The 72,089-nt window shown below is 39.1% G+C and overlaps 1 protein-coding gene across 2 annotated transcripts; it reads right to left on the bottom strand.

Moving 5' to 3' along the window:
• Positions 1 to 19,209: 19,209 nt before the first annotated feature.
• Positions 19,210 to 70,854, bottom strand: BRD7 (bromodomain containing 7). 2 transcript variants are annotated; one of them, XM_053699555.1, is made up of 16 exons: positions 70,600 to 70,854; positions 69,131 to 69,339; positions 59,866 to 59,995; positions 51,266 to 51,320; positions 49,979 to 50,123; positions 49,787 to 49,897; positions 41,017 to 41,195; positions 38,711 to 38,834; positions 36,082 to 36,157; positions 35,637 to 35,744; positions 33,582 to 33,717; positions 28,828 to 28,939; positions 22,151 to 22,265; positions 21,619 to 21,762; positions 20,528 to 20,671; positions 19,210 to 19,347 (listed from the first exon to the last, which is right to left on the bottom strand). In XM_053699555.1, exons 1-16 carry the CDS (start codon positions 70,664 to 70,666, stop codon positions 19,289 to 19,291), a joined length of 1,914 nt encoding a protein of 637 aa, XP_053555530.1. In that variant the 5' UTR covers positions 70,667 to 70,854; the 3' UTR covers positions 19,210 to 19,288. The 2 variants fall into 2 exon arrangements, with proteins under 2 accessions (XP_053555530.1, XP_053555531.1); XM_053699556.1 differs by lacking the exon at positions 70,600 to 70,854 and adding an exon at positions 69,996 to 70,063.
• Between the last annotated feature and the right edge of the window lie 1,235 nt (positions 70,855 to 72,089).

Here is a 72,089-nt window from a genome sequence, read left to right as displayed (position 1 = left end):
AACTGATTTGTGGGTGTGGTGAGGGGTGTATTTATAGGCATTTTGAGGTTTGGGAAACTTTGCCCCTCCTGGTAGGAATGTATATCCCATACGTCACTAGCTCATGGACTCTTGCTAATTACATGAAAGAAAAGAGAGGCGTGTATGAACCAAGAGAACCCAATTGGAATCAAGAGGACCCAACATATGGATGATCACTTCAACCTTTAAAAGTATTAGTTTATACACCTTGGAGTATCTTGATAAAGCCCTAAATGGGTGAAACGCATAGATTAACTCCAGAATTAGAGCAAGAGAGAAAAGAAAGACCCAGACACATTTATAGCTGCACTCCAGCCCCTCGTTTGGACTCTATACAGTGGCGTATTTAGGTTTTGTGCTGCCCTAGGCACTCAAAATTCTGCTGCTCCCCCCCAAAAAAAACATTTTAGGCCTTTTTTTCCCTTAAAGGGACACTGAACCCAATTTTTTTCTTTCATGATTCAGATAGAGCATGCAATTTTAAGCAACTTTCTAATTTACTTCTATCATACATTTTTTGTTCTCTTGCTATCTTTAGTTGAAAAATAAGGCATCTACGCTAAGGAGCCAGCACATTTTTGGTTCAGAACCATGGACAGCACTTGTTTATTGGTGCTATCCAATCAGCAAGGACAACCCAGGTTGTTCCCCAACAATGGGCTGGTATCTAAACTTACATTCTTGATTTTTAAATAAACATACCAAGAGAATGAAGAAAATTTGATAATAGGAGTAAATTAGAAAGTTGCTTAAAATGGTATGTTCTATCTGAATCACTAAAGAAAAAATTTGTGTGTCCCTTTAATATTTTTTTGGGTTAGTGTGTAAAATGTTTTTGTTTTTTTTAATCAAATAAACAGTTTTATATTTGTCCTCTTTGGGCCATAGGCTATATTATTAAATATATACATATTTTTTAAACACATTGTGGGTTTATATTTGTTGTTGCATATACTATGCTTATGTTATCTGCCTTATCTTAAGTGTAGTTTTTATCCTAGCTAGTATTAGTGCCAGTTTTATTCCCTTTTCTGTTTTTTTTTAAACCAGGGCATCCAAATATGTCGCTACCTCATACTCTTGGGAGATCCCCTCCTCATCTTCTTGTCCCTCGGTGACCTATGGAACAGTGCTTGATGCTAACTACATGCTGATAAGTATAACTTTTCACCAGATATACCGCTGGATGCGGTTGGGCTGTGTTGATCTGCAGCACCTATGGCACGTCTGTTCTTGGAACATTGAATGCATTTATGCTACAAAAGTGTGCCATCCTGTCAAAATGCACTGAGGGTTGCTTACTTGATATACGTCAAGATACATTACTGTAAGAACTTCCGTTTGTTTGTGGAGCTAATGTGCACAACCGCTTGCCTATTGCATTAAGTCTTTTCTTTGCATCTGTCTGGAACATTTATGTATTAACGCTTTCATTGCTTAGCTATGCTTATCTGCTATTCTCAACTTGCAACTTTGGGACTTGCTTAGTGGTGCACCACTTACAGATATTCATCTAATGACAACTTGCCTTGACTAAAATAGGGGGGACCCCCATGTTGTGTGTGTGTGTATGGATGTTTTATTGTTGTTTTCTATTGTATTAACTATTAAATATTATGAAGTAATTGTTTGCACTATTTATATGCATTTGTTTTTTTTTCTTTCAATAATTATTATCTTATATGTGCTAATTTACCTAGACTTTTAGACTGCACGTATTTGTGTAATTTACTTTCTTTTAGTATATTTATACAATCATTCTCTTTCTAGGTTGCACTATAAGTTTATTACTTTGAAGTGAGCAATTACATTTTTTATTTCTTGTTTATTAAATGTATAAACCCCTAATCCGCCATCCACCCCACAACGCAAAGTACCCAAGGATCCTGTACATCCTGGAACCAAGCATCTAAAAACACAGTCTGCCCCCCACTCGATCTGATCCCAGATTGGGGACTGCCCCTTCATGCCGATTTGTTCTTGGCGGGCTTCTTAGTCTGTTTGGACTTATTCCAGGACTGAGCCGGCTTCCAAGTACTCTTCGGCTGCTCGGACTTGGATAACGATTGCTGTCATTTTGATTTGTCAGAACGAAAATTAGACAATTGCAGGCCTATTTTTTTTATCCTGCGGTAAGAAGGAACCTTTCCTCCGGTAACCGTAGAAATAATGCAGCCCAGCCCTGAATCAAATAAAATCTTTTACTTGAAAAAAAGAGAAAGGAGTCTGGATTTAGAAGTCATATCCGCAGACCAAGACTTCAACCAGAGAGCCCGGCAGGCTAGGACCACAAAGCCTTTGCATTTAGGCGAATAATCTGCATATTCACATCACAGATGAAGGAGTTAGCAATTCTCAGAGCTTTAATTGTATCCTGAATATCCTCAAGGGAAAATTTCCACCTCAATGAGCTCAGACAAAGTGTTACACCAGTAGGTAGCTGCTCCAGCAACCGTGGCTACAGCTGCTGTCGGTTGATATAAAAACCCTGTATGTTGAAACATCTTCCTCAGAAAAGTTTCTATTTTCTTATTCATAGGGTCTCTAAAAGAAGAACTATCCTCCAGGGGTATAGTAGTACGCTTAGTCAGCGTAGAAATCGTGCCATCCACCTTAGGGATGGAGCCCCACAAATCCAATTGAGAGTCAGGGACCAGGAATCATTTTTTCAAAGTAGACGGGGGGGGGGGGGGGTTAAAAGAAGTTCCTATTCTTTCCTATTCGTTACTAATAATGTTCGCCATTTTAAATGGCACAGGAAAACTCAGAGGGACATTCCTGTCTTCATAAACCCTGTCTAATTTAGGGATCTTAGGTTTCTCAGGGAGTTTAGACTCCTTCAATTTAAATCTAAAGGAGGGTTCTTCCGCTGAAGGAGGTTTAGAAACTGAAGTTTCAGACTCAGAAAGTTCACCCTCTGAGCTACAGAGGTTAACTCATCCTCGGATAGCTGGGACATAGTAGCTAAATCCGACAAATATTTAGATGACTCTAGATCATGAGAACTTTGTTTAACCTTTCTCTTAAGTTTGCTAGAAGGAGGTAAGGCACTCAGGGCCACAGACACTGCCCATTGTAACTGCGCGGTAAAGTCCGCAAAAAGCCCCCCCCCAGATAGAGGATTAGTTGAGCCACTGGGAACTTCATGTGGAGCCGATAGAGTAGAAAGGGTAGTAATCTCTAGGGACACAGATTCCTGAGTGGTAGACAGCTCAGAGGGGCTAATAGTGCTATGAGTATTAGCAGGCTTGTCTCCCTTCTTAGACTTTAGAACGGTGCTTAGGCAAATGGAACAAAATTGAGCAGGCGGGCAAACCACGGGCTCCTCACAATATAAACAGGAATTATTAATCAGTACAGAAGAAGCGGAACCTTCTAAAGTAGTATCATAGTTCTCCATAGTGAAGTATATATCCACAGAAGGAGAGACAAAAAACGAAATTTATACTTACCTGATAAATGTATTTCTCTTTCTTGACATGGTGAGTCCACGGATCATCTCTAATTACTATTGGGAATATCACTCCTGGCCAGCAGGAGGCGCAAAGAGCATCACAGCAAAGTTGTTAAATATCACCTCCCCTCTCTCCAACCCCAGTTATTCGACCAAAGGAAAAAGAGAGAAAGGAAGTAACACAAAGGTGTCTGCGGTTTACAACACAAAAAACTGTCTAAATACAACAGGGCGGGCCGTGGACTCACTGTGTCAAGAAATAAATACATTTATCAGGTAAGCATAAATTTCGTTTTCTTTCTAATGACACGGATCATCTCTAATTACTATTGGGAATCAATAGCCACGCTAGAGGACACAGATAAGGGAGGGACAAGACAGGGAACCTAAACGGAAGGCACCACTGCTTGAAGAACCTTTCTCCCATAAGAAGTCTCAGCCGAGGCAAAAGTATCAAATTTATAGAATTTTGAAAAAGTGTGTAGAGAGGACCAAGTTTCAGCCTTGCAAATCTGTTCCACAGAAGCTTCATTTTTGAATGCCCAGGAAGAGAAAACAGTCCTCGTAGAATGAGCCGTGAGTCTCTCAGGAGGCTGCTGTCCAGCAGTTTCATAGGCCAAGCAAATTATACCCTTCAGCCATAAAGAGAAGTAGCCGTAGCTTTCTGACCCTTATGTTTCCCAGAGAAAACAATAAATAGAGCAAAAGACTGGCGAAAATCCTTAGTCGCCTATAGATAGTATTTCAAGGTACACACCACGTCTAGGTTGTGCAGCAGACGTTCCTTATGAGAAGACGGGTTAGGAGACAAAGAAGAAACAACTATTTCCTGATTAATGTTCCTATCCAAAACCACTTTAGTAAAAAACCCTAATTTAGTACGCAGAACTAAACAGGTAAGGAGATTCATACTGCAACGCCACGAGCAAAAGAAATTGCAACAAGAAAAAAAACTTTCAAAGATAACAACTTAGGGCAGGGGTGTCCAAACTTTGTTCTCCAGAGGTTTTGGAACTACATTTCCCATGATGCTCGGCTAGATAAAATGCTGGCTGAGCATCATCGGAAATGTAGATCCAAAACCTCTGGAGGGCAAAGTTTGGACACCCCCTAGGGAATGCATAGACTAAAACAGAGCCTGCTGAAGAACTTTAAGAAAAAGGTTAAGACTCTAGGGAGAAGTAACAGGTTTGAACACAGGCCTGATTCTGACCAAGCCCTTACAAAAAACCCTTCTCCAGACCCTCCTGGAGAAAGGACAGAATTCTAGGAATCCAAACTCTACTCCAAGAGTAGCCTCTGGCTTCACACCAATACAGATATTTGCGCCATATCTTATGGTAAATCTTTCTAGTGACAGGCTTACGAGCCTGAATCAAGGTTTTAATAACCGACTCCGAAAACCAGCGCTTAGATAGAATTAAGCGTTCAATCTCCAAGCAGTCAGCTTCAGAGAAACGAGATTTGGATGAAGGAAGGGCCCTTCCTCAGTGGAAGTCTCCAAGGTGGAAGAGAAGACATCTCCACTAGGTCTGCAAACCAGATCCTGCGAGGCCACGCCAGAGCAATGAGGATCACCGACGCCTTCTCCGGTTTGATTCAAGCAATGATCCATGGAAGGAGAGTGAACAGAGAAAATAGGTATGCTGGACTGAAATTCCAAAAAACCGCCAGAGCATCTATCAGTACAGCCTGAGGATCCCTTGACCTTGACCCGTACCTCGGAAGCTTGGCATTCTGTTGAGATGCCATGAGATCCAGTTCCGGCTGTCCCCACTTGAGAATCAAGTTGCGGAACACCTCCAGATGAAGTTCCCACTCCTCAAGAAGAAAGGTCTGTCTGCACAGAAAATCCGCTTCCCAATTGTCCACTCCTGGAATGTGGATCGCAGACAGACAGCAGTTGTGGGTCTCCGCCCACTAAATAATCTTGGCTACCTCCGCCATGGCCAAGGAAGTCAGAGTTCCTCCCTGATGGTTGATGTAAGCCACTGAAGTTATGTTGTCCGACTGAAACCTGATAAAACGGACTGAAGCTAACTGAGGAAAGGTCAGAAGAGCATTGAAGATTGCCCTCAGATCTAGGATGTTTATGGGGACAACAGACTCCTCCCGAGTCCATGTCCCCTGAGCCTTTAGTGAACCCCAGACAGCTCCCCATCCCAGCAGGCTGGCGTCCATTGTCACAATCACCCAGGTGGGTCTGCGAAAGCAGGTCCCCTTGGAGAGATGATCCTGAGACAGCCACCAAGGAAGAGAATCTCTTGTCGCCTGATCCAGATGTAATCTTGGAGACAGATCCGCATAATCCCCATTCCATTGCCTGAGCATGCATAATTGCAGAGGTCTGAGATGGAAACGGGCAAACAGAATGATGTCTATGGCAGCTACCATCAGACCAATCACCTGTATACACTGGGCCACTGACGGCCGAGGAGAGGACTGAAGGGTAAGACAAGAATCAAATATCTTTGTTTTTCTGACCTCTGTCAGAAATATTTTCATTGATAAGGAATCTATTATTGTTCTTAAGAACACTACCCCTTGTAGTCGGAATCAAGGAACTCTTTCCCAAATTCACTTTCCATCCGTGAGAACGCAGAAAAGATAACATCTCTGTGTGGGAGTTTGCTTGTTGAAAGGATGGCATCCAGATAAGGCACTACTGCAATGCCCTGCAACCGGAGCACCACCAACAAGGATTCTAGGACTTTTGAAAAAATCCTGGGAGCTGTTGCAAGGCCGAATGGAAAAGCCACAAATTGGAAGTGTTTGTCTAGAAATGCGAAAGTCAGAAATTTGTGATAACCCCTGTGAATAGGAACGTGCAGGTACGCATCCTTCAGATCTACCGTTGTCATGAATTGACCCTCTTGAACCAAGGGAAGGATGGAACGAATAGTTTCCATCTTGAAGGACAGTACTCTGAGGAACTTGTTTAGACTCTTGAGTTCTAAAATTGGTCTGAAAGTTCCCTCTTTGTTGGGAACCACAAACAGATTGGAGTAAAATCCCAGACCTTGTTCCTGCCTTGAAACAGGAACTATCACTCCCAGGTCAGAGAGGCCCGGACACAGAGTAAGAATGCCTCTCTTTTTATCTGGTCTACAGATAATCTTGGGGAGGAAAGGTCTTGAACTCTAGTTTGTATGCCTGGGACACAATTTCCACTGCCCAGGGATCCGGAACATCCCAAACCCAGGCCTGAGCAAAGAAGGAAAGTCTGCCCCCACAAGATCTGGATCGGGGGCAGACCCTTCATGCTGACTGAGTCATTAACGGGCTCCTTAGATTGCTTCCCCTTGTTCCAAGACTGGTTGGTCCTCAAGGAAGGTTTGGACTGATCCTGCTTGGTAGAGGGAGAGAAAGGCTTACCTTTGAAGTTTCGAAAGGAACGAAAATTACTCTGACGTCCCTTCTGCTTATTCCTCTTATCCTTTCCTCCCTTGATGTTGGAAATAATTTCAGCCAAGCCCGGCCCAAACAAGGTCTTACCCTTGTAGGGAATTGTCAAAAGCTTAGACTTAGATGAAACATCCGGAGACCAGGATTTCAACCATAAGGCTCTGCGGGCCAGTACGGCAAAACCGAAATCTTTGCTCCCAGCTTAATAACCTGTAGGGAAGCATCCGTAATAAAGGAATTGGCTAACTTAAGGTCCTTGATCATATCCTGGATCTCTTGAAGGGGAGTGTCTGTCTGAATAGAATCAGATAGCGTATCAAACCAGTTTGCCACAGCACTGGTGACGGTAGCAATACAAACCGCAGGTTGCCATTGCAAACCCTGGTGTACATACATCTTTTTAAGTAACCCCTCCAACTTCTTATCCATAGGATCCTTAAAGGAACAACTCTCCTCTATGGGAATAGTGGTTCTCTTAGCCAAAGTGGAAATTGCCCCTTCCACCTTGGGGACTGTCTGCCAAGACTCCTTGATAGAGTCAGCAATAGGAAACATCTTCTTAAAAATTAGGGATGTAGAAAAAAGGATACAAGGTCTCTCACATTCCCTAGCAATAATCTCGGTACAGGAAAAACCACCACCATGGAAGGTAAATCAAAAAATACTTGTTTAGTTTAATAGACTTCTTAGGATTGACTACGACAGTGTCAGAGTCGTCCTAGGTAGCCAAAACCTCCTTAAGTAACAAACAGAGGTGTTCCAGCTTATATCTGAATGATACCAATTCAGCATCAGAAGAAGGAATTACACTGAGTCTGAGATTTCCTCCTCAGAAGCTACCGAAGTATCTTCCTCCTCAGATTTCTGGGAAGGAACATTCAGAATAGCTACGACTGTCAGAAACCTTACTCACTGAATCCTTAGATTTCCTCTTGCGCTTTCCCTGCAGCATGGGAAAAGCAGACAGTGCATCAGTTACCGCAGAAGACATGAGGGTAGCGATGTCTTGCAAAGTAACTCCAACCAGAGCTTGAGAGGAAACACAGGGCACTGCATGTGTGGACGATACATTTTGGGACGCTTGAGGAGAAAGCTGCGGCATATCTTTAACATTTTCAGGAGACCCCTGAACAGCATCTGATTTAGACAATGCTGGCTCAGAATCAAAAAGTTTATCCCTGTAATTCAATGTTCTCTCAATACATGAGGAACAGAAAGGGATTGGTGGTTCCACATTAGCATCAAAACAAAGAGCAAGTAACATTCTGCAGGGCCTCTTGGTTCATCTTTACCCAAGAATTGAACAATGAAAAATAAAATACTTCTATTTATCTTCTAAATTATGTCACACAAAAAAAAGTTACTGTATCTTTAAATTTTAAACAACAATTTTTTATATTGCAAAAAATAACCGTTAGTCTTAGAGCACCCCAGACAGCCTCTACACATCAGCCAGCCCTGCTGGGGTGCCTACTTGTCCTGCTGACCGCCGGAGATAATATGTTCAGAGAGAATATCCAGACTTAACTCAGAGCTGCTCCACTTGGTATCCGGAGACTGCCAACACAGAAAAGCGGAACCGCAATGAGGAAGGACACTTACGACACTCCGGAAATGAGAAGGAAGGAGAAAGCGTGCAAATTCTTTGCCGCTTTAAAACAGACCCACCCATCGTGGGCGTAACAACCTGAACCACGCGGCCGGCATTAATATTCAGTCTGAAGGCTAAGCCGCCGGGAGTAAATAACAACCACCCTGACCAGAATATAATAAAACCGAGCTAAGTTAATGGTCCCTGCTCCTCTCGTCCCCAGTGCCTGCACAAACTGCCTCACATTGTCCTATGAACACACAATAGGATTAATAAGTCTGATGTCCCAACAGAATTAACTGTTAAAGTGTCAATATTTTTCTGTATACTCCCTAGATAAATAAAATTAGCACTTACCTCTATGTATGTAATCTGCCTGGCAGCAGGGCAGCTCACTAGGTTTGCAAGGCATCCTCCCTCACATGAACCTGTGGAAAAAGGAAAAGACTGAGTGATCTCCTTCAGGCTTTCAAATTAGGAAATTAGGGCAGAAATAACTATTTGGGAGGCGCGGCGAGGATTATACCCCACAAGTTCACAATTGCTTAAAAGCCACCACTGCTCTACTTAGGAGACTGACATGGGCAACAGCTTAACCCCAGGAAAAAGCTGAACAAACTTGCACTGCTAAAAAAATAATACAATCTTGATTGAAGAATCTTGTTCCAGATACCTAAACTTTACCACCTCCTTGCTCTTAATGTAGGCATAGAGAATGACTGGGGTTGGAGGGAGGGGAGGTGATATTTAACAACTTTGCAGTGGTGCTCTTTGCCTCCTCCTGCTGGCCAGGAATGATATTCCCAATAGTAATTAGAGATTATCCGTGGACTCACAGTGTCATTAGAAAGAAAAATGCTTTTATTAAAAATAACGGCATCTTTATAATCCCAATGACTGGGGCACTTACCACCTCCTAGACCCAGACAGCTAACAGTGAAAATGCTCTCCTTAGGAGTGATGTCCGCAGCAGGATCGTAGACTGCACCCGATCACATGGTGCGTAGGACAGGATTTCCCCTGCTATGAAAAAAGGTGCTAAACTATTATAAGCTGCACAACACTCAAAAATGAAACCCATTTGTTCCAAGCCAAAAGCACAGAGTCTATGAGCCCAAATAACTCTCACATTAAAGCAGTTATAAATAACCCCTATCTGTTCAAATAATCTCCCTGAAGGAGATATTAACCCATGATCCTATCAAGGCATAAAGGAGCCACACTGTGACCCTGTATAGAAAAAGTGTATATATAAAACAGTTTTACCCTCCAGGATTCATGCTGTGGAACAGGCACAGCCTATCAAATGAAACAGTCTTGCAGCAACGCTCTGACATGGACTGGAGTGTGTAACAGCAAGCAGTGAAACTCGTCAACACTGATTGCACAGGAGCTGTTAAGTGACAGTCTGGATGGGTTCGCAGAAAAACTTTCCCTGCATCTCCAGACTCTAACTTTCATCAATACTCTCACTGAGAGGTTGACATGATTACTTAAAACTCCAGTCCTTTCTTGAAGGGAACATACCCATTACAGGACTATCCAAATCTTCTGACACCTCTCTGCCACCTAGTGACGAAAGGCAAAGAATGACTGGGGGATAGGGGAAGTGGGAGGGATATTTAAGCCTTTGGCTGGGGTGTCACATGCAGTATCTTCGTCTTGGGCCTTTAAGAGCAAAGCTTCTATGGAACAGATTTTTAAGGCAGCCACTTGGTCTTCTTTACATACATTCTCTAAGTTTCATAAATGTGAGATTTTTGCTTCAGCAGAGGCTTTCTTTGGGAGAAAAGTAATTCAAGCGGTGCTGTCTTCAATCAGTTTAGGTCTGCCTGAATTGTTTGTCCCTTACTGTTCATTCTGTGTCCTCTTTAACTTGGGTATTGGTTTCCAAACAGTAATGAATGAGTTTGTGGACTCTCACTGCCATTAGAAAGAAAACAAAATTTATGTTTACCAGATAAATTATTTTCCTTCTAGGCAATGAGAGTCCACAACCCCCCCCATTGTATTTGGATGAGTGGCAGCAGTAGTTTTCCTTTTCTTCCAGCACCGCTATACCCCTATTGTTTCTCTTCACTTTTTCTTCTCCTCAGCTTGAATTACTGGGGAGGTAGGGGAAGTGGAAGGGATACTTAATGCTTTGGCTGGGGTGTCTGTGCCTCCTCCTGGTGGCCAGGTGTTGGATTCCCAACAGTAATTAATGCATTTGTGGACTCTTACTGCCAAGAAAGAAAATAATATATCAGTTAAAAATAAAATGTTTTTCAAGCAAGTGTTTACATGAGAACTTTATTCCAATCTTCAACACTTGCCCCCGGCATGAAGGGGTTAAACTATCTTTGGGGCAGGAGGGAAAAGGAATATCCAATAATCTGCCAATGTCCTTTTTTTTATTTCCTGTGCCAGCCAATAATTATGTAAGGTCACTACAGTTCTTAGCCAACCTTACCCTATTAGTCGATAGCCAGCCTCCCCCCTATACACACACACATACACTTAGCTTTACAGCCTGTGGCAGACAGACCACTTTACTAAAATATATATATATCATTTATTAAATAAAATAGGGAGGGGTGGGATTTCTACTCCGGGGGAACTTTTGGTAACCCAAAAAATCTGAGGATTTCAATTAATTGCTGTTGTGTACTAAATTAGAGTTTCTATTATTTGTTATGAGAATATACTCTCATTCTGTACTGTATTTTGATTATCATATTTTTGCAACATGTTTATTTTTTTCACTTCTGTAACATTTCTGAAGATCTGATTTATAAATGTATACATCGTCATTTGATGATTTTAATAAAGTTGACAAATTGAAAAAATAAATAAATAGGAGGAGGGGTGGAGGATAATAAAAACAGAATTTATGTTTACCTGATAAATTACTTTCTCCAACGGTGTGTCCGGTCCACGGCGTCATCCTTACTTGTGGGATATTCTCTTCCCCAACAGGAAATGGCAAAGAGCCCAGCAAAGCTGGTCACATGATCCCTCCTAGGCTCCGCCTACCCCAGTCATTCGACCGACGTTAAGGAGGAATATTTGCATAGGAGAAACCATATGATACCGTGGTGACTGTAGTTAAAGAAAATAAATTATCAGACCTGATTAAAAAACCAGGGCGGGCCGTGGGCCGGACACACCGTTGGAGAAAGTAATTTATCAGGTAAACATAAATTCTGTTTTCTCCAACATAGGTGTGTCCGGTCCACGGCGTCATCCTTACTTGTGGGAACCAATACCAAAGCTTTAGGACACGGATGATGGGAGGGAGCAAATCAGGTCACCTAGATGGAAGGCACCACGGCTTGCAAAACCTTTCTCCCAAAAATAGCCTCAGAAGAAGCAAAAGTATCAAACTTGTAAAATTTGGTAAAAGTGTGCAGTGAAGACCAAGTCGCTGCCCTACATATCTGATCAACAGAAGCCTCGTTCTTGAAGGCCCATGTGGAAGCCACAGCCCTAGTGGAATGAGCTGTGATTCTTTCGGGAGGCTGCCGTCCGGCAGTCTCGTAAGCCAATCTGATGATGCTTTTAATCCAAAAAGAGAGAGAGGTAGAAGTTGCTTTTTGACCTCTCCTTTTACCGGAATAAACAACAAACAAGGAAGATGTTTGTCTAAAATCCTTTGTAGCATCTAAATAGAATTTTAGAGCGCGAACAACATCCAAATTGTGCAACAAACGTTCCTTCTTCGAAACTGGTTTCGGACACAGAGAAGGTACGATAATCTCCTGGTTAATGTTTTTGTTAGAAACAACTTTTGGAAGAAAACCAGGTTTAGTACGTAAAACCACCTTATCTGCATGGAACACCAGATAAGGTGGAGAACACTGCAGAGCAGATAATTCTGAAACTCTTCTAGCAGAAGAAATTGCAACCAAAAACAAAACTTTCCAAGATAATAACTTAATATCAACGGAATGTAAGGGTTCAAACGGAACCCCCTGAAGAACTGAAAGAACTAAGTTGAGACTCCAAGGAGGAGTCAAAGGTTTGTAAACAGGCTTGATTCTAACCAGAGCCTGAACAAAGGCTTGAACATCTGGCACAGCTGCCAGCTTTTTGTGAAGTAACACAGACAAGGCAGAAATCTGTCCCTTCAGGGAACTTGCAGATAATCCTTTTTCCAATCCTTCTTGAAGGAAGGATAGAATCTTAGGAATCTTAACCTTGTCCCAAGGGAATCCTTTAGATTCACACCAACAGATATATTTTTTCCAAATTTTGTGGTAAATCTTTCTAGTTACAGGCTTTCTGGCCTGAACAAGAGTATCGATAACAGAATCTGAGAACCCTCGCTTCGATAAGATCAAGCGTTCAATCTCCAAGCAGTCAGCTGGAGTGAGACCAGATTCGGATGTTCGAACGGACCTTGAACAAGAAGGTCTCGTCTCAAAGGTAGCTTCCATGGTGGAGCCGATGACATATTCACCAGATCTGCATACCAAGTCCTGCGTGGCCACGCAGGAGCTATCAAGATCACCGACGCCCTTTCCTGATTGATCCTGGCTACCAGCCTGGGGATGAGAGGAAACGGCGGGAATACATAAGCTAGTTTGAAGGTCCAAGGTGCTACTAGTGCATCCACTAGAGCCGCCTTGGGATCCCTGGATCTGGACCCGTAGCAAGGAACTTTGAAGTTCTGACGAGAGGCCATCAGATCCATGTCTGGAATGCCCCACAGTTGAGTGACTTGGGCAAAGATTTCCGGATGGAGTTCCCACTCCCCCGGATGCAATGTCTGACGACTCAGAAAATCCGCTTCCCAATTTTCCACTCCTGGGATGTGGATAGCAGACAGGTGGCAGGAGTGAGACTCCGCCCATAGAATGATTTTGGTCACTTCTTCCATCGCCAGGGAACTCCTTGTTCCCCCCTGATGGTTGATGTACGCAACAGTTGTCATGTTGTCTGATTGAAACCGTATGAACTTGGCCCTCGCTAGCTGAGGCCAAGCCTTGAGAGCATTGAATATCGCTCTCAGTTCCAGAATATTTATCGGTAGAAGAGATTCTTCCCGAGACCAAAGACCCTGAGCTTTCAGGGATCCCCAGACCGCGCCCCAGCCCATCAGACTGGCGTCGGTCGTGACAATGACCCACTCTGGTCTGCGGAAGGTCATCCCTTGTGACAGGTTGTCCAGGGACAGCCACCAACGGAGTGAGTCTCTGGTCCTCTGATTTACTTGTATCCTCGGAGACAAGTTTGTATACAGGGAGTGCAGAATTATTAGGCAAGTTGTATTTTTGAGGATTAATTTTATTATTGAACAACAACCATGTTCTCAATGAACCCAAAAAACTCATTAATATCAAAGCTGAATAGTTTTGGAAGTAGTTTTTAGTTTGTTTTTAGTTATAGCTATTTTAGGGGGATATCTGTGTGTGCAGGTGACTATTACTGTGCATAATTATTAGGCAACTTAACAAAAAACAAATATATACCCATTTCAATTATTTATTTTTACCAGTGAAACCAATATAACATCTCAACATTCACAAATATACATTTCTGACATTCAAAAACAAAACAAAAACAAATCAGTGACCAATATAGCCACCTTTCTTTGCAAGGACACTCAAAAGCCTGCCATCCATGGATTCTGTCAGTGTTTTGATCTGTTCACCATCAACATTGCGTGCAGCAGCAACCACAGCCTCCCAGACACTGTTCAGAGAGGTGTACTGTTTTCCCTCCTTGTAAATCTCACATTTGATGATGGACCACAGGTTCTCAATGGGGTTCAGATCAGGTGAACAAGGAGGCCATGTCATTAGATTTTCTTCTTTTATACCCTTTCTTGCCAGCCACGCTGTGGAGTACTTGGACGCGTGTGATGGAGCATTGTCCTGCATGAAAATCATGTTTTTCTTGAAGGATGCAGACTTCTTCCTGTACCACTGCTTGAAGAAGGTGTCTTCCAGAAACTGGCAGTAGGACTGGGAGTTGAGCTTGACTCCATCCTCAACCCGAAAAGGCCCCACAAGCTCATCTTTGATGATACCAGCCCAAACCAGTACTCCACCTCCACCTTGCTGGCGTCTGAGTCGGACTGGAGCTCTCTGCCCTTTACCAATCCAGCCACGGGCCCATCCATCTGGCCCATCAAGACTCACTCTCATTTCATCAGTCCATAAAACTTTAGAAAAATCAGTCTTGAGATATATCTTGGCCCAGTCTTGACGTTTCAGCTTGTGTGTCTTGTTCAGTGGTGGTCGTCTTTCAGCCTTTCTTACCTTGGCCATGTCTCTGAGTATTGCACACCTTGTGCTTTTGGGCACTCCAGTGATGTTGCAGCTCTGAAATATGGCCAAACTGGTGGCAAGTGGCATCTTGGCAGCTGCACGCTTGACTTTTCTCAGTTCATGGGCAGTTATTTTGAGCCTTGGTTTTTCCACACGCTTCTTTCAACCCTGTTGACTATTTTGAATGAAACGCTTGATTGTTCGATGATCACGCTTCAGAAGCTTTGCAATTTTAAGAGTGCTGCATCCCTCTGCAAGATATCTCACTATTTTTGACTTTTCTGAGCCTGTCAAGTCCTTCTTTTGACCCATTTTGCCAAAGGAAAGGAAGTTGCCTAATAATTATGCACACCTGATATAGGGTGTTGATGTCATTAGACCACACCCCTTCTCATTACAGAGATGCACATCACCTAATATGCTTAATTGGTAGTAGGCTTTCGAGCCTATACAGCTTGGAGTAAGACAACATGCATAAAGAGGATGATGTGGTCAAAATACTCATTTGCCTAATAATTCTGCACTCCCTGTAGTCCCCATTCCACTGACTGAGCATGCACAGTTGTAATGGTCTTAGATGAATGCGCGCAAAAGGAACTATGTCCATTGCCGCTACCATCAAACCTATCACTTCCATGCACTGCGCTATGGAAGGAAGAGGAACGGAATGAAGTATCCGACAAGAGTCTAGAAGTTTTGTTTTTCTGGCCTCTGTCAGAAAAATCCTCATTTCTAAGGAGTCTATTATTGTTCCCAAGAAGGGAACCCTTGTTGACGGAGATAGAGAACTCTTTTCCACGTTCACTTTCCATCCATGAGATCTGAGAAAGGCCAGGACGATGTCCGTGTGAGCCTAGGCTTGAGGAAGGGACGACGCTTGAATCAGAATGTCGTCCAAGTAAGGTACTACAGCAATGCCCCTTGGTCTTAGCACAGCTAGAAGGGACCCTAGTACCTTTGTGAAAATCCTTGGAGCAGTGGCTAATCCGAAAGGAAGCGCCACGAACTGGTAATGCTTGTCCAGGAATGCGAACCTTAGGAACCGATGATGTTCCTTGTGGATAGGAATATGTAGATACGCATCCTTTAAATCCACCGTGGTCATGAATTGACCTTCCTGGATGGAAGGAAGAATTGTTCGAATGGTTTCCATTTTGAACGATGGAACCTTGAGAAACTTGTTTAAGATCTTGAGATCTAAGATTGGTCTGAACGTTCCCTCTTTTTTGGGAACTATGAACAGATTGGAGTAGAACCCCATCCCTTGTTCTCCTAATGGAACAGGATGAATCACTCCCATTTTTAACAGGTCTTCTACACAACGTAAGAATGCCTGTCTTTTTATGTGGTCTGAAGACAACTGAGACCTGTGGAACCTCCCCCTTGGGGGAAGCCCCTTGAATTCCAGAAGATAACCTTGGGAGACTATTTCTAGCGCCCAAGGATCCAGAACATCTCTTGCCCAAGCCTGAGCGAAGAGAGAGAGTCTGCCCCCCACCAGATCCGGTCCCGGATCGGGGGCCAACATTTCATGCTGTCTTGGTAGCAGTGGCAGGTTTCTTGGCCTGCTTTCCCTTGTTCCAGCCTTGCATTGGTCTCCAAGCTGGCTTGGCTTGAGAAGTATTACCCTCTTGCTTAGAGGACGTAGCACTTTGGGCTGGTCCGTTTCTACGAAAGGGACGAAAATTAGGTTTATTTTTGGCCTTGAAAGGCCGATCCTGAGGAAGGGCGTGGCCCTTACCCCCAGTGATATCAGAGATAATCTCTTTCAAGTCAGGGCCAAACAGCGTTTTCCCCTTGAAAGGAATGTTAAGTAGCTTGTTCTTGGAAGACGCATCAGCTGACCAAGATTTCAACCAAAGCGCTCTGCGCGCCACAATAGCAAACCCAGAATTCTTAGCCGCTAACCTAGCCAATTGCAAAGTGGCGTCTAGGGTGAAAGAATTAGCCAATTTGAGAGCATTGATTCTGTCCATAATCTCCTCATAAGGAGGAGAATCACTATCGACCGCCTTTACCAGCTCATCGAACCAGAAACACGCGGCTGTAGCGACAGGGACAATGCATGAAATTGGTTGTAGAAGGTAACCCTGCTGAACAAACATCTTTTTAAGTAAACCTTCTAATTTTTTATCCATAGGATCTTTGAAAGCACAACTATCTTCTATGGGTATAGTGGTGCGTTTGTTTAAAGTGGAAACCGCTCCCTCGACCTTGGGGACTGTCTGCCATAAGTCCTTTCTGGGGTCGACCATAGGAAACAATTTTTTAAATATGGGGGGAGGGACGAAAGGAATACCGGGCCTTTCCCATTCTTTATTTACAATGTCCGCCACCCGCTTGGGTATAGGAAAAGCTTCTGGGAGCCCCGGGACCTCTAGGAACTTGTCCATTTTACATAGTTTCTCTGGGATGACCAACTTGTCACAATCATCCAGAGTGGATAATACCTCCTTAAGCAGAATGCGGAGATGTTCCAACTTAAATTTAAACGTAATCACATCAGGTTCAGCTTGTTGAGAAATGTTCCCTGAATCAGTAATTTCTCCCTCAGACAAAACCTCCCTGGCCCCATCAGACTGGTTTAGGGGCCCTTCAGAACCATTATTATCAGCGTCGTCATGCTCTTCAGTATCTAAAACAGAGCAGTCGCGCTTACGCTGATAAGTGTGCATTTTGGCTAAAATGTTTTTGACAGAATTATCCATTACAGCCGTTAATTGTTGCATAGTAAGGAGTATTGGCGCGCTAGATGTACTAGGGGCCTCCTGAGTGGGCAAGACTCGTGTAGACGAAGGAGGGAATGATGCAGTACCATGCTTACTCCCCTCACTTGAGGAATCATCTTGGGCATCATTGTCATTGTCACATAAATCACATTTATTTAAATGAGAAGGAACTCTGGCTTCCCCACATTCAGAACACAGTCTATCTGGTAGTTCAGACATGTTAAACAGGCATAAACTTGATAACAAAGTACAAAAAACGTTTTAAAATAAAACCGTTACTGTCACTTTAAATTTTAAACTGAACACACTTTATTACTGCAATTGCGAAAAAATATGAAGGAATTGTTCAAAATTCACCAAAATTTCACCACAGTGTCTTAAAGCCTTAAAAGTATTGCACACCAAATTTGGAAGCTTTAACCCTTAAAATAACGGAACCGGAGCCGTTTTTAACTTTAACCCCTTACAGTCCCTGGTATCTGCTTTGCTGAGACCCAACCAAGCCCAAAGGGGAATACGATACCAAATGACGCCTTCAGAAAGTCTTTTCTATGTATCAGAGCTCCTCACACATGCGACTGCATGTCATGCCTCTCAAAAACAAGTGCGCAACACCGGCGCGAAAATGAGGCTCTGCCTATGATTTGGGAAAGCCCCTAAGAATAAGGTGTCTAAAACAGTGCCTGCCGATATAATCTTATCAAAATACCCAGATTAAATGATTCCTCAAGGCTAAATATGTGTTAATAATGAATCGATTTAGCCCAGAAAAAGTCTACAGTCTTAATAAGCCCTTGTGAAGCCCTTATTTACTATCTTAATAAACATGGCTTACCGGATCCCATAGGGAAAATGACAGCTTCCAGCATTACATCGTCTTGTTAGAATGTGTCATACCTCAAGCAGCAAGAGACTGCTCACTGTTCCCCCAACTGAAGTTAATTCCTCTCAACAGTCCTGTGTGGAACAGCCATGGATTTTAGTAACGGTTGCTAAAATCATTTTCCTCATACAAACAGAAATCTTCATCTCTTTTCTGTTTCTGAGTAAATAGTACATACCAGCACTATTTTAAAATAACAAACTCTTGATTGAATAATAAAAACTACAGTTAAACACTAAAAAACTCTAAGCCATCTCCGTGGAGATGTTGCCTGTACAACGGCAAAGAGAATGACTGGGGTAGGCGGAGCCTAGGAGGGATCATGTGACCAGCTTTGCTGGGCTCTTTGCCATTTCCTGTTGGGGAAGAGAATATCCCACAAGTAAGGATGACGCCGTGGACCGGACACACCTATGTTGGAGAAAGGGGGAATATGGACAAAAAAAAAAAAAAGTGTCCGACCTGGAAGCCAAGGGTGGTGCATGCAATTAAATGAATGGAAGAAAAGTGACAAAGACTAACTACTGGGTGTGGCTGACCTATCAGACTGTAAATGTCCAAGTGCCAACAATACAGCCAGTCTCAAATATTCAAAAAGTTAGATCTAGAAAAAAAAATTCTTGTACTATTTTAAAGATGACAGAAATGCCTAGCAAAAGTGTTAGAGATAGAGATAAAGTAAACAGCAGCCATAGATCTCTTGAATATTACTGTTATTCTAAAACATCTCAAGACAAATTAACTGTCTATTGCCTTCTGTGCATCTGCACCAGTTTTAAATCAAGGAAAAGTTTATTTTTTTCTAATGAAAGATAAAAGTACTCTCAAACAAGTCACATGCAGTGAAAAGCTATGTAAAGAAACGACAAGGCTTAATAAAAAAAATGCATTTATTTTAACAATGGTTTAGCTGCAAACAAATATACAAGGTCTTTTGGGGGCAAGTTTCTTCTATGTTCCCACCACAGTAGTGTCTCTTGTGGAATTTAATGACTGATTTTCTTGCGTATCTGTTGGAAAGAGAATAACCATTAGTGTTGTTTTACAATACTATAGCAATAGTCATAGCCTATAGCTGGATTAAATGCACAATAAGACCAGATTCTGAAGTAAATTAAATAAATACCAGCATTTGGTATCTAATGTGCATTGTAAAATACACAGCATTACTCCACAATAGAGTATATTCCAATCCATTAGCAGAGCTGTGCAAATTGACATGAAACTTAAATGTTTTCTTTCACGATTCAGACAAAGCATACAATTTTAAACACCTTTACAATATTGCTTAGTTCTCTTGGTATCCTTTGTTGAAAAGCTTACATAGGTAGGCTCAGTGTAGATAAAAATCAATGATTAAAAAAATAAACTGATTTGTTTGATTTAAAGCAGATTTGTTGTTTGGTTTTTTTTTTTATTTAAATAAAATGCTTTTTTTTGGAGTAAAATCTATTTAAAGATACTTTCTATTTAGGATACATTATAATCCAAAAAGTTATTCATCCTAAAATAAGGAGTCATTTTTAATGGCTGTATTTTTCTATTTTTGTAAATGAATTCCATTAATCCATTCACAATGTCATGCTCTCCCAGAGGTTTCTGTAAGATTATTTGGGGCATTTAGAAGAGATCACATATCATTGGTTTTGTAGTTATCAAAACTGAATGTGGGTCTTCAGAAATAGCATGCATTGCTGCGGCAAACTAAAATTCCAAATAGAAGTGAATTAAAAGAAAAATCAAATAAATACCAGAAAATGATATGCTCTGTCTGATTTTCAAAAGTTTGAGTTTCATTTTCCTTTAAATTCTGCTATTAACTACATCCTAAAGATGAAAAATTAAAAAAAGGGACATGAAACATTTTTCTTTCATGATTTAGAGAATAACATTTTAAACAACATTCCAATTTAATTATATTATCTAATATGTTTCATTCTTTAGGTGTCCTTTGTTAAATAGCAATTCACATGGGCGAGCCAATAATGAGGCATTTATGTGCAGCCACCAATCAGCAGCTACTGAGCCTATTTAGATATGCTTTTCAACAAAAGATACCAAGAGAATGAAGCAAATTAGAGAACAAAAGTTAATAGGAAAGCTGATTAAAATTGCATGTTCTTTCTGAATCATGAAAGAAAAAAAATGTGGGTTTTATATCCCTTTAATTGCAGCTATAGTAAATCATACCTGCGGTTAAATTTACCACTGATTCGTCTGCTTCCATAAAAGGGAGCGAGATCCCCATAGCCTTCCTGAGACCTGGAATGCTCACTATGTCACCTGGCTGCACTTTCTGAGCTAAATTCTTCAAGTTCTCGTTCACCTTCTCAGCTAAAAGGACAAAAACAAGAGGTTAAACATAATAATTGTCATAGAAGATAAGGTGTTTTCAAAAAACACACTTTCTGTTGAGAGCCCCAAAAATAATTTTGAGGTGAATTTTTTTTTTTTTAAAACCAACAAAACAAGACAAGATTTTATTTTCTTTAAAGCTACTATATTCAATGTCAAACAAACAGTGTCACTGCATTTAGCTTTCACTTTGTTTCTGTTTCCTGAATAAACCAATGTTTTCTTGTCATACTTGCAGAGCAAGTGTCCCTCTCCATAAGTAAAGCAGTGGATGGGTTCCTTATCAGTCACTAAAGATTAGTAGAAAGTACAAATCTAACACTGCAGTACTACTTTAAAATTTAAACAACAACTTGTACTTCAAATGGACAAGAAACCCAACCATTTTCTTTGTCGATTCAGATAGATTACACAATATTAAACAATTTTCCAATTTGCTTCTATTATCTAATTTGTTTTATTCTCTTGGTATCCTTTGTTAAACGATCAGTAATGGACTACTGAGAGCTCGCTGAAAGCCAATGATAAGAGGCATATATGTACAGCCACCAATCAGAAGCTCCAGAGCCTACCTCAGGTATACTGTTCAACTAAGGATATAAAGAGAACAAAGCACAGATTCTAGAGATGAATTGGAAAGTTATTTAAAAATGACACGCTCTATCTGAATCATGAAAGAAAGAAAAAAATTGTTTCAGGTCCCTTTAATTTTTTTTTTAAACTGTGTAAATGTTGCTCCTTCATATGATAGAATGCAAGTACAAATGTCTCTGTAAAGTCAAATAGGTTTTCTCCATCAAAAACGAGCAACGGTTATAAATCCTCCCATAAAAAAAATTGTACTGGTGAATTGAATAAATCTTGCATTATAAAATAGCTTATTACTTACAAGAGAGTTTAGAACAGGAAACAGATATAAAACATACCAATATGGAATTCCTTGGCAGATGGAGCAAGCAGGCAAACCATGTTAGGAGGGGGTTTGGTACTTAAGCGTTCATTCTGGACCTCCTGCAGCTCCCGCAAAAGCTTTGTAGTTTCATCCAGTTTTTTCTGGAATTGTTCCGCTTCTGCAACAATAGAAATGCATGGTAACGCTCGGCATGGGGGACACAAAACAACACAATTTATACTTCTACAACAAATCAGAGGAAAATTGCAGTAGGATGCTGCTAATTTACCCATATTTGACTATGAGGCCACAGATCAAAACCATTTCAGTAGTAATAGTGCTTTTAAATGAAAGAAATCAGCCTATACTAGTTTTTTTATCCCAATATTATGAATGGCTTTTAGTTACATGTCCACATTAAAAAGTCTAAATATTAAACATTTTATTAGAAGTAACCTTTATTCATTTGGGAACTAGATAGACAGGTTACTGTGAAATTAAAATGTAAGACTTATTTTTTCATACAGATGGTCTGCATCAATCATAATACAATAAACAAAACTCACCTTCTGAGTTAAATGTCTCTTCAAATATTCCCAGGCCAAGAACAGAACTCAAAGCAGCAAACTGGTCAGTTGTGGATGCAGAGTCTGTTTTCCCTGAACTCTCAACTTCTGCCACCTTAAACAACAAACCAGTAACTATTAATCACTACCTTTCTATTCATACCCTAAATGGGTATATAAAATAACAAAAAATAGGAATTTAATACTAAAAAAATGGGAGGAAATTAAAAAAAAATACCTCCAAATAAATTCATTATGTTGTCCTGATTTTAGCAACACCCCATGTTTGTTTCCAAGTAATTTAAAACAAATATAGGCCAAATACTACAATGAGTGAATTATTGGTTTAACTGTAAAATTTGCCATGCTTTGACTAAACTAATATTTGTAGAATTTAGACACCCCATGGAATTTATTTAGAGGTATTTTGACACATTTAACCCCTTTTATCACCAGGAGAAGAAAATAAAATTTAGAGGGTAAAAACACACACACAAAACACTTAATATTATAAAAAAATATAGACTTTATTAAAAAGAAAATTTATGCTTACCTGATAAATGTATCTATTTCCGGATATGGTGAGTCCACGACGTCATCAATTACTAGTGGGTGGCAAAGAGCACCACAGCAAAGCTGTTAAGTGTCACTCCCCTACCCATAATCCCCAGTCATTCGACTGAAGGGAAATGGAAAAAAGGAATGACACAAAGGTGTAGAGGTGCCTGAGGTTTAGTAAAAAAAATAAGTCTTAAAAAACAAAGTGGGGTCGTGGACTCACCATATCCGGAAATACATTTTTTTTTTATCAGGTAAGCATAAATTTTGTTTTCTTTCCTAAGATATGGTGAGTCCACGACATCATCAATTACTAGTGGGAACCAATACCCAAGCAAGAGGACACAGATGACTAGGGAGGGATAACAAGACAGGCAGACCTAAATAGAAGGCACCATCACTTGAAGAACCTTTCTCCCAAAAGAGACCTCAGCCAAGGAAAAAGTATCAAATTTGTAAAATTTGGAAAAAGTATGCAGAGAGGACCAAGTTGAAGCCTTGCAAATCTGTTCCACAGAAGCTTCATTTTTGAAAGCCCAAGAAGATGAGACCTAGTGGCATGAGCTGTCATTCTCTCAGGAGCCTGCTGTCCAGCAGTCTCATAAGCAAAACGGATCATACTTCTCAACCAGAGAGAAAGCAGTAGCTTTCTGACCTTTATGCTTTCCAGCGAAACAAACAAACAGGGCAGAAGACTGACAAAAATCCTTAGTCGTCTGTAGGCAGAATTTTAGAGCATGCACAACATCCAGGTTGTGCAACAAACATTCCTTATGTATGAGAAGAAGGATTAGGACATGGACATAGAGAAGGAACAACAATTTCCTGATTAACATTTTTGTGCGAAAGCACTTTAGAAAGAAAACCCAACTTAGCACGAAGAACCGCCTTATCAGCACAGAAGATAAGATAAGGTGAATCACACTGCAAAGCCGAGAGTTCCGAGACAATCCGAGCAGAAGAAATAGCAGTAAGAAACAAAACCTTCAGAGATAACAACTTAATATCTACGGAATGCAATGGCTCAAACGGAGCCTGCTGCAAAACTTTAAAAACAAGGTTAAAGGGACAGTCAACACCAGAATTTTTGTTGTTTAAAAAGATAGATAATCCCTTTATTACCCATTCCCCAGTTTTGCAAAACCAACACAGTTATAATAATACACTTTTTACTTCTGTGACTAACTGGTATCTAAGCATCTTCTGACCGCCCCTAATCACATGACTTTTAGCTATTTATTGACTTGTATTTTAGCCAATTAGTGCAGTATCTGCCACTAGCCACGAGCGTGATCACAATGCTATCTATATGGCCTACATGAGCTTGCTCTCCCCTGCTGTGAAAAGTAAATAAAATAGAGGCGGCCTTCAAGGGCTTAGAAATTATCATATGAGCCTTCCTAGGTTTGCTTTCAACTAGAATACCAAGAGAACAAAGCAAAATTGTTGATAAAAGTAAATTGGAAAGTTGTTTAAAATGACATGCCCTATTTGAAAAATGAAAGTTTTTTTTGGACTTGACTATCCCTTTAAGGCTCCAAGGAGGCGCAACAGACTTAAACACAGGCCTGATTCTTACCAAAGCCTGCCAAAAGGAATGAACATCTGGTACATCCGCCAGACGCTTGTGTAACAAAATAGATAAAGCAGAAATCTGACCCTTCAGAGAACTGACTGACAATCTCTTCTCCAGACCTTCTTGGAGAAAAGAAAAAATCCTAGGAATCCTAACCCTACTCCAAGAGTAGCCTTTGGATTCACACCAATAAAAGGTATTTACGCCATACCTTATGGTAAATCATTCTAGTAAAAGGCTTGTGAGCCTCAATGACCGAAAAACTACGCTTAGAATCAATCTCCAAGCAGTCAGCTTCAGAGAAACGAGATTTGGATGAAGGAACAGACCCTGAGTGAGAAGGTCCTTCCTCAGAGGCAGCCTCCAAGGTGGAAGAGATTACATTTTCACCAGGTCTGCATACCAGATCCTGCGAGGCCACGCAGGAGCTATTAGAATTACCGACACTCTCTCCTGTTTGATACGAGCAATGACTTGTGGAAGGAGAGCAAACGGAGGAAACAGATATGTCAGACTGAAATCCCAAGCAACCGCCAGAGCATCTATTAGGGAGGCCTGCGGATCCCTTTACCTTGAAACGTACCTTGGAAGCTTGGCCTTCTGCCAAGACTCTATTAGATCCAATTCCGGCATCCCCCACTTGAGGGATAACCTGGAGAACACCTCCGGATGGAGAGCCCACTCCTCTGGGTTAAATGTCTGTCTGCTCAAGAAATCCGTTTCCCAGTTGTCCACACCTGGAATGTGGATGGCAGAGAGACAGCAATTGTGAGCTTCTGCCCACTGAATAATCCGAGCCACCTCCTTCATGGCTAAGGAACTCTGAGTTCCTCCCTGGTGGTTGATGTAAGCCACTGACGTGATATTGTCGGACTGGAACCTGATAAACTGGGCTAAGGACAATTTAGGCCAAGCCAGCAGAGCATTGTAAATCGCTCTCGACTCCAATATATTTATGGGGAGAGCAGACTCCTCCCGATTCCATAGTCCCTGCACCTTTAACAAGTCCCAGACTACTCCCCAACCCAGCAGACTGGTATCCGTGGTTACATTCACCCAGGAAGGTCTCTGGAAGCAGGTGCCCCGAGACAGATGCTCCTAAGAGAGCATCTTGTCGACTGATCTAGATCTATTCTCTGAGACAGATCAGAATGGTCCTCGTTCCACTGCATGAGCATGCATAATTGCAGAGCTCTCAAATGGAATCGAGCAAAGGGAATGATGTCCATAGAAGAGACTATCAGACCAATTACCTCCATACATTGAGCCACTGATGGCCGAACAGTAGTCTGCAGAGAGGCAATAGGAGAGAATTTTGGATTTTCTGACCTCCGTCAGAAAATTTTTCATAGATAGGGAATCTATTATGGTCCCTAAGAAAACCATCCTTGTAGCTAGAACAAGGGAACTCTTTTCCAGATTCACTTTCTATCTGTGGGAATCTAGAAAACACAACAAGGTCTCTGTATGAGAGTTTGCTTGTTGAAAAGATGGTGCCTGAACCAATATGCTGTCCAGGTGTGGCGTTACTGCAATTCCCCAATACCTTATTACTGTCAAGAGAGCCCCCAGAACCTTTGAGAAAATTCTGGGAGCTGTGGCAAGGCCAAAAGGAAGAGCCACAAACTGAAAATGTGTGTCTAGAAAGGCAAATCTCAGGAACCTGTGACGATACCTGTGAATGGGAACATGAAGATACTCATCCTTCAGGTCAATGGTCGTCATGAACTGACCCTCTTGTACCAAGGGAAGAATGGACCGAATGGTCTCCATTTTGAAGGATGGTATCCTGAGAAACTTGGTTTAGACACTTTAGGTCTAGAATAGGATGAATAGTTCCCTCTTTTTTGGGAACCACAAACACATTTTTTTTTAAAACAGGAGACGGGGAAAACCATATCCCTGGCTTTTCCCATTCCTGCGCAATAATTTCCGTTGCACGGTCTGGAACAGGAAACACTTCTACGGAGGAAGAAGCATCAAAGAATTCATTCAGTTTACTTGATTTTTTAGGGTTGACAGCAACAGGTGGGTCGGAGTCGTCCAAAGTAGCCAAAACCTCCTTTAATACACGAAGGTGTTCAAGCTTAATCTGAAGGATACTACTTCAGCATCAGATGAAGGAATTAAACTGTTCGAATCTGAGATTTCACCCTCAGAGGCTACCAACGTATCCCGCTCCTCCGACTCATGAGGAAGGGCAACCCGAGTAGCAGACAATGGAACAGAAACCTTACTTTCTGACTCTCTAAATTTCCTCTTGCGTTTTAACTTTAACATGGGAAAAGCAGATAATGCTTCAGATACCGCTGAAGATACCTGTGCAGCAATATCTGCAGGCAAATAAACTCCGCTAGGAGATTGAGAGGAACTGAAGGGCACTGTATGTGATGCCATAGAGGCTAGGGACATTTGAGGAGAAAGCTGTGGTATTACCTGAACAGCATCATCCTGAGAGACATTAGGCTCATTAAAAAGTTCATCCTTTGTTTTTTAAGTTTTTTTAATGCATGAGGAGCAAAATTGCATGGGGGCAACAATTTGGGCATCTAAACATAGTAAACATGTATTTAAAAGAGCAGTCTCCTGCTCCAATTCAATATCAGACATTGTAAAATGGCCCCTAAACACTGAATAAGAATTTGTACTGTGTCTTTAAATATCTCAGAGTGATATCATGCTCAGGAAAGACTAGCCCCCAAGGCTGAGGTACTCCTACCTGCCCTCTGGACAACGTTTTAGACAGAGCCCTTTATTTGGAGCTCAGAAAAGTACTCTGGTACAGTCGACACCGCTCCGACTATGAGCAGAGAAGAGGAAGTCACATGATTATTTGAAAACAAAACTGCGCCACAAAGCGCACGCAACTCCGGCATCCAGCCATTCCTCTTAAAGGGACACTGAACCAAAATTTTTTCTTTCCTGATTCACATAGAGCATGCAATTTTAAGCAACTTTCTAATTTACTCCTATTATAAAGTTTTCTTTGTTCTCTTTCTATCTTTATTTGAAAAAGAAGGCATATAAGCTAAGGAGCCAGCAATTTTTGGGTTGAGAACCATAGACAGCACTTGTTTATTGGTGCTGTCCTATCAGCAAAGACAACAAAATGGGCCAGCATCTAAATTGACATTCTTGCTTTTCAAATAAACATACCAAGAGAATGAAGAAAATTTGATAAAAGGAGTAAATTAGAAAGTTGCTTAAAATTGCATGCTCTAACTGAATCACAAGAAAACATTTGGGTTCAGTGTCCCTTTAAGTAAAAGATTTAACTGCTCCAGCTGAGAGGAGAGATTCATAGCCGATCGCACAGCACTAAGGAGCCGGTCTGAGAAACTAAGAGTTCAATCCGCTTCCCAGTTGTCTATTTTGCACTGTCAAAAACACACTGATTTCCTCCATAGTCCTAATAAATAAAAAGACTTAGTCACACCAAAGTTAACCCCTTCATCCAGCAGGAGGAACACTGTCTCTCTAACATACAAATTTAAGTGCCTGCACACTGCCTTACTTAACATCCTTACCAAGGATATTTTCTATGTCCCAGAATATTGCAGCTTTCAGTGCCAGCCCATATAAGACACAAGCACTTACCTGCATTTTAGCCGTCTGGCAGGAGGATAGCTCACAAGGCATGGAAGGACGCCAACTCCTTACAGAGGCTTGTGGAAAAAAAGAAAGAACAAAGTAAACCTACTCTGGCTTTCTATACTAGGGCAGCAACATGTTAGGAAAACGCAGCAAGGCCCACCTTACAAGTTCCTAACTGCTTTAAAGCCACCACTACTCTACTGAAGAGATTGACATGGACTACAGCTATATCCAAAACTTGCTTGTAGCAAAAGAAAACCATTTACAGAGGCAAAGAGAATGACTGAGGATTATGGGTAGGGTAGTGACACTTAAAGGGGCAGTAAACCTACAAAATAATGTTATATAATTCTGCACATAGTGCAGAATTATATAACATTATCTTAGCGCAAAACTTTATGCAACATAATATTGCAGCTGATATTTGATGATAAAAGAGGATTTTTCAGACCACTGCTCTTTGCTCTACTGAACGGGTCTGGTTTTCCCCCTGAGCGCATCTGGGCAGCTGTGCAGAATTATATAACATTATTTTGAAGGTTTACTGCCCCTTTCACAGCTTTGCTGTGGTGCTCTTTGCCTCCTCCTGCTGGCCAGGAGTGATATTCCCACTAGTAATTGATGACGTCGTGGACTCACCATATCTTAGGAAAGAAATAGTTTACTTAAAAAAAAAAAAAAAAAAAACCCACTATTTAAATTAATTTTATACTTTTTTTTTTTTTTACTGTATATGTACACTGGGACAGAAGGGGAGGGGTTTATCATTTTTGACATGTAATCACAGCTCAGGAAAACAGTGTACGGCGCTGGTTGTTAAGGGGTTAAAGAAAAGCAAAAGTGACTAAATATGAAGTAATCACTCTACAAGCCTATCAGAGCACAACTTTGTTGATAAGAAAGGCATTTAGAATGGAACAGACTGGTACAAGTGGTTTGAAGCATTTACCATGTTTAGATCTCTCTGAGCTCTTGAATATTCCCCATCAGTGAAAGCATCAAGAATGCAGTCTGCCATGCCATACGGAGGGTCTTGGGCACTCTCTAAGAAGTCCTGTATGCTAAAGATATAAAATGGGACACTATAAAGTTAAAACTTTCATTTGATTTGAATAGAGCATGCAATATACTTCATTAAAATTAAAACTTTCATTTGATTTGAATAGAGCATGTAATATACTTCTGTCAAATTGTCTTTTATATGCAAACTTTCTGAAGCACCAGCTGCTACTGAGCAAGTCTAAGAGTGTAGTGTATATGTACGCGAGTCTTACTGGCTGATGGTTGTCACATGATACAGGGGGCTGGCAATTTGAACTTAAAGTGAATGTAAAGTTTAATGAGAAAGTGCCCGGTTTTTAAAAATACTTATAAAAACCGGGGCACTTTCGCTCATTAGACTTTACATTTAAGCGTTTTTGTTTACGTTTGTCTTTTTAAATACCTACCTTTTTCAACAGACCGGCAATCCTCCGCCCACAGCTCCTGCTGTACTTAGCATAATGATGACAAATCCGGCTTCCTCCAATCATTGCGTGGCCTCACGAGCTGGACGCCTTGGAGTGAACACAATGTTGGAGGATGCCAGATTTGTCATTGCTGTGCAAAGTACAGCAGGAGCTGTTGATGGAAAATCACCAGTGTGTTGTGATATAGTACAGTTCAGTATATATTAAAATGACTAGTTGATTAAAAAAAAAAAAAAAGTGTTCAAGGTGTTTACTGTACCCAAACATATTATATACTTTTTTTTTTTAATCGCCATTAAATGGACTTTCTATAGATACCATTATTTTCATCATATAATTTACTATAATTTTTTTTTTATAAAATATTATTTGGGGGGGGGGGGGGGAGAATAAAAATAAAAAAAAATACACTCTCTCTAATTTAGACCCCCAAAATCTGTTAGACATCTACAACCACCAAAAAACACTCATGCTAAATAGTTTCTAAATGTTGTCTTGAGTTTAGAAATACCCAATGTTTACATGTTGCAAGTCATAGGGCAATAAGTACAAGTAGCACTTTGCTATTTCCAAACCACTTTCTTTTTTTCTTCTTCAAAATTAGCGATAGTTACAGTGTAACACTGATATCTGTCAGGAATCACTGAATAACCCTTCACATGTATGTATGTATGTATGTATGTATGTATGTATGTATGTATGTATGTATATATATATATATATATATATATATATATATATATATATATATATATATATATATATATATATATATATATATATATATATATATATATATATATATATATATATATATATATATATATATATATACACATACAAACAATTTCCAGCTCAGCCCACCAAGTGTCAACCGCCTGGGTGCAAAAATAAGCAATATAAGTAATCCAGTCAAATGTACTCTCAGGTCTTTTGAATAGGTTCTTTAATGGAACGTTTTCGGGGTTCACAACCCCGAAAACGTTCCATTAAAGAACCTATTCAAAAGACCTGAGAGTGCATTTGACTGGATTACTTATATATATATATATATATATATATATATATATATATATATATATATATATTATTTTTTTTAGTAGACAACCCAAAGTATTAATCTAGGTCCATTTTGGTATATTTCATGCCATCATTTCACCGACAAATGCGATCAAATAATAATAAAAAAAATAGTTAATTTCTTTCACAAACTTTAGGATTCACACGGAAATTATTAACGAACAGCTTGTGCAATTATGGCACAAATGGTTGTAAATGCTTCTCTGGGATGCCCTTTGTTCAGAAATAGCAGACATATATGGCTTTGGCATTGCTTTTTGGTAATTAGAAGGCCGCTAAATGCCGCTGCGCACCAACCGTGAAGGAGTTAATTAGGTAGCTTGTAGGGTTAATTTTAGCTTATGTGTAGCGATCAGCCTCCCACCTGACACATCCCACCCCCGATCCCTCCCTGACCCCTCTCAAACTGCTCCCTTCCCTCCCCCACAATTGTCACCGCCATCTTAAATACTGGCAGAAAGTCTGCCAGTACTAAAATAAAAGGCTTTTTTTAAAATAAATATATATATATATTTTTAATATATTTTCTGCAGTGTAGGATCCCCCTAAGACCCCAACCTCCCTGACACCCCCCCCCCCACAAACAGCTCTCTAACCATCCCCTCTCTACCTATTTGCAGCCATCTTGGGTACTGGCAGCTGTCTGCCAGTAGCTGTTTGCTACAAAGTGCTTTTTTTATAAAAAAAAATAAAAACACAATTTTTCTGTAGTGTAGCTGCCCCTGTCAATACCCTCCCCTTCCCAGATCCCTTTCCCCAAAACTTATCCCCCCTTCCCTCCATCACGTAGATGTAACGGGTGCGGGCAGCCACTCGCGCCCTCTACCATGCACTCCCGTATCGGGATCTCCTCTCCAGCGATGGGCCGCCCACCCGCCTCCCTCGCCACCAACAATTGGCACCATTGCTGGCCAATGCAGAGAGGGCCACAGATTGGCCTTGGTCATTAACAACCATTTTTTTAGGCCATGCCTGGAACATCCTTAGTCGTTAAGAGGTTAAAAGGGAAATTAAAATGCACATTTAAAAAAAAAAAAAAATTGAATATAGTACACATATATTATCAAAAAATATTTCAAGTAAAAAAGTTCTCACAGAGGATATATACATACACCCCATTCATCCTCATACAAATACAGCTCCTGCTCCAGAGAACCAGTAGTGGTGTTGTAGTTGGGGAATCTTGGTGGCACATATCTCAGACCGTTTATTTATCAGCCTTGCTGGTACTTCTCTGGGACCTGGTCACAGGCATCCTCCTAAACAAGGCTTTTTTGCCACTTGTAGGTGAGAAGTTAACAGCTCTTTTTTTTTTAGACAATTTATAAGATCCACTTTCCTCACTTTTGCTCTAATTACTATAATGTAGATTTTAATCTATAAAATAAATGTTACATTTTAGAAATAGTTGCACCCTTAAAGGGACATAAAACAAGTTGGGATAGGGAAAATAATATAATATGTATTTTAATTACTTTACCTGCAAATTTATACTGCAGTGCCTCACCATTAACCCTTTCTTTTTAGTTTCTGAATTGTAAAGCTCTAACTCCCCCCCACACAATTCCTTTTATGGCTGTATCTATGTTTATTGTTCATTTGGTAGAATGCAAAAGTGAATAGGGATTATCTGCTGGAGCATGCATAGAAGCTGTGAACTCAGTTGAAATACAATGCCTTTGTCTAATCACTGATAAGAGGAGTGGAGTTAGCTGTTCCAGGCAATTTAGCTATGTAATTCATTTTGCTTATTTTTTAAAGTCATTTTAAAATACTTGCCAGCAATTTTTAAACAATTTTTTAATGCAAACTATTTTAAATTAATTAGCCCTTTTAGGATATGCACAGATTTCAACCTGTTTTATGGCACTTTAAGCTCCCTTTCTGGGCTCCTTTCAAATTTTGGTATGTGTCTTTAAAGGGGGCATTTCCCCCACCTGTACAAGAAAATCATGCCCCTATAGGTAGGCAGCTACTTTGTTCCGAGAGAGCATTATTTAAAAGAGGACAGTTGCTGCTATGAAATGAGGGGTCTAATGCTTCTAAAAAGGTATACGACACCAAAAGCATTTCAAGTGTCTAAACACTTCCCTATTATGCAAATGTGCAGTGACATCGCTACACCTCAACGGTCCGCAGATTTAAAAAAATTATATATATATATATATATACTGGAAAGAATATACCACAATTCTGCATAGTGGAGATTCTTCAAAGTATTGATGTGGGGTGTGAACAAGCATACAATAAAAAAAAAACATTTCAGATTTTTAAAAATGACATAATTGTCAAACATAGCACACTGCCTTACAGCAGCTGTCATTAAAATTAGTGTTTTTTTGTATTTTTTTTTTAAATGCATTAGAATTTTTTTTAATACAGAGATCATCCCTAACACAGGGGCCGATTCTTGAGTATGCTCTGTGTACTATAACAAACCTACCAGTCAAAGCCTGGCATTAAAGTAATGTTGCATTTTTTACATTTATTTTTGTAAAGCACTTCATATTGCAAAGTGCGTTGAATAGTACTTCCATGTTTATTTATTAAACGGGAAAGTCAATCAAAACCATTTTCATTTAAAAAATGAAAATACCGTCTAAAAAGACCTTGTGTGTGACTACAGTACTTATCCAATCTATAATGCACACTCATAGTTCTATTCTTTCATGAATGTACTTTACAGAATGATATAGGAACATGTGAGGCAGATTAGACTAGAAATACTGTTCCAAATTTAGCAAATCTAGGGATGACATATAGGACAAGAAGCATTTGTTCACGTCTTAAATATGGAGTATAAGCAAAACCAGATTGCATTTATGAGTGGGAAAAACATTTGTTAGGACACAGGGGACATATTCAGCTGACAAACTAATAGTTATATTTTTGAGGAGACTTTCAGGTGCTTAAATAGGGTAGACATATTGGTTACACAGTAGTCCCCAGGGTTGCTAAAACCAAGGATCATTTTATTGGAAGATAAACAGCACATGTTAATGTACTTTAAGCTTTGGCTATGGATTTCTCACTATTATGCAGCCAAAAAGTTAACACACATTCATGGATATCAAGCTAAACAGGATGTTATTTGTTCTTGTTGGTAATAATATTTCTATTACAAGATTCTAAACACTAGTGCACCAAACTTTACCTAAATGATCCCTGAAGGTTGGGCTCTTCTCCGTAAGTCATATAGATTAAGTCAGAGTCTTCTTTGCCGACGTTTGCAAACGTTGAGTCATAAGAAGGAGCGTAGGAGGAGAATGGTCCATAATTCAAGTATAAAACTAGAGAAAATAGATTAAAACAATATATATATAAAAAATCCCAATCTAATCCTTTAAAAATCAGACTACTGATTTATTTATTTTTTTTAATGCCAAGAATTGCAAAAAAAAAATTATAATACATAGATATAGATATATATATCCATACATAAAAAAATTGCGATTTAATCGCCTTTATTTTTCAATAAAACGTTTATTTAACAATACAGAATCTTACTGTACATGTTTCTCAACGTTCAATACACTCTTGGAGCATAAAAATACAAACCACAAAATAGTTAAAATAAAATTAGCTACCTGTGCTGTGGTTACATAGTAAAAACGTTTATTTAAAGGGACAGTCTACACCAGAATTGTTATTGTTTTAAAAGATAGATAATCCCTTTATTACCCATTTCCCAGTTTTGCATAACCAACACAGTTATATTAATATACTTTTAACCTCTGTGATTATCTTGTATCTAAGCCTCTGCAAACTGCCCCTTTTTTCAGTTCTTTTGACAGACTTGCCGTCTAGCCAATCAGTGCCTGCTCCCAGATAACTTCTCGTGCACGAGCACAGTGTTATCTATATGAAATGCGTGAACAAACACCCTCAAGTGGTGAAAAACTGTTAAAATGCATTCTGAAAAGAGGTGGCCTTCAAGGTCTAAGAAATTAGCATATGAACCTCCTAGGTTAAGCTTTCAACTAAGAATACCAAAGAGAACAAAGCAAAATTAATAATTAATGATAAAAGTAAATTGGAAAATTGTTTAAAATTACATGCTCTATCTGAATCATGAAAGTTTATTTTGGCCTAGACTGTCCCTTTAACGCTACAGAATCTTACTGTACATGTTTCTCAATGTCCAATACACTATTGGAGCATAAAAATTAACACTTATAATTAGAGGAAAAATATAAAAAAAACTTGTGCACTGCACCACTGTGTACGACTACTGATGATTGATGATCTATCATCTAGGAATCTACACTTGACTCAACTAAATTATATATTAAATAAAAATAAATATTACATTTATCATCTATGTAGTAAGTTACTCTATATATCATTCATCCTCTATAATCTATCTACCAGATAGATGATAGAGCAGTACGTATGATATATTTATATATATTTTGGTAACATCATGTTGAATATATTATATTTTACAATTCCCTTCACAATACATCCTACAAGCAACCCTTAATGAACATTTATAAATAAAATATATGGTATTATTGTAATATGTAATCAAAGTCAATGTTATGCGTCACAGAAGTAAAAAAAAATAAAAAATCATTTAGGCACTTGATAGTTTTTTTTAAATATTTTACTTTATTGCTCACAACTTTGAGCTGTCCCACCGCCACACCAACGTCGCAAAACAAAAATACAAATATGTCATAAGTCTGACAGATATCTAATATGATTTATGTGTATTTGCTTCTTAAAATATGGGAATTGAAAAATGATTAATTTTCCTCTCTCAAATAGAGAGCATTTGAGTAATAAAATATGCATTAACTGTTTATTTATGATCTTATACAGCTAAAATGGGAATAATTTGAACTTTTAGTTTGCCCACAGGCTGACGTTGGCCATGTTCCGTATACTCACATTGTTTGGTTACTGATCAGCTGATTATTTCACCTGTGCTCTAGTTCAGCTATAATGAAAACCTGGACTGTTGGGGTTATTTGAGAACCTGGTTGAGAAACACTGCCTTAAAACGAGCTATCTTTCAAGAATTACCTTGATGCATCTTTTTCCGTGTGATGCTGCTTCTTTACATAACATGGCCGCCAACATTTTTGCAAACTTTATTTCAAATGCAAAATTACACACACACCCACATTTCCCTGGAATACTACAAAGGTAAACTAAATGGTTATTTTAAAAGGATTAGGGCGTAGACCTAGTTAAACTCACTCACCAGGAGTAACCTTGTTACGTTTGTCTTCTTTAAATCCTTGCAATGAATTTACACCAGACTGCAGCCGACCCACTGTGGACCCCAGAAATGTTTGTGTTTGATTTCCCTCTGTTGGAAAGATATGCTAACCGTCAGTAAGATTTTTACATATCTGATGTATTACTGAAACAAGCCAACGGTAATAATAAAATAAAAAAAATACTGTAAAATTCTTTTTAAAAATGTAAAAGCAATGTAAACACACATTACTAAACTGTCTCAAGGTTTTAGGTTTAAAATTAGCCATTTTATCCCAACAACTTTCTACTTATTTTTTCCTATTGCAAATTATAAAACTTCTGTAATTCTGACTATTCCCTTTTAGAACATATAATGAAGTTCAAATCTTTGTTACCGTTATTCCTTAAATCCTATAAATTCATCATCAATCACCCGTTTCACATACCCGCGGGAATTGTATCTGCAGGATTGAGCAGGCTCAGTGTGGTGGTACCATCAGTCTTCCTTCTTTCAAACTCCAACTGAAAAACCAATTAACATTACATGAGGTCTTTAGAGGCTCTTGTGCTTTCTTTCATGATTTAGGTAGAACATACACTTTTTAAACATTTTTCCAGTTTACTTCTATTATCAACTTTGCTTCATTCTCTTGGTATCATTTGTTGAACGAGCAGCAATGCAGTAATGGTTTCTAACTGAACACATGGGTGAGCCAATAACTATTGAGATTATATATATAGGAAGCAACCAATCAGCAGCTAGAACCTAGGTTCTTTGCTGCTCCTGAGCTTACCTAGATAAGCTTTTCAGCAAAGAACAACAAGAGAAGGAAGCAAATTAAATAATAGAAGTAAATTGGAAAGTTGCTTAAAATAGTATGTGCTGTCTAAATCATAAATGTCTAATTATGACTTTACTGTCTATTTGAAGCAACAGCTTTTGTTAAACATAGGTTAGAAGAAAAAAAAAATACTGGTTCATATACCTTTGATGTTGGAGTTAAAGGGATAAGAAACCCAAGAATTTTCTTTCAGGAGTATACAATTTTAACCAACTTGGTAACCTTTGTTGGCTTCACTTTCCCTTTAAAGGGACAGTCAAGCCCAAAAAAACCCTCTCATGTTTCAAATAGGGCATGTAATTTTAAACAACTTTCCAATTTACTTTTATCACCAATTTTGCTTTGTTCTCTTGGTATTCTTAGTTAAAAGCTAAACCTAGCTTTAACTAAGCTCATATGATAATTTGTAAGCCATTGAAGGTCGCCTATTATCGCATGCTTTTTTTTTTTAATTTGCTTTTCACAACAGGGGAGAGCTAGTTCATGTCAGCCATATAGATAACATTGTGATCACGCCCGTGGCTTGTGGCAGACACTGCCCTAATTGGCTAAAATGAAACTCAATAGATAATAAATAAAATGTCATGTGATCAGGGGGCTGTCAGAAGATGCTTAGATACAAGGTAATCACAGAGGTAAAAAGTATATTAAAGTGAAAGTAAATTTTTCCCCATTGCCACATATAAATGTCATAAATATAAGTAATATAACATTTTCGCCATGTTTTTTATTTATTTTTACTTTAATATTATAGTTTATATTTATATAATTTCTTTCCCTACCGTTATCGCCATTGCTCCTCCCACCCTCCTCTTCCTGTATTTTCTATTCATTACGTATAGAGCGGTCACACCCGCTCTATTCGTAGTCTAAATGCTCGTTCACAAGAACTGGATGGATTGCACATGCGCTAATCGCCGATCCGGCTCCAAATGCGCATGCAATCTTTCTCAAGCCCGAATGTAAATGCATTGTGAATGCGCGACGGAGATAATCATGTTTATAGTAGATTCGGCGCATGTGCAATGGGTTAGAGAAATGTATGACGTAGCTTTCTGGCCGCCGATCGGCCAGAAAGTCAATTGGTAGATGGTAAAAAACGTGACCAGGAAGTCAATTGCCGCATCACCAACGGGTTGAATTTCAAACGGAAAAAATATTCGTTTAAATGCGGCGAAAACTGTATTTGATTGTTAAAAATAAAAAAAAACGATGAATGAAAGTCCTATTGTTTTGGTATTAATTGTTTAAATCTGCAGAGCAGAAGCACTAAGTTTACTTTTACTTTAATATAACTGTGTTGGTTATGCAAAACTGGGGAATGGGTAATAAAGGGATTATCAATATTTTTAAACAACAAAAATTCTGTTCTTGACTGTCCCTTTAAACTTAGGGGTAAGTTAAAGTGACAGTCTACACCAGAATATTTATTGTTTTAAAAGATAAATAATCCCTTTATTACCCATTCCTTAGTTTTGCATAACCAACACAGTTATAGTAATATACTTTTTACCTCTGTGATTATCTTGTATCTAAGCCTCTGCAAACTGCCCCTTATTTCAGTTCTTTTGACAGACTTGCATTTTAGCCAATCAGTGTGGGCTCCTAGGAACACCACGTGCGTGAGCACAGTGTTATCTATATGAAACACATGAACTAACACCCTCTAGTGGTGAAAAACTGTCAAAATGCCCTGCGTTAAGAGGCGGCCTTCAAGGGTTTAGAAATTAGCATATGAACCTCCAATATTTAGCTTTCAACTAAGAATACCAAGAGAACAAAGCAAAATTTGTGATAGATGTAAACTGGAAAATTGTTTACAAGTACAAGCCCTATCTGAATAATGAAAGTTTGTTTTGGACTAGACCGTCCCTTTAAGTGTCTGCCTGGTAAAGGAATGCTTTGCTGCACACTCCTGCCCTTCTCACGTCTCGTCCTTGTATTATCACTCATGCCTCTATACAATCCATCACTTCACCCCTATATTTCATGTCACCTCCATTAATATACACATCAGCCACACAAAGCAATTGCAAAAATAGTCTCATACATGCAATCAGACACCCTTGCCTTACTGAAATGTTAAGGTGGCATATAAATTACACGCATGCAGTCACAAAACAGTCACCTTCATGCATGCAAAGTCACATATATCCAACAGTTACATAAATGAACCTACAAGCCTCGTTAGGCCTCACTGTGCTGCTGGAATATTAGGGCTGTCTTTGCTTACCTGACTGTTTACCACTCTTTTTGACAGTTTGCCAAGTGACTGTCTAATAATTTGGTCAATTTGCTCCTGCTCAGCTGCAAGTTCATTCTGTTTCTGCTTCTCCTCAAGCAAATCTTTTTCTTTTCTAAGAGAGAAAGAGCATCAACAATCCACATGTTACTTACCAACTAATTGGTGCAAATAAATACAGAACATTCCAAATATAAATGTACATAGTTGAAAAAAGTGGCAACCCCCCCCCCCCAAAAAAAAAACCCAGATGGAACATGTTACCAGGTTACCTATAAACCAAAATATTTAAAAACATCTTATTATGTCCTAGAAAGTTCTCAGTTACACTAATTTATGTAAAACTACAGAACTACCTTGGCCTGGGGAGAAGAGGGCAATAGAAGTATCTAAAAAATAGCACCAACAAAAGTTATCAGTGCAGTAGCTGAGAGACCAGAACTTATTTTGACCTGGCTGACATGGCAGCGGTGACAACTGTGCAGTAAGCCAGCTGAGATGCTGTGAGCATTTACCATAGCAGCAATGGCTTCACTATGATCATTTGGGGATTAAAATTATGTGCACAGTGTTTTTATGTATGTTAGTCTGAAGATGCACTTTAATATGTAATATAATAAAGAAACCTAAATCCCAGTGAGTTCTATATTTCTTTTATATATACACAAACATATATCCATTGCTCCTTTACCACTATGTTAAAAATATCAATTCATATTTAAAATGCTGGAATGGACATGATAAATGAATGCATGCTGTTTAATAAAAGAAGCAGTTACTAACATATTGAGAAGATTTGATTTTTTAAAATAATTCACAATATATTTAAATTTATATAAGCTTTACATTTTTTTAACCCTTTCAGGACTGGCCTAATTTGTCTAGATCGGAACAATGTTCCAACCTGAACAAATTGAAATCACATGATCGTGCATGTGATAGTGAAATTTCAATGATGGGATGTGCCTATGACGCTAGACACCCCCGCTAGGCAGCAATCCCATTCAGGAAGCGCCGTTGGCTTCAGTACAGCCAAACTACAAGCACATTCCATGCCGTCCTAACGGTATATTATAATTGTCCACACGGGGCGTGCCCAGGCAGTGATAATGGAAGATCCCAATACCAGGAGCTGCGAACGGATTATCCACCGATTACCTAAAAAGAATTTCACCATCTGTACCTAAAAGTGCTAGATAACATTTCTCAAACTACAGCTGCAGTGATCGATACCGGCACTTTTGAGCTTTTGCCACTTACAAGCTAGTCTTGGCCATAGAAGCCCTGGTGGCAGCCTATTATGACTTAAATACCCCCAGACAGGGGATAGAGCAGTTTGCATAGAACTGCAACCTTGGGAAAGTGTGTATTAAACTACATTAAATCATTGCATAACGGGGGACATATACATCAAAGCGCAAGCCCTCTTGACAGAATTTAAAATCATGCTTTCCTATTCGACAAGTTACTGAGGATTATCCAATCTAAAAATGAGTTGATGGTTACTACTGGGACAAGGGAACACAAAGAGCTTGCGATAGGCTCTACGAGTCGGAAGAGGGCAGACCCTTCAAGACCCTTTACCTCATTCCAGTAAGTAGAGGATCCTCCTATTTGCCACTGCTTGTAGCCACCAATCAAGCAGGTGCTTAACTTACCACCATGATCACAGACGATAATTTATATTTATTGTTTTCACTTTGTAACATTAAATAAAGGATCAGTTTACCTAGGAAAGAAGGAGTCACTCTTACGTAAAGGCATACACACTAATAGGTCTTGTGTACTTAAAGGGACAGTATACTATAAAATTGTTTTTCCCTTAATGTGTTTCCAATAACTTTTTTTTTTACCAGCTGAAGAGTATAAAATAGGTTAAGCTTGTAGGCATAATCAGATCTCATTACTTTATCACATTGTGTACATATACATGCTTCTTTATCTTATATCTGTCCATAAACCAAACAATAATACTTAGACAGAACAATGGAAAATTAACATTTTATTACCTTATCTCTTCTATAACCCACTGGGAGTGTAATTTCTTCTACTGGCTGTGTTTACACAGCTTGGCCTTAAGGCCAAAAACTTTCAGGATAGGTGGGGATACCACAGGCTATATTAACTATATTAACTTACAAACTCCAGCAGGTAAAGTGGATAATTGGGAACAAATTAAAGGGGAGAAATTTTGAGTAAACTGTCCCTTTAAGGCGTCTTTACTTTTATGACAGGACAGTTTACAGAGAACAATTGTTTACCTTCGGTAGAAGCTAAACATTACACATTGAACGTACCTTTTCAGGTCCTTGATTGGGCTTTTGAAAGCAGATATATCAAGGGTATCCATGGATTCTTCATTGAGGTTGCTCATCCCATCTAGGGTCAGCTGCGAATCTCCCTTATCTTTTTCATTTCCACTTAGTTGCAGATCTGCCATGAAATCTATGCTCTGCCTCAGACTTTGGATTCTCTCCTGGTTAACGTGAAGAAATAAAGACGTTACGATACTTTTTTTACTACATAGTAACCAAGGCAGAACATGTTGTGATTAGAGATGTTATCGCAGAAAATGCAGTATGTCTGCAGAAAGTAACAGTCATATGCACTGTTCCACATCAGGCTGATTTTTAAAAACAGCACTGTGCTATGTCTGCACTGTGTAAGTTTTCCTTAACACAGTGCATGCAAAGTGACAGCGCATTGATTGACGATTGTCTTTTAGGGATTTTTTACACTTGCCCCTAGGCTTTTCGATCTGCAAAGCTGTGAATGTAAGACATTCTTGTGAGCACCTTTTTTATTACTACATTTTTACCTTATAATTAAAGGATTACTTTCTGTTATAATTTTTAAGCTAAACAACTAACATATTAAAGTTAATAAACATTAATTAAAACCTACTGACCTATATTTTCTCCAAAACAAAGTTTCATAACGTTCTAAAAGTTATATCTTTTATTCGCTGATGATGTCACGTTATCCTGCCCACTATTTTCAGCACTGTGTGTTCAAAATACTTAAACCAATAACTGTGTTTAAAGCGCCATTTTGAAACCTAGGTATTGTAAACGGATTGGTACAGAGCAAAGGATACCCACAGAGTGGGTTTGGAAAATAATTAAATTTGCAGACAAGATTTCTGATATACGGTAGAGATATGTTAATGAAATGCTATTGATAAAAAGCGTATTTAGGGTAGTTAGTTAGTAACAGGCATAGAAAATATTTACTTACAGTGGCCCTTTAATGTGATGTCAGATCAAGAGCAAAGAAAACATTTATTCAAGAGAAACTTAAAAAAAGAAAAAGAAAAGTTGCAATGCAATTTTCAAATGCTGCATTATAAAACGTAAAAAATTAAGTATCTCGTATGTTTTTAAATATTTGTTTATAAATATTTGTTTTTAATAAATTGTTTTGTGAAGAAATGTTCCTGTCTGCCGTAGGGATATATATATATATATATATATATATATATATACATACATATACAAAAGCCGTTTACTTAGAGCTATTGTAGCTCAACCGAATGTGAGTATTATCTTCCTGCTGCTAATTGACACAATTGGATACAGTCTCACGCTATGAGAATTTGTCTGCTTTATTTCTTTTGAAGGACAAGGTTTCCATTTGAACTTTGTGGCAAGATTAGAGAATAAAGAGAACTTTTCCCTACATCTAAGACTTTATTTTGGTGACTAATGTATCACATTTAGTGCACTCGCATTTATTTGAATCACAATTTTTAGTAACATAAAGTAGGAGGTCTATAAAGTTAAATTCAGCTATGGAGGACTTGTGCACTATAGAATGCTGGTTATGTTTTGGACAAAACGCACTTAAATAAAAAACAATTTCATCTCCTCCTTGCCTCTTTCCCTGACATACAACCTCCCATACACTATAATATTCAACCTTCAATACAGCCACAGCCCTACGTCTGGCAACAGACAAGGAGGAGGCATCAATATCTTGCACACTCCACCTTTCAACAAAAGACCCATGTTACTGCATATATGTTCTTCAGCTAAACTTCATGTGAAGTTGTTGTAAAAGTTCACACACACAATTTCTTGAACTAGTTTGTGACATTGGGCCCTATGTTCTAAAGCAATTTGGTGACATGATCTAAGCATTCCCATCAGTACTGCAAGATCCCTCAAATTTTACCTTGAGAACGGTTTATCCAGCTAAACTGAAATCTAGATATGAAGGAGAGGCACATATGTTGCAATATAATGCTCACAAAAATCTCCTAATGATCTTGCACCATTTCGCTCCATACCAACAAGTTTTTGATCATCAGGCCCACTCATCTTCCTTGTTCAATTGTCTCACCAGCTATCAATCAATTAGAGAGCATCCAGGATGAGACATTTATCAAAAGATCACCAACTACAAAACAGAGCCCCCCTTTTCCCAATTCACTAGCCTCACTACTCAAATCTTTATTACTACTAACACCATTAACATTTCAACCTTTAAGTCCTTGGGTTATTCCTGCAGCTTCCATCTCAAAAACAGAATTTATGCTTACCTGATAAATTACTTTCTCCAACGGTGTGTCCGGTCCACGGCGTCATCCTTACTTGTGGGAATATCTCTTCCCCAAAAGGAAATGGCAAAGAGTCCCAGCAAAGCTGGCCATATAGTCCCTACTAGGCTCCGCCCACCCCAGTCATTCGACCGACGGACAGGAGGAAAAAATAGGAGAAACCATATGGTGACGTGGTGACTGTAGTTAGAGAAAATAATTCATCAGACCTGATTAAAAAACCAGGGCGGGCCGTGGACCGGACACACCGTTGGAGAAAGTAATTTATCAGGTAAGCATAAATTCTGTTTTCTCCAACATTGGTGTGTCCGGTCCACGGCGTCATCCTTACTTGTGGGAACCAATACCAAAGCTTTAGGACACTGATGAAGGGAGGGAGCAAATCAGGTCACCTAAACGGAAGGCACCACGGCTTGCAAAACCTTTCTCCCAAAAATAGCCTCCGAAGAAGCAAAAGTATCAAATTTGTAAAATTTGGCAAAAGTGTGCAGTGAAGACCAAGTCGCTGCCTTACATATCTGATCAACAGAAGCCTCGTTCTTGAAAGCCCATGTGGAAGCTACAGCCCTAGTGGAGTGAGCTGTGATTCTGTCAGGAGGCTGCCGTCCGGCAGTCTCATAAGCCAATCGGATGATGCTTTTAAGCCAAAAAGAAAGAGAGGTAGAAGTTGCTTTTTGACCTCTCCTTTTTCCAGAATAGACGACAAACAGAGAAGAAGTTAGTCTGAAGTCTTTCGTAGCTTCTAAGTAGAATTTTAGAGCACGGACTACATCTAAATTGTGTAGCAAACGTTCCTTCTTTGAAACTGGATTCGGACACAAAGAAGGTACAACTATCTCCTGATTAATATTTTTGTTGGAAACAACCTTTGGTAGAAAACCAGGCTTAGTACGCAAAACAACCTTATCTGAATGGAACACCAGATAGGGTGGAGTACATTGTAGAGCAGATAACTCAGAAACTCTTCTAGCAGAAGAAATAGCAACCAAAAACAAAACTTTCCAAGATAACAACTTAATATCTATGGAATGTAAAGGTTCAAACGGAACCCCTTGAAGAACTGAAAGAACTAGATTTAAACTCCAGGGAGGAGTCAAAGGTCTGTAAACAGGCTTGATCCGAACCAAAGCCTGAACAAATGCTTGAACATCTGGCACAACTGCCAGTCGTTTGTGCAGTAGGACAGATAAAGCAGAAATCTGTCCCTTTAGAGAACTTGCAGATAATCCTTTATCCAAACCTTCTTGTAGAAAGGAAAGAATCCTAGGAATCTTTATCTTATTCCATGGGAATCCCTTGGATTCACACCAGCAGATATATCTTTTCCATATTTTATGGTAAATCTTTCTAGTTACCGGTTTTCTGGCTTGAACCAGAGTATCTATCACTGAATCTGAAAACCCACGCTTTGATAGAATCAAGCGTTCAATCTCCAAGCCGTCAGCTGGAGGGAGACCAGATTTGGATGTTCGAATGGACCCTGAACAAGAAGGTCCTGTCTCAAAGGTAGCTTCCATGGTGGAACCGATGACATATTCACCAGGTCTGCATACCAAGTCCTGCGTGGCCACGCAGGAGCTATCAAGATCACCGAGGCCCTCTCCTGTTTGATTCTGGCTACCAGCCTGGGAATGAGAGGAAACGGTGGAAACACATAAGCTAGATTGAAGGTCCAAGGCGCTACTAGTGCATCCACTAGAGTCGCCTTGGGATCCCTGGATCTGGACCCGTAGCAAGGAACCTTGAAGTTCTGACGGGACGCCATCAGATCCATATCTGGAATGCCCCATAGTTGCGTCAACTGGGCAAAGATCTCCGGGTGGAGTTCCCACTCCCCCGGATGGAAAGTCTGACGACTCAAATAATCCGCTTCCCAGTTTTCCACACCTGGAATGTGGATCGCAGATAGGTGGCAGGAGTGATTCTCCGCCCATTGTATTATTTTGGTCACTTCTTTCATCGCCAGGGAACTCCTTGTTCCCCCCTGATGATTGAGATACGCAACAGTCGTTATGTTGTCTGATTGGAATCTTATGAATCTGGCCTTTGCTAGCTGAGGCCAAGCCTGGAGAGCATTGAATATCGCTCTTAGTTCCAGAATGTTTATCGGGAGAAGAGACTCTTCCCAAGACCACAGTCCCTGAGCTTTCAGGGATTCCCAGACCGCGCCCCAGCCCACTAGACTGGCGTCGGTCGTGACGATGACCCACTCTGGACTGCGGAAGCTCATTCCCTGGGATAGGTGATCCTGGGTTAGCCACCAACGGAGTGAGTCTCTGGTCTTCTGATCTACTTGAATCACTGGAGACAAGTCTGTATAATCCCCATTCCACTGTTTCAGCATGCACAGTTGTAATGGTCTTAGATGAATTTGCGCAAAAGGAACTATGTCCATTGCTGCAACCATCAATCCTACTACTTCCATGCACTGAGCTACGGAAGGACAAGGAATAGAATGAAGAACTTGACAAGCGTTTAGAAGTTTTGACTTTCTGACATCTGTCAAGAAAATCCTCATTTCTAAGGAATCTATTATTGTTCCCAGGAAGGGAACTCTTGTCGACGGAGACAGGGAACTTTTTTCTATGTTCACCTTCCATCCGTGAGATCTGAGAAAGGCCAGAACGATGTCTGAGTGAGCCTTTGCCTTTGAAAGAGACGACGCTTGTACTAGAATGTCGTCCGAGTACGGTACTACTGCAATGCCCCTTGGTCTTAGAACCGCTAGAAGGGATCCGAGTACCTTTGTGAAAATCCTTGGAGCAGTGGCTAACCCGAATGGGAGGGCCACAAACTGGTAATGTTTGTCCAGAAAGGCGAACCTTAGGAACTGATGATGTTCCTTGTGGATAGGGATATGTAGATACGCATCCTTTAGATCCACGGTAGTCATAAATTGACCTTCCTGAATTGTGGGTAGAATCGTTCGAATGGTTTCCATCTTGAACGATGGTACTCTGAGAAATTTGTTTAGGATCTTTAAATCCAGGATTGGTCTGAAAGTTCCCTCTTTTTTGGGAACCACAAACAGATTTGAGTAAAATCCCATTCCTTGTTCCACCGTTGGAACTGGGTGTATCACTCCCATCTTTAACAGGTCTTCTACACAATGTAAGAATGCCTGTCTCTTTATTTGGTTTGAGGATAAGTGAGACATGTGGAACCTTCCCCTTGGGGGTAGTTCCTTGAATTCCAGAAGATAACCCTGAGAAACTATTTCAAGCGTCCAGGGATCCTGAACATCTCTTGCCCAAGCCTGAGCAAAGAGAGAGAGTCTGCCCCCCACTAGATCCGGTCCCGGATCGGGGGCTACTCCTTCATGCTGTTTTGTTAGCAGCGGCAGGCTTCTTGGCATGCTTACCCTTGTTCCAGCCTTGCATCGGTTTCCAGGCTGGTTTGGTCTGTGAGGTATTACCCTCTTGTTTAGAGGATGCAGAATTAGAGCCCGGTCCGTTCCTGAAATTACGAAAGGAACGAAAATTAGACTTATTCTTGGCTTTGAATGGCCTATCTTGTGGGAGGGCGTGGCCCTTTCCCCCAGTGATGTCTGAGATAATCTCTTTCAATTCTGACCCGAAGAGAGTTTTACCCTTGAAGGGGATATTAAGCAATTTTGTCTTGGATGATACATCCGCTGACCAAGACTTTAGCCAAAGCGCTCTGCGCGCCACAATTGCAAACCCTGAATTTTTCGCCGCTAATCTAGCTATTTGCAAAGCGGCATCTAAAACAAAAAGAGTTAGCCAACTTAAGTGCGTGAACTCTGTCCATAACCTCCTCATATGGAGTCTCTCTACTGAGCGACTTTTCTAGTTCCTCGAACCAGAACCACGCTGCTGTAGTGACAGGAACAATGCACGAAATGGGTTGAAGAAGGTAACCTTGCTGTATAAAAATCTTTTTAAGCAAACCCTCCAATTTTTTATCCATAGGATCTTTGAAAGCACAATTATCCTCAATAGGAATAGTGGTGCGCTTGTTTAGAGTAGAAACTGCCCCCTCGACCTTAGGGACTGTCTGCCATAAGTCCTTTCTGGGGTCGACCATAGGAAATAATTTCTTAAATATAGGAGGGGGAACAAAAGGTATGCCGGGCTTCTCCCATTCCTTATTCACTATGTCCGCCACCCGCTTGGGTATAGGAAAAGCGTCGGGGTGCACCGGAACCTCTAGGAACTTGTCCATCTTGCATAATTTTTCTGGAATGACCAGGTTGTCACAATCATCCAGAGTAGATAATACCTCCTTAAGCAGTGCGCGTAGATGTTCTAATTTAAATGTCACAACATCAGGTTCAGCTTTTCAGATTTTTTTTTCCTGAATCTGAAATTTCCCCGTCTGACAAAACCTCCCTCATGGCCCCTTCAGATTGGTGTGAGGGTATGACAGAGCAATTATCATCAGCACCTTCCTGCTCTTCAGTGTTTAAAACAAAGCAATCGCGCTTTCTCTGATATGCAGGCATTTTGGATAAAATATTTGCTATGGAGTTATCCATTACAGCCGTCAATTGTTGCATGGTAATAAGCATTGGCGCGCTAGAAGTACTAGGTGCCTCCTGCGTGGGCAAAACTGGTGTAGACACAGAAGGAGATGATGTAGAACCATGTCTACTCCCTTCATCTGATGAATCATCTTGGGCAACTTCATTATCTGTGACAGTACTGTCCTTACTTTGTTTGGACGCCTTAGCACCATTATCACATAATTTAGAAGGGGGAGACACATTGACTTTCATGCATATAGAACATAGCTTATCTGAAGGCACAGACATGTTAAACAGGCTTAAACTTGTCAGCAAAACACAAAAACCGTTTTAAATCAAAACCGTTACTGTCTCTTTAAATTTTAAACAGAGCACACTTTATTACTGAATATGTGAAAAAATATGAAGGAATTGTTCAAAATTTACCAAATTTTCACCACAGTGTCTTAAAGCATTAAAAGTATTGCACAACAATTTTCAGAGCTTTAACCCTTAAAATAACGAAACCGGAGCCGGTTACAGTTTTAACCCCTCTACAGTCCCAGCTACAGCCTCTGCTGCGACTCTACCAAACCCAGAGGGGAATATGATACCAAATGACGCCTTCTAGGAACTTTTCCAACTATTTTCAGGTCCTCACACATGCATCTGCATGTCTTGCTCTCAAAAACAACTGCGCAGTAATGGCGCGAAAATGAGGCTCAGCCTACAACTGGGAAGGCCCTTCCTGACTGGAAAAGGTGTCTAACATAGTGCCTGACGTTAAAAAACGTTCCCCAAGTTTATAAATGTGAAATACCAGCATAAACATGTATAAAATGCCCAAATAAAGCAATCGATTTTGCCCATAAAAGTGTCAACCAGTTTTATAGCCCATATTAAGCCCTTTATTCTGCTTGAGACTAAGAAAATGGCTTACCGGTCCCCATGAGGGGAAATGACAGCCTTCCAGCATTACACAGTCTTGTTAGAAATATGGCTGGTCATACCTTAAGCAGAAAAGTCTGCTAACTGTTTCCCCCAACTGAAGTTACTTCATCTCAACAGTCCTATGTGGAAACAGCAAAGGATTTTAGTTACTGTCTGCTAAAATCATCTTCCTCTCACAAACAGAATTCTTCATCTCTTTCTGTTTCAGAGTAAATAGTACATACCAGCACTATTTTAAAATAACAAACTCTTGATAGTAGAATAAAAAACTACAACTAAACACCACATACTCTTAACCATCTCCGTGGAGATGTTGCCTGTGCAACGGCAAAGAGAATGACTGGGGTGGGAAGAGCCTAGGAGGGACTATATGGCCAGCTTTGCTGGGACTCTTTGCCATTTCCTGTTGGGGAAGAGATATTCCCACAAGTAAGGATGACGCCGTGGACCGGACACACCAATGTTGGAGAAAAGGGTTGTAAAATGTGACGCTCCTTTACACAACACACATCTAATATTGTAATCTGCTCACCGATTATATCCCACCACGACACCTGCAACCCCATCCTCTTGTTATAGCACAAACTCGTACATCTGTCCTTGTCTATAAATATTCTCCCACTTCCCCCATGTCATACGTCTTTCCTCCTTTATCATTACTTACTCACATTCCCATCTACAGGACCTCATTACACCTACAATTATATTATGGAATGCCATGCCGTTCTCTGTAAGACTTACCTCAGGCTTCAAGTTTCCTAAAAACTCACTTTTTCCGGAATGCATATAACCTAATTAACCAAGTTCTACAGTCTTCTTACATCAGATGTCTTGCCTTCTGTCATATAGGTTCCCCAATTTATTACCATAATCATATAAGCTCACAAATCTATCTGCACTGTAGATGACCTCGGATACAAGTGTCAAACCTAAGAAATAAATCCCCAACAGAGCCCTTCAGATTTTGTATAGGTTTTTTTATCATCTTAATCTGTAATAATGTATTCTATGCCACAATGAGGAGGAATATGTTGCCCCTTTATTAATAATGATCATCACTCAGTACCACACCTGCATGCGATCAACAGGTTACCTGGCTTAGAATTTTCATTCCAGAGTTTAGCAGCTTCTTGGCAGCCTTATGGTACACAGTCCCAGGCTTGTTGTAGATCATTGCATTGTGGCAGACCTGCTTGAAGTTTTCCTGTAGTTCAAATTAAGAAAGTTAGAACAAAAGAATGACAAATAGAAATGGCCAAAAATAAAACAGAAAGTTATCCAATACCTTGAGTTCTTCTATAGATTCATATTCATTATTCCTAATCTTTTCCTTCATTGTGCTAAAATCCATTGGATCTTTTATAACCATGGAGTAGCCAGGAGCAATAAAATCAGTGACTGGGAAAGAAAAAAATGCACTGGAATCTTTTCTGTGAAATAAAAAAAAAAAAAAAAAAAAAAGATAGTTATATGTACTGCCTGTATCGCAGGACAATTCTTAGTTGTTAAAATATTCCATTTATCCTCTCATATGTTGCCTGATGATCAGAAAACTCGCCAGCATGGAGAGACGTGACACAATCTTTGGGGGCTTTTTTGAGAATTATATAGCAATATAAAAGATCTCTCCTCTACATCGTTATTTAAATAGCTCTCATGTTACAATTTGCCTTTTTCAAAATCTTGGCTCATAGCATCTGCTTTTCCGACATCTTACCTCTTCCTCTCCATTACCCCATTCTGTGAGGTAATAAAACTAGATCCCTTGAACATCTAAAGCTACAATTTCTCCCTTGGAAAACAAAGATCTCTCTCTGGGTCTCAGTACCAGTTATGATAAATGAAATCAAATCTCTACCAACTCTAAGAGATTTTCTGTCTGCTCACTCTAATTTACAATATTGCTTATCAGACACCTCATCTTTGTCAACTTCCTTTCACCTGGAAGTCAATGAAACGAGTAGCATTTCCCCTGATGGAAGGAATTCTAGGGAAGTACCGGTAAATTAAAATGAGGTTTGCCTCGAAAAACATAGATTTTTAGCTTTGAATCATAGCTGGGATAAATCTGTACAGCAAAAGAAAGCCACAAGTAGTCTGCACGTTTGGTTATCAGAAATCTTTGTCACACAAAAGGTTTCCTACTGCAGCATAGCAAAACTGGTAAATGGTAACTAAACCAGTGTCATAAGGAAACAAAAAGAAACCTCTCTCATAATGAAGAACGATCAGAATGAAACCACTGACCAGATGTGGGTTTCTTATTCTGTACACTCCTATGTTTTAAAGCAGTCTTGGGCAGAACAGCATAAAGGGGAGGCATTGTTAACTAATCTGCATATTCTTAACCAGAATACTTTGTCCCTGTGGAAAAGTGTCACCTAACTTCTTCAGATGCGCTACAGTGTGTGTGTGATAATTATATTAAGACATTATATTAGAGCATCTTCTCTTCTGGAAGAAGTGTTAAATCATTATTTACAAGATAACTTTTCCCACAGTGTTCAAATGTCCCAAACTGTGGGATGTGGTTAGAGCTGTCACGCACAATCTGAAATCCAAGTATATGTACCTTTGCAGTTGACGAACCAGCTGATTCAAGGCTTCTTGAAGTGGTGTTTGCGCTTCTATATGGATATCGGAACAAAATAAAAAAAATAAAAAACACAACGTTTAGTATGTACAAATAAAAACTAAAATCAGAAAGGAAACCAAAAAAAAAATAAAATTGATATACATATACACACATACATATACACACACGTTCTCTTTAGAACATATATATTTCAAGAATTAAGTGGTGATGCAGAATATGTATCAAGATATCAGCACACTCTGTCAGCCAGGGACAAATAACCGTTCCAGTTCAACTTCAGGAGATTGGATGACAGAGTGTGCTGATATCTTGATATTAAAGCTTTACATCTATATTAATGTGTGAAAGTAAAGGAATATTAAAAAGGGACACTAAACAGCTTGTGATTACAAGACATTTCTGATGTCATGCTATAGAACAAGTCTAAACATTTTAAAAGCAAATTAATATCTTGTTATATCAAATTAATATCTTAAAATAGCTTTTAATAGCCAAACTCCACCTATCGCCTTATCTGAAGGAGCCAACCCAGGCTTGCTTCTGGAGTAGACAAAGTGAACCATAGTCATTATGTTAGTATAAAGTGCATTGCTTTGAAGTGGTTATCTATTAAACACAATTAGAGAACATATTATCTAGCACAGTTAGCCTTGAGACATCTGCAGTGCAAATTTACAGCTATGAAAATTAGAAAATTCAATTTTCAAAACTAAATAAGAAAAGAAAAAAAAAATGAAAGTATACTGCAACATACACATAACTAAACAATGTATATTAAAATTGTAAGGTGTTTACTTCCCCTTTAATGAAGGAAATTAAAAATATAAAAAAAAAATATATTCTAACACCTCTCAGCATTCTGTACAATATTACAAATACTTTGAGAGCTAGAATAACTGCTGCTTGTATATATCTGGCAATCAAGAGGTTTAATCACTATTGTGTGCGTCACTAGCAAAAAAAGCAGTTAAAGTGACAGTCAAGTCCAAAAACTTTCAGAATTCAAATAGGGTGTGTAATTTTAAACAACTTTCCAATTTACTTTCACCAATTTTGCTTTGTTCTCTTGGTATTCTTAGCATGTGAACCTCCTAGGTTTAGCTTTCAACTAATTTCTTAGACTTTGAAGTCCGCCTCTAAGCTGAAAGCATTTTGACAGTTTTTCACCACTAGAGGGAGTTAGTTCATGTGTTTCATATAGATAACAATGAGTTCACGCATGTAAAGCTACCTAGGAATGATCACTGATTGGCTAAAATTTAAGTCTGTCAAAAGAACTGAAATAAGGGGGCAGTTTGCAGAGGCTTAGATACAAGGTAAACACAGAGGTAAAAAGTGTATTATTATAACTGTGTTGGTTATGGAAAACTGGGGAATGTGTTATAAAGGGATTATCTATCTTTTTAAACAACAAAAATTCTGGTGTTGTCTGTCCCCTTTAACCCTTTCATGACATAGGCAATTGTTCAAGTTCTGAACGTAAACGAAACCTTGAATTTCAGCTATATGTCTTTTCAACCATAATATACCCCTTTCACATTAAGTGCACCCACACTAATTATATATTGTTTTTTAGAGGACAGATAGGGCTTTCTTTTGGCATAAAAGATTTATTTCTCAACTATAATTTTATATAAAAAAAAAATCAAAGTAAGTGTGAGAAATTAAGAAATTTGAAGCTTTCCAAATGATTTTAAGGTGAATATCATCATCCTGATATATGTTACTGCAATAAAACACCCATACTTGTGTTAAGCGATGTCCCATGAGTATAACGATACCCCCCATGTACAGGTTTTCTGAGTTTCCTGGAATTTACAAGGCCCAACATACGGCCTACCCATTTACATAGAAATCTGGCACATTCATTTTCTGGGCTTAAGTTGCCTTTCATACATTATAGCAGCCCAGGAATGAAAATGACCTCATCATGGCATACCATTTACAAAAGTAGACACCCTAGGGTATTCCAAAAGGCGATGTCACGTCTTTTTGTGAAGCCCCTTAGTCACAACACCTGGCCAAATGTAGTGGTCATTTTTGTTGTATGCGTTTTTTACACAAACACTGCACTTTGGCTGTTTCTGTCATCAAGCTTTTATGTTTTACTGCTATAAAACACACATATTTGTGTTTGTCAATGCCCTACGAGTACAACAGTACCCCCCATGTACAGGTTTCACGGGGTTTACAGGAGTTACTGGGCCAAATATGGGGTCTGCCCATTTCAGTCTTTATGCATGGAAATTTGGCACCTTAATTTTCTGTGCCTATGTCCTATTTGAGACATTATAGCAGCCCAGGAATGAAAATTACCCCGTCATGGCATACCATTTTCAAAAGAAGACACCCCAGGGTATTCCAAAAGGGCCATGTCACATCTTTTTGTGAAGCCCCTTAGGCATAACATCAGGCCAAATGTAGTGCTCATTTATTTTTAATGCGTTTTTTTGCACAAACACTGCACTTTGGCTGTTTCTGTCATCAAGCTTTTATGTTTTACTGCTATAAAACACACATATAAGTGTTTTTCAATGTCCTACAAGTACAACAGTACCCCCCATGTAAAGGTTTTATGGGGTTTACAAAAGTTACAGGGCCAAATATGGGGTCTGACCATTTACATGAAAATTTGGCACATTCACCTTCTGGGCCTATGTCCTCTTTGAGACATTATAGCAGCCCAGGAATGAAAATTACCCCATCATGGCATACCATTTTCAAAAGAAGACACCCTAGGGTATTCCAAAAGGCCCATGTCACATCTTTTTGTGAAGCCCCTTAGTCACAACACCTGGCCAAATGTAGTGATAATTTTTTTTGTATGCGTTTTTTGCACAAACACTGCCCTTTGGCTGTCTCTGTCATCAACCTTTTATGTTTTGCTGCTATAAAACACACATATTAGTGTTTGTCAAGGTCCTACGAGTAAAACAGTACCCCCCATGTACAGGTTTTATGGGGTTTACAGAAGTTACAGGGCCAAATATGGGGTCTGCCCATTTCAGTTTTTATGCATGGAAATTTGGCACCTTAATTTTCTGTGCCTATGTCCTCTTTGAGACATTATAGCAGCCCAGGAATGAAAATTACCCCGTCATGGCATACCATTTTCAAAAGAAGACACCCTAGGGTATTCCAAAAGGCCCATGTCACATCTTTTTGTGAAGCCCCTTAGTCACAACATCTGGCCAAATGTAATGGTCATTTGTTTTGCATGCGTTTTTTGCACAAACACTGCATTTTGGCTGTCTCTGTCATCAACCTTTTATGTTTTGCTGCTATAAAAACACACATATTAGTGTTTGTCAAGGTCCTACGAGTAAAACAGTACCCCCCATGTACAGGTTTTATGGGGTTTACAGAAGTTACAGGGCCAAATATGGGGTCTGCCTATTTCAGTTTTTATGCATGGAAATTTGGCACCTTAATTTTCTGTGCCTATATCCTCTTTGAGACATTATAGCAGCCCAGGAATGAAAATTACCCCATCATGGCATACCATTTTCAAAAGAAGACACCCTAGGGTATTCCAAAAGGCCCATGTCACATCTTTTTGTGAAGCCCCTTAGTCACAACACCTGGCCAAATGTAGTGCTCATTTTTTTTGTATGCGTATTTTGCACAAACACTGCCCTTTGGCTGTTTCTGTCATCAACCTTTTATGTTTTGCTGCTATAAAACACACATATTTGTGTTTGTCAATGTCCTAAGAGTAAAACAGTACCCCCCCATGTACAGGTTTTATGGGGTTTACAGATGTTACAGGGCCAAATATGGGATCTGCCCATTTACATGGAAAATTGGCACATTCATTTTATGGGCCTTTGTCCTCTTTGAGACATTATAGCAGCCCAGGAATGAAAATTACCCCATCGTGGCATACCATTTATAAAAGTAGACAACCCAGGGTATTGAAAAAGGACAATGTTTTTAGTCTTTGTTTGTAGCCACTTAGTCACAACATCTGGCCAAAGGTAATGTTCATATTTCAGTTTTAGTTTATCACAAAAACACTGCCTTTTTGCTGTTTATATCATCCTTGTATGTTTTACTGCTATAATACACCCATCTTTGTGTTCAGCGATGTCCAATGAGTACAACAATACCCCCTATGTACAGGTTTTATGTGGTTTCAGGAAGTTACAGCGCCCAATATAGGGTCTGCCAATTTGCATGGAAATTGGGCACATTGATTTTATGGACCTTTGTTGCCTTTGAGACAGTATGGCAGCGCAGGAATGAAAATTACCCCACCATGGCATACCATTTGCAAAAGTAGACAACCCAGGGTATTGAAAAAGGACTATGTTTAGTCTTTTTTTGTAGCCACTTACTCACAAAACCTGGTCAAATTTAGTGGTCATATTTTTTTATTTGCTTCTTTCACACAGACTTTGCATGTTTTCTATTTAGATCAACATCATTATATTTTTTACTGCTATAATACACCCATATCTGTGTTCAGTGATCTCCCATGAGTGCAACAATACCCCCTATGCACAGGTTTTATGTGGTTTTAGGAAGTTACAGGGCCCAATATAGGGTCTGCATAGAAATTTGGCACATTGATTTTCTGGACCTATGTTGCCTTTGAGACAGTATGGCAGCCCAGGAATGAAAATTACCCCCCTCATGACATACCATTTCCAAAAGTGGATAACTCAGGATATTCTAAAAGGAGTATTTTAGTTGTTTTGTATAACTTATAATGGCCTTAGAGTGGATGGGCTTAACATATAAAGGGACAGGACAAGGTCAGGGGATTTATGAAGTTAGGAATACAGAATAATAAAATAAAATAAATTAGGAACACATACAGATTGCTTTCAAATTAAAAGTTTAACTCTGTGTGATGTATTCGAATCGAAAGCAATTAGTGATACAGAGGCCAGGTTGAGAGGGGCAGTCAGGGCAATGGTAACTAGAATCCCTCCTCCCTCCTTTTTTATAGCAGACTCTGCATCTTTTCTGGGGTGTTAATTTGCAGGCAGTGGGGGGGATCCTAGTGGGAAAATGCCTGCCACAGAGTCGCTCGACATTTTCAGATTGAACAGTGGGAGGATTAGGGGTCTGGTTAAACAAAATATCAGATGTTACATTTAACACAAATTCCAAAAAAGTATAAGTTTTCCCTGTGCCTGTTTTTTTGTACAGCACATATGCATTATATACTGCAATCTGCATAATATAAAAAGCTACTTTTTTGTACCAAGTTCTAGTTTTCCTTTGAATTAGATATGGCTGCAGGCACCGGTCAGCTAAATCTACCCCCCCCATGTTTTTGTTGTACTCCACAATGCACTTTGGCTTTAGGATCTGTGCAGATCTTCCCTTCACAGACACTGGCACTGTAGCTTCATCGTGCATTGTGGAGAGCATGTACACATCTTTTTTATCAGTGTAATGAAGGGCCAGAGTAGCTCATTGTGGCGTAAAGCTGACGTTGTGCCCCTACTTTTTTTTCCATATGTCAGCTTCTGGGGGAAACCTTTGTGATTTTTTTTGTTGTGCCACAGGCCACGGTTTCAAAATAAGATAAAAATTTTAATAGCTCTGTGCTGGTGTAAAAATTATCGAGCCACAAATGGTACCCTTTATTTAGCAGGGGTAGTAGGAGATCCCACACAATTTTCCCACTTGTGCCAACGGAATCTGGGCAGCCAGGTGGATCCAAGTGGCTATCCTTTCCCTGGTAGATGCGAAATGCCCAGGTATACCCAGTACTGCATTCACAGAGCTTATAAAATTTTACCCCATAGCGGGACCTCTTGGATGGTATAGATTGCTTGAAAAGCAATCTCCCCTTAAATTTCATGAGGGACTCATCAATGCAAATGTCCTGCTCAGGGATGAAAACTTCTTTAAATTTTTGGGACAGGTGGCTTATCAGGGGCCTTAGTTTATATAACCTGTCATGCAGGGGGTCATTTTTGGGGGGGCACTTGGTATTATCATTAAAATGGAGAAACCGCAGCAATTGTTCATATCTGTCCCTCTTCATAACCCCTGGAAAAAGAGGGGTAGCCAGGATGGGGTTCTGGCTCCAGTATGAACGAATGCTGGGTTTCTTCACAATCCCCATTATTAATGTCAGGGCCCAAAACTTTTTAATCTCTGGTATGTCAGTGGGGTGCCAGCTATTTTTTCTGACATACAGAGATTGGGGATTTTTGGACAGATACTGGCTGGCATATAAATTTTTTGAGCAATTATATGCTCAAACATGGTATCTGTCAGAATCAGGGACATATAGTTTATTGGCTCACATACTGGAACATCACTTGTGATGCCAGGAGTCTCAGTAAATTCTGGCATTTCTGGGGCAGTGAAATTTGGGGGTATCCAATTTTGGTCCTTTGTGCGACGCCTCCTTTTAGGTGGCGGGCAGGGAGCACCAGCATCAGATGTATCACTCAGGGGCTCTATATCTGATGCCGTAAGGGTTGCGCTGTCAGACAGAGCAGAGAGGGTTTCACTCCCTGAATCTGCGACAAGAATGGCATAAGCCTCTTCTGCTGAATAGCGTGCCATAAGGGATTTTTTTCAGTACAAATTACCACTTCACCACCACCAATTCCCACTTCACCTTCCCCAAAATCCCACTAAACCACCCCAATTACCACCTCCCAATTACCACCCACCTATTCCCACCCACCCTATTCCCTCAGATTTTTTTTAAAAAAAAAATTATGATTTTTTATTTATATATATATATATATATATATATATATATATATATATATATATATATATATATATATATATATATATATATATATATATATATATATTTTTTTTTTTTTTTTTTTTTATAAACTAAAAAAAAAAAAGGAACTGGGAAGGGTAGTGATTGGGAACAGCAGGGAAGGGGTTAATAACTAAAGATCCCCACAAATAAACTTTTGGGCACTGATCAAAGCCCTGACAGGCTGATCACTGTAATATTAGGCTGATCACAGTAGCAGCTCTGTTATCAGCAGCAAAAAAAAAAATAAAAAAAAATATATATATATATATATATATATATATATATATATATATATATATATATATATATATATATATATATATATATATATATATATATATATATATATATATATATATATATAGTATTTCTTTTTTTATATATTTTTCCCCTTTCTAGCACTACAAACACTAAACTGTCTTCCTCTGTCTCTCAGATCGCACTGAGAGCAGAGAGGAAGCAGATACACTTGTAACAGCCAATGATTCCACTCATTGGCTGCTACAGTGTTACAGGGAACAATCAATACACCCCCTCCATGCTGATTGGATCCTGGGGGAGTGCCAGAGGTGCTAGGCACATCCCCCAACCGGATCCACAACAAACAAAATATCGGAGGGGGCACAGGAGCTGAAAACCGTTATGCGGTTAATCATAGTGAGTTGTTATCAGTGATGTAGGTGCATAATAACAGATTTTACATAGTCTATATTATATTTGCAGATAACCACACACACACACCATAAAAAGAAAAAAGTCTGGCCACTAATTTTTGGACTGGCTCCAAGGATTTAAAAGATACAGTAAAGTCAAAATGGAAACTTTAATGATTCAAAAAGTGTGAAATTTGAATCAAACTTTTTAAGCTGCTCTATAAACAAAGGATGCCAAAAGAATGAAGCACATCCGATAATAGAAGTAAATTGGAAAGTTGTTAAAAGTCATGAGAGAAAATGTTTGGGTTTCATATCTTTTTAAAAGAAATGAAATACAATTTAAAAGCATTGAGCTTATTTACTTATTTAAAATGAGCTTGTTTTGTAAAGAAAATGTTACACTTTGAGACTAAAATATGTGTAGTTTATTAATATTATTAATATATAAACACTTTACAATATAAATGATTATGCCACATTTAATGCAATGTAACTGAACATTATTGTGTTTGCACACTTTTTAAGCTTAAAGGAACAGCATACAATTTTAAACTGTATATATATATATATATATATATATATATATATATATATATATATATATATATATATATATATATATATATATATATATATATATATATATATATATATATATATATATATATGTATTCAGTTAGAAACCAGTAGTGCATGGAAATGTTTGGGTTTCATGTCCCTATATATTTATTTTGCGTGCGCGCGTGTGTATATATATATATTATATATATATATATATATATATATATATATATATATATATATATATATATATATTATATATATATATATATATATATTATATTATATATATCTGACCTCAGCTAGTGACTTCCCTTGCAGTAGGCACACTAGTTAGGGAGTGAGGGAAAAAGTTTAGCTTTCTAGTGTGTATTATGTGCATACAATGCAAGGTTTTTCTCGTTTTTACCAGCAAAATAGCTAATGCATGTATATTACAAACTGTATATACATCTAAAGCTGTATTTAAATAGCCTATATTTGTTTTTTAACCAAACTGTCCCTTAAAAGTCTAACTTGCAAATTGATTTTATGTCCCTTTTATGGAAACACAAATGTTCAAATTATTTTGGATAAGTAAACAGAAATGTGTCCCTGCTCCGATTTACCTTCTGGTCTAGTTAGGGAGGATTCTGGCAAAGTTACAGCTGGTATGTCACCCCCCATGGACAAATGGATCTTGCCTTCTTTATCTGCTGCACTTCCTTGCTGATTTTTGTCTTTCTTCTTTTTTTCATCCTATGAAACAAGCATGAGCACTATTAACACCATTTTACAAGTACAACTTTGTTATTTTCACATAATTGTGCTCTGCAAAGAGGACATTCTGCTTAAAAAAATATAAAAAAATAAAATAATTTCCTTAGACTCTCGCCAGCCACTCCACCATGAGTAGTAAACTGGCAGCGTACAATTTTACCCTGAGTAAGTTTTGCTTATCGCAGCAAAAAAATATTTGTATTCCATTCTCAGTTACCATATGAAGCCAGATTATTATAGACAGTGACACTATCTGTGTCATTGTCTGTAACGATCATCTGTTAGTGCTGGTGGGTGGAAAGGCGAGAAGTGGTTGACTCAGCAGTAGGAAAGGACTCTAGACCCCTGAAAAGAAGTTTGGAAGGGAGAGGGAGGGATGGGTTGCTACATTAGAGATTATTTTTTTTTAAATACATATTAACAGGACCAGTATCTAAGATGGCTGCTACTAGTGGGGGAGGGTTAAATGGCATCAGGGAGGTGGGAGGGTTGAAGAAGGATCCCTACACTGCAGAAAAAAAGCCTTAAAATACATATTGTCAGATATGCCAGTGCCCTAAGAAACCCAAAGTTTGTGAAAAAGTTGATTTTTTTTTTTTTTTTTAATACAATCGCATTTGGCAGTGAAATGGTGGCATGAAAATACCAAAATGGGCCTAGATCAATACTTTGAGTTGTCTACTTAAAAAAAACACAAGGCTCGTTTTATGTTTAAATGGACTGATAGCAAAAATGCTACAAATTCTCCGGTATTTTGGGCAAGTTTTTCTCTGAAATTCCTGGTAGCAAAGGAACACTTCTAGCTCTTTTAGCTTTCACATAAAGTGAATGTACATTTAGCTTTCACATAAAGTGAATGTACATTTTCATAAATGAGTGCCCAGTTTTTAAAAATACTATTAAATACAGAGGCACTTTCATTTATGAAAGTTTACATTGCAGCGGTTTTGTTAAAATACTTACGTTTTTCTTCTTCCAAGTCGGACCAACGATCCCCCACCCGCTTCTCATGCTGTACTTAGCACAGCAATGACGAAACTGGCTTCCTCATCTGTGACGTAAGTACAGAAGGGCTGTGGGCTGGTGAGTGGGGGGAAAATCGCTGGTCCGGCTTGGAAGAAGAAAAACTTTATTATTTTAACAAAACCGCTGCAATGTAAACTTTCATGAATGAAAGTGCCCCTATTTTTAATAGTATTTTTAAAAAACGGGCACTCATTCATGAAAATTTACATTCACTATTATAAGTGAAAAATATTTCCATTATCCAATTTCTAATATACACTGTGTGCAGAATTATTAGGCAAATGAGTATTTTGACCACATCATCCTCTTTATGCATGTTGTCTTACTCCAAGCTGTATAGTCTCGAAAGCCTACTACCAATTAAGCATATTAGGTGATGTGCATCTCTGTAATGAGAAGGGGTGTGGTCTAATGACATCAACACCCTATATCAGGTGTGCATAATTATTAGGCAACTTCCTTTCCTTTGGCAAAATGGGTCAAAAGAAGGACTTGACAGGCTCAGAAAAGTAAAAAATAGTGAGATATCTTGCAGAGGGAAGCAGCACTCTTAAAATTGCAAAGCTTCTGAAGCGTGATCGAACAATCAAGCGTTTCATTCAAAATAGTCAACAGGGTCGCAAGAAGCGTGTGGAAAAACCAAGGCGCAAAATAACTGCCCATGAACTGAGAAAAGTCAAGCGTGCAGCTGCCAAGATGCCACCTGCCACCAGTTTGGCCATATTTCAGAGCTGCAACATCACTGGAGTGCCCAAAAGCACAAGGTGTGCAATACTCAGAGACATGGCCAAGGTAAGAAAGGCTGAAAGACGACCACCACTGAACAAGACACACAAGCTGAAACGTCAAGACTGGGCCAAGAAATATCTCAAGACTGATTTTTCTAAGGTTTTATGGACTGATGAAATGAGAGTGAGTCTTGATGGGCCAGATGGATGGGCCCGTGGCTGGATTGGTAAAGGGCAGAGAGCTCCAGTCCGACTCAGACGCCAGCAAGGTGGAGGTGGAGTACTGGTTTGGGCTGGTATCATCAAAGATAAGCTTGTGGGGCTTTTTCGGGTTGAGGATGGAGTCAAGCTCAACTCCCAGTCCTACTGCCAGTTTCTGGAAGACACCTTCTTCAAGCAGTGGTACAGGAAGAAGTCTGCATCTTTCAAGAAAAACATGATTTTCATGCAGGACAATGCTCCATCACACGCGTCCAAGTACTCCACAGCGTGGCTGGCAAGAAAGGGTATAAAAGAAGAAAATCTAATGACATGGCCTCCTTGTTCACCTGATCTGAACCCATTGAGAACTTGTGGTCCATCATCAAATGTGAGATTTACAAGGAGGGAAAACAGTACACCTCTCTGAACAGTGTCTGGGAGGCTGTGGTTGCTGCTGCATGCAATGTTGATGGTGAACAGATCAAACACTGACAGAATCCATGGATGGCAGGCTTTTGAGTGTCCTTGCAAAGAAAGGTGGCTATATTGGTCACTGATTTGTTTGTTTTGTTTTGGAATGTCAGAAATGTATATTTGTGAATGTTGAGATGTTATATTGGTTTCACTGGTAAAAATAAATAATTGAAATGGGTATATATTTGTTTTTTGTTAAGTTGCCTAATAATTATGCACAGTAATAGTCGCCTGCACACACAGATATCCCCCTAAAATAGCTATAACTAAAAACAAACTAAAAACTACTTCCAAAACTATTCAGCTTTGATATTAATAAGTTTTTTGGGTTCATTGAGAACATGGTTGTTGTTCAATAATAAAATTAATCCTCAAAAATACAACTTGCCTAATAATTCTGAACTCCCTGTACACAGGCAAAGTTTAGAAAAATATACAAATAAAAGACAACTTACATAAACACAGCCCTGGTACAAAAACAGACTCTCCGTATAATAAAAAAAAAAAACAACACACAACTATCTGATGGTTTGCCGTTGCTAACGGAGTAATGAAAGGAAAAGTATAGTCAAAATTAAATTTTCATGATTCAGATAGAGCATGCAATTTTAAGCAACTTTGTAATTTACTCCTATTATAAATTTTTCTTTGTATCTTTATTTTAATGTAAGCTTAGGAGCCGGCCCATTTTTGGATCAGCACCTGGGTAACGCTTGCCGATTGGCGGATACATTTTTAGACACCAATCAGAAAGCGCTACTAAGGTGGTGAACCAAAAATGGGCCGGCTCCTAAGCTAACATTTAAATAAAGATATGAAGAGAACAAAGAAAATTGATAATAGGAGTAATTTACAAAGTTGCTTAAAATTGCATGCTATATCTGAATCATGAAAGTTTAATTTTGACAAGACTATTCCTTTAAGGAAGCAGATGCTGCTCTTGCATGGACCCCCCCAAAAAAACAAGGACTGGTTTATGTGTCATATACTACTAATCCATGTGTATTTAGCAAGATATGACACTAAGCTTGTTTTCCTTCACTGCAAAGCAACTACCCCTACCACAACCGAACCTCTTCTCTGGCTGGTGCTGCAATCTGACAGCTATATTTCTCCAGCACACCCAGAGAATATGCAGTAGACTACCAACCATTATTGCCACCTTGGCTGCAGATACTGGGAGGAAAGCAGTATATTTGGGGCATTACAAATACAGGTGCCAGGTATAGATTTTAATGCACCATGACCAGGGGAAAGAGTACTTGGGGTGAGGCAGCAGGCAGATGGAGAGATACACAACATGAAGGAGAGAGGTGGGAGAACAGAAGGCAGAGACACAGAGCAGAAGAGAGATGGAGATAGGGTGAAAGTGTAAGAATAAAAACAGTAAAAGGGAGGGGGGAAATAAAGAAAGAAAGAGACAAAGGCAAAAAGTATAAAAAAAAAAGGACCTGAGGAAGTTATGAGGAAAACAAAGTAAGGAAAGGTCGCTGGTATTCAAATGGCATACTCTTAACAAATTTGAGCATATAATTCTTTAACTATTGTTGCTCTTCAAGACAAGCTGGTTGATAAAACAGGTATGTATGTGCAAACATTTAAAACATCTCAAATTTATCAGTGAATTCCAATGTAGGTCCAAGAAAACATACAAATCCAACCAGGTCCCATGACAACAACGAATATATTCCTTTAACAGCAGAAATGAAGCACCATTACAGTTTATGCGATTAAAAAAGCTTGCCTTTATTTTCAGAACAGCAATTAAGATATTCACATGTTCAGCTTAGGATGGAAAGTTTTGGGATGTTCCCAGTGACCCACTGACGCGTTTCGGCTCTCTGGCCGTAATCGTAGTGTGGTCTGTGTAGCCTCTTTCGGCTCATTTTAAATCTATAGGCCCTTGCCTATTGGTTAAAACCAAAAACCTGGGAATTAACCCATTGCTTTCTAATATACTTATATAGAAATACTATTCTACTTGTGCTTTCCATAGACAGTTGATTCATTTATGTTCTTAACATTTTCTCTATAGCATAATTTCCTAATTTAACAATAATGGTGACAATAATGATTACATTGAGAAGCATATATAATTTAATATGGATAATTGTCAACTCTTTCCTCATTAACTGTATTCCTCTTAGCCACATAGTGTGACCTATACAGATAAATAAACAGCAGTAACAATTACAAATAACCCCTTATTTTGTTTCATTGTATGTACTTTTCTTCCTTAATCCAATTGGGCTAAACTAGCTCTTGGAATGTATTTGGAAATTAAGATTTGTATTTATTGTATCATAATTTTATTAAATACTTCAGACAGTCAACATATTATTGATATTTTGTTTTATTCTTGGATACACAGACTATTGCCAAAAATTGATCAGATCATATTCTGAATTTAATCCTTGTGGCAATCTGGTCTAGTCTGTGTATCCAGAATATTTCTCTCTTAGCTAAAATTGACTCCCTATCCCCTCCTCTTGAGCCCATTTGTACATTATCTATTATTGTCCATCTTAGAGTTTTACTACTCTTATTATGATAATTTTTAAAATGGAGCACCAATGGTGTGGTTAACTTTCCTAATTTCCTCAAATGGGACGTATGGACTTTAGAAAAATATTTGGATGCTGGGTTAATTCCCAGAGGACTTAGAGTAAACAAATTCCCCACTTTTGTTGTAGATGATGCAGAATTTGTGAAAAATTGGAACGAAATATTGTCAGAATGTTCTATAAGATTAATGAGAATGTTATTAGAATTTAAACGTAAAGCTTTGAATCAGGTTTCCAATGAAATTGATGTTTTACAGATTGAATGCAATCGTAGAAAAGGGGAATTGCAATTTTCTAAATTTGATAAAATACTACATGACATCATAGCTGACACCAAACGTACAATCATGGAAATTAAACATGATAAATTTGTTAGAGATTCTATAGATTTCGAAACAAATAAGGTATATATTTGGAACAAAAAACAAAAATGTAATTATAGAAGGGAGAATGATTTCCCTGGTAATAAAGGTAATAAACAAGGAAAAGGAAAAAATAAGAACAAGAATAGAAGATTCAAAAAGGTCACTTTTTCAGACAGTGAAGGGGACTCTCAAGAGGAGGGACACACATCAGGGGAAGGGTCCATCTCAGGAGATGAAGACAGACAAAATCTAACTAATATTACAGAGTTAGGAGCTAAATCTAAAAAAGGTTCTATCCTTAGAACCAATGTAATTCAAGGAGTCTCCAAATATCAACAAGAGGGGCCCTCAATACCAGGGACATCAATAGCTGCATCCAATAGGGAAATAGAACAGGAAGTAGCCCAGGTTTTTCAGGTAAAAACAAAAGAATCAGAAGGGGGGGGGAGATGGAAAAACAAGAGAGAATAAACTGCCCCCACGGAGAGGGAGGTCACAAACAAAGTACAAGTGAATTCAGTAATTAATCTATCCTCCTCAGAACTAAGTGAAACTGAAACCAGGGTATTGAGTCTTGGTTTAAATTTTGTCCCAAGTGAGGATTTTAATCTCTTTCAGACTCTGATTGACACAAACAAATTGATTCGTAATTTAACACTAAAAAAACATTTCAAAAATGATGATAGTGGAGAGGTTTGTGGCCATTTGCAGCCTGAAAGAGAGAAACATCCTATGAGTAGGAACCTTAGCTATCAGGAGGAATGTGATCTAGAAACTCTGGAATCATTATATGTTGAAAGTAATAGTGAAAATGTTACCAAACAGATAATAAAAGGACCATCATTGAAAAAAGCTTCCTCTTTTTATCCTATCCAATCAAGGGGGGAGATTTTGGAAAAATTCTAAAAACGAGTTGAAAGAGATCTAAATAAATAAACTAGCTTATAGAGTAAATAAAAATAAAAGAAAAAATCTGACCAAAGAGGAGAATTTGGTATTAAAGAAACTGGGAGATAGAAAAGATCTGGTGATTAGGGCAGCAGACAAGGGAGGTTCGGTCGTAGTCATGGACCGAGCCTTCTTTGTCAATGAAGCCCATAGGCAGTTAAATAATTCATATCAATATACTAAGTTGGCTTTAAACCCTACGCAACGCTTCTGAAAGGAACTTGGACATTTAGTTGATGACGGAATGGAAGGTGGTTTTGTAGATATTAAAACCAAGGAATTTTTGATGGTAGAACATCCTGTTATTCCGATCTTCAACTTTCTGCCTAAAGTCCACAAATCCCAAGAAAATGTGGTAGGATGGCCTGTCTGAAGTATTTAATAAAATTATGATACAATAAATACAAATACAAATCTTAATTTCCATATACATTCCAAGAGCTAGAATAGCCCAATTGGATCAAGGAAGAAAAGTACATACAATTAAACAAAATAAGGGGTTATTTGTAATTGTTACTGCTGTTTATTTATCTGTATAGGTCACACTATGTGGCTAAGAGGAATACAGTTAATGAGGAAAGAGTTGACAATTATCCATATTAAATTATATATGCTTCTCAATGTAATCATTATTGTCACCATTATTGTTAAATTAGGAAATTATGCTATAGAGAAAATGTTAAGAACATAAATGAATCAACTGTCTATGGAAAGCACAAGTAGAATTGTATTTCTATATAAGTATATTGGAAAGCAATGGGTTAATTCCCAGGTTTTTGGTTTTAACCAATAGGCAAGGGCCTATAGATTTAAAATGAGCCGAAAGAGGCTACACAGCCCACACTACGATTACGGCCAGTGAGCCGAAACGCGTCAGTGGGTCACTGGGAACATCCCAAAACTTTCCATCCTAAGCTGAACATGTGAATATCTTAATTGCTGTTCTGAAAAACAGAATTTAGGTTTACCTGATAAATTTCTTTCTCCTACAGTGTATCCGGTCCACGGCTTCATCCTTACTTGTGGGATATTCTCAATCCCTACAGGAAGTGGCAAAGAGAGCACACAGCAAAGCTGTCCATATAGCTCCCCTCAGGCTCCGCCCCCCCCAGTCATTCGACCAACGGTTAGGAGAAAAAGGAGAACCATAGGGTGCAGTGGTGACTGTAATTTATAAAAAATAAATTTAAACCCGACTAAAATGCCAGGGTGGGCCGTGGACCGGATACACCGTAGGAGAAAGAAATTTATCAGGTAAACATAAATTCTGTTTTCTCCTACATTGGTGTATCCGGTCCACGGCTTCATCCTTGTGGGAACCAATACCAAAGCTTTAGGACACGGATGAAGGGAGGGAACAAGACAGGTACCTTAAACGGAAGGCACCACTGCTTGCAAAACCTCTCTCCCAAAAATAGCCTCCGAAGAAGCAAAAGTATTGAATTTGTAAAATTTGGCAAATGTATGCAGTGAAGACCAAGTCGCTGCCTTACAGATCTGTTCAACAGAAGCCTCATTCTTGAAAGCCCAAGTGGAAGCCACAGCTCTAGTAGAGTGAGCTGTAATTCGTTCAGGAGGCTGCCTTCCAGCAGTCTCATAAGCCAACCGGATGATGCTTTTCAGCCAGAAAGACAGAGGTCGAAGTCGCCTTTTGACCTCTCCTCTTACCAGAATAGATGACAAACAAGGACGATGTTTGTCTGAAATCTTTAGTTGCTTTTAGGTAAAACTTCAAAGAACGAACCACATCGAGATGTTCCTTGTTAGAAGCTGGGTTAGGACACAGAGAAGGAACAACTATTTCCTGGTTAATATTCTTATTGGAAACCACTTTTGGAAGAAAACCAGGTTTGGTAAGTAAAACAACCATATCTGTATGAAACACCAGATAGGGTGAATTACACTGCAAAGCAGACAATTCAGAAACTCTTCTAGCGGAAGAGATAGCAACCAAAAACAAAACTTTCCAAGATAGTAACTTAATATCTATGGAATGTAGAGGTTCAAACGGAACCCCCTGAAGAACTGAAAGAACTAGATTTAGACTCCATGGAGGAGCCACAGGTCTGTAGACAGGCTTGATTTTGACTAAAGCCTGCACAAACTCTTGATAGAAGAAATAAAAAACTACAACTAACACCACATACTCTTTACCACCCCCGGGGAAATGCTACTAGTTAGAGCGGCAAAGAGAATGACTGGGGGGGGGGGGGAGCTATATGGACAGCTTTGCTGTGTGCTCTCTTTGCCAATTCCTGTAGGGATTGAGAATATCCCACAAGTAAGGATGAAGCCGTGGACCGGATACACCAATGTAGGAGAAATAAAGGCAAGCTTTTTTTAATCGCATAAACTGTGATGGTGCTTCATTTCTGCTGTTAAAGGAATATCTGAGTAATCATTGGAGAGCACACACAGCAAAGCGATTTCCACCACGCCCCACTGCAGGCACTGTGACGGAGGAACGCCCGGTACGACAAAGTGTACACACACGGAAAGACAGCAGAGGACGCCGAGAAAGGAAGAGCCGGACTTTCCACAATAGTGGAGTCTCCAGGGCAGAACACAGGTGAACACTATTTTTTGTTTGCACTTTATATGGAGATGAGTTCCGGACAAAGGTGTATGTGAGTAGTATTCCTACAAGTTTTTTCTCTGTAGTGTGTGTACTGAACAGCGTCAAAGGGCATATATTACGGAGGCAACTAGCAGTGGGGTCTATGAATGGACTTTGATATAAAAGGATACGTGACAGGTGCTAAGCATTAGGTGTGAACAATGAATATATAACCATAGACAATCACTTACCTTTTTCTTCTTTTTTTCTTTTTCCTCACTGGGTGCCACTACCTTTTCAGCTTTCTTCTTTTTCTTTTTTTTCTTGTCCTTGTGCTTGTCATGGTCTGACTTGTCCTCGTGAAAGATCTGCGGGAGAGCAGTAGCACGGGCTGTTGACAGCTCTTTCACCTCACCAGTACCAACTTTCAGAACCAATTTTAGAGGTTTTTCTATATAATCTAAATAAAAAAAATAACAGGTCATACAGCAAAAAAAAAAAAAAAGTATATATAGCGGGTAAAGTCAGATATTGGGTAATCCTAGCATTACCCAAGCGGCTGTGGGTAAAGCCCGATGTAACATTCTAAATCTCCTCAGCGTGCATAGAGTCACTGCATCAAACATATATACATTGTACTGTAATTCCCCCAGCTTCACTATCTTTTTTCCTCCTGCGCTTGTAAACCTCTATCCCCTTGGGGCAGATGCCCAGGCGGAGGCAAAATAAATAGTGTAGATGGGGGAATTACATCGGGCTTTACCAACAGCCGCTTTGGTAATGTCCGTTTACCCAGATAATCCTAGGATTACCCGGATTCCTTACTTTACCAGTAAAATATATACACACACATATATATATATACATATATATATATATATATATATATATATATATATATATATATATATATATATATATATATATATATATATATATATATATAGTGGTTTCTTGTGTGATCTATGCTGAGTCAATTAGTCTGCAGTGTGCACTTTAATGCTCAGAATTGTAACCCTCTTTAAGGGATATAATACTCATATACTAAATCACTTAAAAAGTGATGCGGCATAACTGTAAGAAAGCATCTCTATGTAAATAAGAAAGATATTTTACCTCAAAATTTCTTCAGTTCACCATTGTAAGTGTTCTGTGATCCATAGCTACTCTTTTTACGGACATCTGCATGGTGAAAAAAAAAAAACAGCCAATGAGCTTTACTGGAATTCACCCTTTGCTTTACTGTGATCTCGTGAGATTTCACTATAATCTTGCAAGATTTCATAGCAAATAGTAAATAGGAGGGAAATAAAGTGCCAGATGCACGCTCCCTTGCAAATCCCATGACAAGCATCCTGATTGGATGCTGAAAGGCCCTTTACAATGAGATGTGGCTGCTGAGGAAATTTTGTGTTAAAATATCTTCATTTTAGATAGAGATGTTAATATTATTGCAAGCTTGTTTAACCACACATAGTTAAGCATTTTATATTACAATTTCGAAGTATTTACTGCCCATTTAACACATACAATTAAACAAGGGGGTGACCTAAAATATTAGACAATACAACTAAAACTGTCACCAGGAAAAACATCTAAAAAGGTGAAAAAGGCTAAATAAAATTGATTAGATCTCTGTTAAACTAGTGCCAACCGCGACAGCACATATAGCAGCAAACTGAAAAATGTTTGTCCTTTCGATGAGGACATTAACACTTACCTCGCACTTCCCCCTTCCCCTCATATCCGTACTTTTCCCCCTTGTGCTTTTTGTGTTTCTTCCCCATTATCTGCCCCGGTTCCTGTAGCTACTAGCTTCTTCTTTCAACACATTCAATTGGTGACGTCACTTCTATGCGTCCGTCCACTGCTCTCTTTGTTGTTGTTGATGTCGGTACCATAGAGCTGACTTAAAACTTCGGAAAGAGCGCCATCTAAAGAAGCGCGTAAATATTGCCTCCAGCCGCATAAATTGTCATTGGGTTTCCCAAATATTTTCTTTCATGTAGCGACGGGGACGTAATAACTATATCTATACTTAATACATTAGCAGCATAACCTCTTATTCTATTCATTGAAATAATTAAGCACTGGCGTGTATTTGCAGAAAAAGAAATACACTACTGGCAATGCAAGAACAAACTTATCTTGACTGATAAAAAAAATATGTGCGGTTTTAGGTTTTTCGACAGGTTTTCTGTTTTGTTGCTAACGAATTAGAAATTATTATCGGACCTTCCTGTGTACTAACTACTGCGTGAAATTATTGTTTTCTAGCAAATACTGTGTATGAAAATGTGTGCAATGTTCAATCACCTTTATTATGCAGTATTTAAAGGGGCATCCTAAGGTAAAAATTACAAGTTATTAGTCTAATGTATTTTTTGCACCAATGATGAGCCCTTGCTTTACACAACCCCTCGAAAGCACTTCTCTAAAAGGTAACAACTGCAACTCATGAGAGAGACAGGTGATTGGAGATAAATGTGTAGCTATTCCTAATAGGCTGCTAGATAAATGCAATGTGTGCAACTTCCTAACCAGACTATATATAGATAGGCTTACCATAAGTCCCACTTTTACTGGGATTGTCCCGGTTTGGAGGCGCTGTCCCAGTGTCCCACCCAGTTGTTCAATGTGTCCCAGTAGGGTTGCCACCTCCAGGTTTCAAATCATGTGTCCGGGTTTCAGACCACCTGAAACCCAGACACATTATTCAAAATTACTGGACTGTGGCTCTCCAGCATAGTTGGATGCTGGTACTTTGTTACATACAGCCCTGCTTAGCTTAACGTTCGTGTCCTTCAAAGTTTACATTTAGTAATACAGGCTGAGTGAGCAGCATAGGGTTTTTTTAATTTTGTAGTACTACTTGGTTTATTTTTCTAAGAATTTAACCCCCCCCCACCAACCCCTGGTGACATTGCCGGTAATACACCTTTAGGGGAATCATATGGGTATGACTAGGAAGTACAGACAGGCAGGATTTTTGGCCTGGATCTTGCTTTACTTCATGCAGGATAGCATTTTGGTTATAATCTTCCTGCATTATGGTATAGAGTAGCCTCTTAAACAGCTTTAGCAGGTACGTGTTTCTTTTTTACTTTCATTCAATGTTGTATTTATGCCTTATCAGTATTTGGCTCTGTTCCTTAATTAGACACATAAAACAAATATTACACTGCAGATATTAAATTGTGAAATTGATCA

Source organism: Bombina bombina, chromosome 1, assembly GCF_027579735.1.
Source record: "Bombina bombina isolate aBomBom1 chromosome 1, aBomBom1.pri, whole genome shotgun sequence".
In the NCBI taxonomy this organism is placed as follows: Eukaryota; Metazoa; Chordata; class Amphibia; order Anura; family Bombinatoridae; genus Bombina; species Bombina bombina.
This window is presented reverse-complemented; position numbering and strand designations above follow the sequence as displayed.

Excerpts from the sequence above, each read along its gene's own strand:
- BRD7 (XM_053699555.1), bottom strand. The coding sequence starts at position 70,666 with ATGGGGAAGAAACACAAAAAGCACAAGGGGGAAAAGTACGGATATGAG. Across the intron at positions 69,340-70,599 it reads GGGGAAGGGGGAAGTGCGAG|ATTATATAGAAAAACCTCTA; the intron begins GTAAGTGTTAAT and ends TTTTTTATTTAG. Across the intron at positions 22,266-28,827 it reads CTCAGAGAGATCTAAACATG|GTGGCAGAAGTTGAGAGTTC; the intron begins GTAAATGCTTCA and ends TTGTTGTTTAAG.